The sequence below is a fragment of the Pholcus phalangioides genome, unplaced genomic scaffold (genome assembly GCF_987345545.1).
Source record: "Pholcus phalangioides strain wild (caught in Gottingen) unplaced genomic scaffold, Ppha-v1.0 ptg000004l_1, whole genome shotgun sequence".
Taxonomy (NCBI): domain Eukaryota; kingdom Metazoa; phylum Arthropoda; class Arachnida; order Araneae; family Pholcidae; genus Pholcus; species Pholcus phalangioides.
Window position 1 is genome coordinate 53,414,979 of NW_028301597.1, and position 72,089 is coordinate 53,487,067.

At 37.7% G+C, this 72,089-nt stretch overlaps 1 long non-coding RNA gene and 1 pseudogene across 3 annotated transcripts; one reads left to right on the forward strand and one right to left on the reverse strand.

The window, feature by feature from the left end:
• Nucleotides 1-6,881: 6,881 nt before the first annotated feature.
• LOC149087846 (uncharacterized) lies at nt 6,882-52,166 on the reverse strand. Of its 3 annotated transcripts, none has more exons than XR_016192552.1 (8): nt 51,846-52,166; nt 45,233-45,445; nt 39,668-39,869; nt 39,128-39,176; nt 36,847-37,148; nt 13,280-13,584; nt 7,905-8,052; nt 6,882-7,785 (listed from the first exon to the last, which is right to left on the reverse strand). It is a non-coding gene; the product is annotated as an uncharacterized LOC149087846 (long non-coding RNA). The 3 variants fall into 3 exon arrangements; XR_016192553.1 differs by lacking the exon at nt 51,846-52,166 and adding an exon at nt 47,015-48,794; XR_016192551.1 differs by lacking the exon at nt 51,846-52,166 and having other exon boundaries at nt 45,233-45,987.
• Nucleotides 26,180-30,521, forward strand: LOC149087847 (uncharacterized; annotated as a pseudogene).
• Nucleotides 52,167-72,089: the final 19,923 nt, after the last annotated feature.

The following is a 72,089-nucleotide window of genomic DNA, read 5'->3' on the forward strand; positions in this document are numbered from 1 at the left end:
GATGCTTTGAACTTGGGGTTGCTTGCCATGAAGTTGTTGTTGCTTGCTGATCGTTGGAAGGCTTGTGGGCATTGAAGGGCAGGTCATCACCGCAGATGTAAGCCGGTTTGGCTCTGTCTATGCTTACAGATACTGGTCGACCTTTTATTAGTATTTGGAAGACCTTTTCTGATCTTGACAGTACTTGGTAAGGTCCCTCGTACGGAGGTTCTAGGCCTTTCTTCACTCTGTCCGTGCGGAGGAAAACATATGAGCAAGACAGCAGGTCCTTGCTGACAAAAACAGAATGTTTTCCGTGGCGAACAGTCTGTCTTGGGCTTAAATTTTCCATGGAGGTCTTCAACTGATCAACGAAGCTTGATGGATCTGGGTGATGATGACTAGCTATGAAAAACTCTCCTGGCAGCCGTATAGGTGCACCATACACCATTTCCGCAGTTGTAGCTTGCAAGTCCTCCTTCCAGGCGGCTCGAAAACCCAACAGAATCGTAGGAAGTACTGTTACCCAGCGGTTAGTTGCGTGAGCCTTGATAGCAGACTTAAGGTCTCGATGGAAGCGTTCTACTTGACCATTTGCTTGTGGATGGTATGATGTGGTCCTCTGGCGATTGGTTCCCAAGAACTTGGTTAGAGCCTTGAACAAAAAGGACTCAAACTGGACACCTTGATCTGAGGTGATTCTGTTAGGTGAACCGAACCGAGCAACCCATCCAGAATAGAAAACCTTGGCCACGGTGTCAGCAGAGCTATCCGGCATAGGGAAGGCTTCAGGCCATTTAGAGAAGCGATCCACACAGGTGAGGCAATATGTGTAGCCTTCTGATGGAGGCAAAGGGCCTACAATATCAATGTGGACATGTTCAAACCTGGCATCAGGTGGTGAAAATTCCCCATGTGGGCTCTTCGTATGCGACTCACTTTAGACTTCTGACAGTTAATGCATGTACGTGACCAAGTAGTCACGTCAGCCTCCAGGGCCACACGAAACACTCTTGAACTAGTTTCACAGAGGCCTTCACTCCAGGATGTGACAGTCCATGCAAGGCAGTGAAGATGTCCCTACGCATCGAGGATGGAACCAGTGGTCGAATGCGTCCTGTAGAGACGTCACAGTACAGCTGAAGCTTTGATTCATCAACAGGAAGAGAGTGGATTTTCAAGGAAGTAGATAAAGGATTGGTGAGTAGTTGCTGAATACCCTCATCTTTGAGTTGTTCCTCTGCCATTCGTTTGAAGTCGGTGGGAGATGGTGTGTCTATGGAAGATATGGATACCCGAGACAATGCATCTGCCACAACATTTTCTGCACCCTTGATGTGTCGGATGTCTGTGGTAAACTGGCCAATGAAATCCAAGTGTCGAAGCTGACGAGGTGAGCATTTGTCAGTAGTCTGTCTGAAGGCATATGTGAGAGGCTTCTGATCCGTGTACAGGACGAATGAATGGCTTTCAACCATGTGCCTGAAATATTTGATAGCAGAGTAAGCTGCCAACAGCTCTCGATCATAGGCACTGTAATTCTTTTGTGCAGGAGATAACTTCTTGGAGTAGAACCCAAGTGGCTGCCAAGATCCTGACACACGTTGTTGCAAAGTTGCGCCCATGGCAATATCGGAAGCATCTACCACAATAGCCAAAGATGCTGCTGCCACTGGAAATGCCAAAGCTGTTGCATCTGCCAGATCCCGCTTAGACTTCAGGAATGCTTCATCGGCTTCTTTGGTCCAAACGATCTTCCTCTTATCGTTTCGCTTGGAACCCGCTAGAAATTTATACAGGAGCGCCTGCGTCTCTGCTGCTTTTGGAACGAAGCGACGATAAAAATTGAGGAGGGCCAAAAATCGTCGGAGCTCTTTGACTGTGTCTGGCTTTGGGTATTGAGCGATGACCGACACTTTCTCAGGAAGAGGTGCAACGCCGGTTGCAGAGATCAAATGACCCAAAAATCGAACTGATGGTTGCCCCAGAACACATTTAGCAGTGTTGAGGCGAACTCCGAATTCGGAAAAACGTTTGAATACTTGGCGAAAATGTTCCCTGTGCTCTTCAGCGTTTGTAGATGCCACGAGAACATCGTCGAAATACGGTACACAAAAGGTGAGACCCTGCAACACCATATGTATGAACCTCTGGAATGTTGCAGCTGCATTCGACAGTCCGAAAGGCATGAAGAGAAATTCGAACAGCCCGAATGGTGTTGTTACGGCTGTTTTCGGAATATCCTCTTGTCTCACAGGGATTTGATGAAAAGCTTTTGCGAGATCTAGGGTGGAGAATTTTTGTTTCCCCTCTAGCACCTGAAGACAGTCCTGGATATGCGGAACGGGATATCTGTCAGGGATAGTTGCAGCATTCAGTCTCCTGTAGTCGCCGCATGGTCTCCAATCGCCGTTGAACTTGGGTACCATGTGCAGTGGGCTTGCCCAGCAACTTTGAGATGGTCGGCAAACTCCTTGGGCAACTAGATGATCGAATTCCCACTTGGCTGCACGCAGCTTGTCCGGTGGTAGCCTGCGAGGTTTTGATGCAACTGGCGGGCCTTTGGTCTCAATGCAGTGTTGGACGTCATGTTTAACAGCATTAAACGTTGCTACAGTCTCTGTCAGTTCAGGGAACTCGGTGAGAATTCGATGAAATTCACTATTGTCCCGGATGCATTTCACTGCTGGGGATGGTACGTCCGCACCAGCAATCTTGCAATGTGAACGAAGCTGAGTGAGTGGATCGATTAATTGACCGCGCCGAACATCTATAAGCAGTCCGAAATGCCGCAAAAAGTCAGATCCGATGATTGGACGTGAAACGGCAGCAACGATGAATGACCAATGAAATGCACGACGAAGTCCTAGGTCTAGTTTTAACAGTCGTTATATATATAATATCCGGACGGCTTTAACCGATTCCCCACAAGGTACATTAAAATCAGTGAAGGCTCTCATTGAAACACCCAAGCAATCGGAACTCGTTCAAAAGCTCACATCTCTTGGAAACATTCCCATAACAGTCAAAATACATTCCACGTTGAATTATTCACGTGGTGTTGAATGAAGAACTATCAACAGATGAGGTGGCGTCTCAAGGCGTAACATCTACCAAGCATATCATGAGCTGCAAAGATGGCAATCCAGCTCCATCAGGTAATATAATCCTGACATTCTCATCACCAACATTGCTGGAAGATATAAGGATCGGTTATTACAGCCTCAAAATCCGGCCATACATACCTAACCCTGTAAGATGCTTCAACTGCCAGAAATTCGGTCACTCATGAACGGTGTGCCAACAGTGCCCACATTGTCAAAGTCCATTGACCATTGCTCATGCTTTTACTTGTTCACATCATCGTCATCATTTCACGACCGCTTTTGGTCAGAGTCATCTTTCACATCATGACATTTTAAATGACAATAGCGATGCATCTCGCATTTTTAAATTCATCAAAGCCATTGGTTTTTATAACAAATTATAGTTTTACAATTCATGTCATTGTTTTACGTTTGTTTTCCTTTTTATATGTTTTAATTTTTTGACACGACAAAAGGACATTTTTCTTATTTTTGTGTCATGTTTTGGCGCAGTTTGGCCAAATTGGTCCTTGCGCCAAAAAATTCAGAATCCAATCCAATCCAATCCAGAACGGTGTGCCAAAGTCAACCCACCTGCGCAAAATGCGGTGAGAAAGGCCACATTTTGGACAACTGCACTTCAACATCATTCAAGTGCATCAATTGTGATGGCAATTACCCTGCATATGACAGAAAATGTCCAAAAGAGATTCAGAAGATCAAGGTTCTTAATAACATCTCTTATATTGAAGCACGTTGTCGCATAACATCTAATCAAGCTTCAATAGTTGGTAAATCATATGCAAATATGACATCTCAATCACCAACTATGCCACCAAAAAGTTTCTATTACAACTCAGACCGAACCCATAGCTGACACAACTCAAACTTCATCCAATCAACCATGCAATAGTTGTGGCTGCTGTTGCTCTGCTGGATTCCGGAGGGAGTCCATTACCTCCGAAGAAGCGGGAAAAGCAATGGTGAACACATTGAAAATATATACTGGTACTAAACCCAAAATTAGTTCTGGAAATAAATCAGAAAAGAAACCTCTATTTTTTCTTGTCTGAGACTTCAATGCACATAATGATTTGGGGTTTTTAAATTTGGGGAAATGGTCAAACGGCTGTAAGACAATATGGACCTCGCCATCATGAATGATGGCAGTTTCACTCATTTCCATGCCCCAAACAATAGTTTCACTGCAATAGATCTATCCTTATAATCACATACACTCTTGTCCAACATGGTTGAACGGCTGTTAGACGCCATAGATCTCGCCATCATGAATGATTGCAGTTTAAGTCATTTCCATGCAAAAGATTTATCGTTATGTTCACCTTCACTCTTGCCCAACTGGTCCTGGTCGGTTGATCCGGACCTCCACGGGAGCAATCATTTCCCCTCTAGTGGTTAGGTGCCTTGATCGAGGCCATAGCATACTTGAGGGACCTCCTCGGTGGAAGCTTGTGGCTGCCTGATGTGCTGACTTCACGGTCAAGGCAGAAATCACGGAGGATATGGTTTCGCAACCTGATGTCGATCTTGTGACCAGTTGTATGATCTCAGCAGCCAATGAAACAATACCCAGTCTCCTCGAAACTTCCTAAACCTTGGTGGAACCACGAATGTAATCTTATGATTAAAGCACAGAAGAAAGCATGGAGTAGGTTCCAGCGGTATCCTACTCATGACAAGTTGGCATTTTTAAAAGCAAAGGTGATAGCAAGACGAACCAGGTGGCAGGCTCAACGCGAGTCCTGGCAAAAGTTTACCACGGGAATCAATTCATCAACTTCATCAGGTCTCAAAATCATTTGGGACCGGATCCGAAAAATCAATGGTCAATATCAATTTCATGCGATCACCATTTTAAATACCAATGGCACTATCATCAGCGATGTGTGGGATATTGCGGGCACCATCGCCGCTGTCTCCAGTGATGCAAATTAACCCCCATCGTTTCATCGTGTAATGTACCGGCTGTTGTTACATCCTGGGTTCTATTTTTTTATCTTTCCCCAACATAGTCAGCCTTTGCGAATGACAACAATGAAACAAACAATATTTTTTTCCACTTCTCAACTTTTAAACAGTTAAAGGATTAAACAATGTTTTAGAGTTTTAGCTTTAGTAAATATTGCACATAAAAATTAGTTTGGTCTCACCGATCTGTCAATCTATTAGACGGAGTTCGTTGCACCTATGCACACTCTCAGCTTCTGCATGGACGTCACCGGCCAGTATCCCAAGTAGTTGAGTCTCGAGATGATGTCTGCTCTGCATCTCATGTGATGGAGGTTCTATGACGGCATCAGCACTGCTCCGCTGTCCCTGTCGAGGTGTCCCTTCTCCAGGTGAGGCACACTAGACCAGGTTTCGGCGAAGAGTCTATCCCGAAGAGAAGGCTAATACATCAACTCTCTTCATCCCACGGCTGCCAGGAATAAGAGCCCCTAGGTCGTAGATTCACCAGAACATAATGACATACTCTGCAAGAGACGAGACGCCTTGCTAAGTGCTGAACTTTGTATGTTTGTTTGGATCTGCCCTTTTTTTTGCACAGTGGTGGCTTTTAAAGAAAAACTTCTATATTCCAAGAACCAATCGGACAGCAGAATCAATAGCCTGTAAAAACTTCAACATACTGAACAGTAAAACTCATTTACATATCATACGGAACAAAACTATTTTCAACTTTTGACATATGAAAGTTGGCAACACAGGAAAGGTAGGGTCTGTAACAATAGGCATATTACACATTGAAACACTCATGAAATTATTGACAGTGAAGTGGTCCATGGCCTGCAGACGGCATGAAGGTAAAAACATTGCACATTTTTCTTGTATAATATATTGTAAAACAGGGTGTAATGTGATAGGCCTCCTCATGGTGCACTCTGGGTGATTTATTTCAGGGTATTTACATTTCTTAAGTTTTCGATATTTACATTTCTTGTTAAGTTTTATATTTCACTGTTTACTTTTAATGATTTCTGTCATTAATTTTTAATTACAACCAAGAGTATGTTTTACATATTTTTTATGATATGTAATCAAGGTTTCTTTGGACATTTTTCAAATCAGATCCTAATAAAAAATTGCTTACATTGCAACTGATGTTTTTTCTTCTTCTTGTCTTGAATTCCTTCCTCCAATGCTTCCTAAGTGTTGCAGCACAAATTTATCCTAAACTGATTTTGATGGAAAGAAATTTTTATTTCAAAACTTAGCGCTCTTAAGGCTTCGGACACGTGCAACAGATAATGACGTGGTGCTTAGCATCCACCTGCAGTACACAGCTTAGAAAGGGAAAGCATTCATAAGACCATCGAAGAAAACTTGTTGCAGAGGATTTTTCCTCTTTCTCCAGTGAGACAAGTTTTCCAGCTGATGCAAATGGCAAGGAAAAGATGAGCCACATTAAATGGTGCCCTACCAATTTTGCTTCAAGTTTGCAGTTGACGGGGGGGGGGGGGGTGTTAAATAGCAAACTGAATGGAAACACTGCTTATTTCTATTACTCTGAAAGATTTTAACCTTTTGTCTAAGTCCGAAGAATGACAACAAATGCCACACAATCATCTTAATTAAATGCTGCTTTTCTCTCTTTGTGATTTAATGGGGTCCACTTTCCTGATAATTACGTTCTTGTGGAAAGATTTATATATAGAGAGCTGCTCACTTTTTTGGAAAATGAAAAAATGTGGCTGAACATTTCAAAACTGGAAAAAAATTATAGATTAATCTATCTGATAAACCCTCCAATTCAAATACGAACTGAAATGCTAATTATCTAATTTTATTCAGACATCGTTAAAAACATTTAAATTGCATTTACATGATATGAGCTTTAATGGAAACATCACAATTAATAGGCATATTTTAAGCATTCAACAAATGGTGCACAGTGAAATCCTTATGTACTTAGCAGTGGAATGGAAAAAGTAACATTTTAGAGGGAACACTTTGATATCTGAGCGCACGCTAATACAAGACATGTCCACGATGTCATGATAAAATGCACATAAATCAAGATTAACAGCGGTTACTGAACCCATGACCCCAGCCAGCACCAAATTCCCAAAATATCTGCACAATAATTGTGAAGAGTTGTAAAATGCTGATGGCATCATGGGAGTACAAAAACATACATAGCGCAAAAAAAAGTTTCTGAATCCTAATTTAAAAAAATATTAATGGAAGCTTCATCATGGTGTCACAGAGGTGAGCAAGAAAAAAAAAAAAACATTAAGTATTGCTGCAGCGAGATTTCACTAAGGCACTACATAAGATGAACTATATACATGAGTTGAGGGGGTGGGTGAATTTCTCATTGTCGTCCAGTGGCAAAGTAGTTCTCTATTCTGCCACGCAGTTCTTCCATCTCGCGAAGACAAATTCTCTGTTTCCTCAGATGGAGGGTGCCAGAGTTGATCATCTTCATCCAACAAGACAATGGGTGGCTGCAACCGGTCCTCGATGCACATGTTGTGCAGTACAGCACAGGCATTGATAATTTTTGATGCAATGAGAGGCCTCCATTTCAGGGTTCTCTGCTTACTCAGACACCTGAACTCAGATTTGAGAACACCATTGCGTCCCTCAATTGTTGACAGTGCTGACTTAAAAAGTCTATTGTACTTCTTTTCCGCAGCCGTTCTGGCTCCATTGACTGGTGTTAAGAGCCAATGCTCTAGCGGATAACCACTGTCACCTAAGGAAAATTGAATAATCAATTGATATATTTATGGATGGTGCCACAATATTTTCATGGTGGCGAATGAGTTTATTGTAAAATTTTGTGTAACTGAAGAATGAAAAACATATGCTTACCTATCAACCAACCAGGTGGATATGCTAGCCCCAAATCGTCGTCTTCCAGAAATAGTTTAGCCTGGCTGTTCCGCCAAATTAAAGCATCATGAGTGCTCCAGGGATAACGGCTGTTGATATTTATGATCCGTAGATCTACATCACAAATCTGTACAAACACACAAATGAAGAATTAAATGAACAAAGAATAATCAAGTTAAGAACACACTAGATTTAAATAAATCTACGAGAAAACTTCACATTTTGAATGACTATCAATACAAGTCATGTGGGGGAGGGGTGTGTTCCATGGTTTCAACAGGTGTAATGAGATAGATAGGCCTCCTCGTGGTGCACTCTGGGTAACGCCAAATCTATCACACGTCATTGTCATCGCATTTTTGTGCTCATATCATTCACTTTCAATAACCCAGATTACATGTTTATTTCTACACATTTACAGTACTTGTCTTGCGTCTAGTTTTGTCCTGCTCTTGTCTTTTATGTGCAACCCCTCATTGTGGGCCCCACTCAGACGGGGAGGGGTCCTCCCAGATGGGGCATTGCTTCTAGTGTATGCCCCACCCGAGACGCCTGTCTACCTGAGTGTTTGCCGTGCGTGGAGACCCGTAAGGCTGGAGATGGGGATCCTGGTTAGCCTGATGCGTTAGCTTTGGCCTCTGATTCAGCGGAAACGGAAGGCTTGGATTAGCTCCGTCCAGGTCAATCGGCTCTGGTCGCCTCGGTGGCTGAAGGGGTTACACTACTGGGCAGGTAGAGGGGCCGGACGGTGTTGAGAGGTTTGTTGGTGCTGCCTCACAACGATCTTGGATCTTGAATGCGCCTGCTCGCCTGCTTTGGTGTATAGCTCTCACCTAACCGGTCGTTGCTACTAACCTTCATTGGTTATGTGTGCGTGTCCCCTCATAGGGCTCCATGGTGGGTGAGAGTGGAACAATACTCATTTAAAATGGGAAAAAATCAAAATGCACCAAAACGTCAAAGAACTGCTTCCAAACACACGTCACTGTAACTGCTACAAATTCATCAACTGTCTCATTTTTCTTTCTGCAATCTTCAGATACTGAGAAACAGCTGGCCAAAGTATCACCATTTCTAATAGATAAAGCTCTCTATGGCACAGTAGGTACCTTAAAATCAGTGAAGGCCCTTGGTTCAGGAGACCTTCTCATCGAAACTAACACATCCAAACAAGCTGAACTCATTCAAAAGCTCACATCTCTCGGAGACATTCCAATAACAGTCAAAATCCATCCCACGTTGAATTATTCACGTGGTGTCATTTCAGATACTAACTTAATTAATATGGATGAAGAACTAACCCAGGAGCTGGCGTCTCAAGGCATAACATCAGCCAAACATATTATGAGCCGCAAAGATGGCAATCCAGCTCCAACACGTAATATAATTCTCACATTCTTATCATCAACATTACCGAAAGATATCAAAATTGGTTATTATAACCTCAAAATCCGGCCATACATTCTTAACCCCATTCGATGCTTCAACTGCCAAAAATACGGTCACTCACGAACGGCGTGCCTTAGTCAACCCACTTGCACAAAGTGCGGTGAGGAGGACCACATTTCGGACAACTGCACTAATTCACCATTCAAGTGCATCAATTGCGGTGGAGACCACCCTGCATTTGACAGGAAATGTCCGAAATGGAATGAAGAAAAAGAGATCCAGAAGATCAAGGTCCTTAATAACATCTCATATATCGAAGCACACCGTCGTATAACCTCTAACCAAACTCCAATAGGAACTAGATCATAGTCTAATATGATAACAAATCCATTGTCAGCTAATAAGACTAACACTGTCACCAAAGCATCTGTAACAACTCAGACTGAACCAATAGCTGACACATCAACTAACCAACACTAACCAACCATGCAATAGTTGTGGCTGCTGTTGCTCCGCTGGATTCTGGAGGGAGTCCACTACCTCCGAAGAAGAAGCGGGAAAAGCAACGGTGAACACATTCAAAATATCCACAGGTACTAAACCCAAGATCAATTCTGGAAACAAATCTAAAAAGGACCAATTAAAGACCAGATATTCAAAAAAAGCAATACAGAGAGCAATAAAATATCCCACCCTCAAAAATGTGTCACTAATTGATGACAAGTCAATTGGTGATATGGATCTCTATAATCCGTCAGAATCTGGTAGTACTCGCCGGAAACTAGACTGGAATAAATTTAAAGACCTTGAACCGTCTACTACTACTTAATTTATGTCCAACATAATTCAGAGATGTCTTAGATCCAATTACAAAGATCTCAAGGATTTGATCGTGGGGAAATGGAACAGTTTAGACAGCATGGAGCTCGCCATCACGAATGATGGCAGTTTCACTTGTTTCCATGCCCCAAATAATAGTTTCACTGCAATAGATCTGTCTTGTAACACTTTTTATTTTAAGACTCAAAGGTGTGTTGAACCAACTCCCCTTGTCTGTCACTGGCGCACTCTATGTGGATGATCTGTTGATATCTTACCAATCAGTGAATATGAGGTCAGCCAAGAGACAATTGCAAACTGCTCTCAACAAGATCAGCAAGTGGGCTCATGATAATGGCTTCTATTTCTCCGCCGACAAAACTGTTGCTGTGCACTTTTGTCGGCGTCGAGACCTTCATGATGACCCACAATTGTTTCTAAACAATAGTCAAATACCCATAGTGGAAAAAAGTAAATTCCTCAGCATCACATTCGACAAGAAACTCACTTTCAAACCTCATAGTGCGCAATTAAGAGCTTGTTGCATGAAGACGATGAACCTCTTGAAGGTCATCTCTTCTACATTGTGGGGAGCAGACCGCAAGTCGCTCCTCCACTTATATAAAGCTCTAGTAAGATCAAAGCTTGGAGAGCCTATGTTGAATGTAACGAGCCATCACTGACATCAAGACGCAAGCAACTTTCCTTGAAATATTATATCAAGATGAAGTCTTTTCCAGATCATCCACACTTCATAGTGTCATTTTTAATCCCTCATTTCATAGACTTTTTGCTGCTCGACCTTCATGTGTTCCATCTTACGGTCTTCGTATGGGGGCACTTGTGAAAGAACTAGAATTAGACATCAGTCGTGTGGCCCCAGTTGCTTGGCAACTGGCACCATGGGAGCAGTCTCTGCCAGAGGTCTCTCTTTCATTATCATTATACCCTAGAGCCACCATAGCAGATGTCATATATCGACAGATATTCTTTAGGCACAGGGGTAGGTACAATAGGTACTTCCCCATATATATACCAACGGCTCTAAGAGCCCTGGGTATGTCAGTTGTGCCTACATCTGCTGTGAGAAGACATTTTTCAAACTTCACGACACATTCTCTATTTATTTGGCAGAACTGTACGTAGTCCTTCAGGCTCTACGTCATATGCGACGCAAACGCCACCGACGATGCATCATTTATAGCGACTCTCTCAGCGCATTACAAGCATTGTGTTCCTTCACTTTTCATACCCATCCATTTATTCATGCCATTTTTCATGAATTGAATCACCTCACTCATCATGGTACCACAGTAAAATTTTACTGGGTACCAGGTCATGTAGGAATACCGGGCAACGAAAAAGCAGACAACGCAGCTCGAACAACAACTAACATTGATAATAGCCTTTTGATACCTGTCAGTGACCACTTCTCAATCCTCTGGGAAGTGATGCATCACCGCTGGCAGGAGCACTGGAACAATCAAATAAATAATAAACTTCGTGCCATCAAGCCTACACTTGGCCTTTGGCATTCGAGCTGCAGAAGTAACCGAAAGGAGGAAGTTCTGCTTGCCCGGTTACGCATAGGACACAGTTGCCTAACACAATCATATTTGTTATTACGAGAGAGTCAACCAGAGTGCCCTCATTGTCAAAGTCCATTGCTCATGCATTTACTTGTTCACATCATCGTCATCATTTTACGACCGATTTTGGTCATGACATTTTAAATGACAATAGCGATGCATCTCACATTTTTAAAGTCATCAAAGCCATTAGCATAGCTGCCAAGTCTCCAGATTTTTCCGGGAATCTCCCGAATTTTAGCTTCATCCCTCGACCTCCCGAAAAGTTCTTAAATCTCCCAAATTTGTACAAAAATCACAAAAAATCCCTAATTGTCCCTAAAAATTCCCCACTTCATTAAAAAAAATCCCCGCTTCTGAAAACAATTTTTAAGGAATTTCTTGTGGGGCATGAAGTCTTTTGCCCGTTTTTTCTCCTTTCGAAATGACATCACACGTCGTAAATGGGGAAATTCCCTTTTTAAGGAAGTTTTACAAACCCTCTGATGGTAACAAGAAAGTTGTTTGTCTTACCGTGCAGGGAAATAGCTTAGCAGCCAATAGTCCTGGATAATAATTGAAGATTATAGTGACGCACATGTAGTCAAAACTTCCTCTTTGTTGAAGTTACGTACGTGCGATATAACAAAACATGTGAATACTTATAAGCAAAAACATATTTAATCAATTTTAAAGATATTTATTCCCCGATGAATTTCCTTTCATCAAATGTTCCAAAAAAAGGCAGACTTTCTTTTTGTACAAATTGTGTTACGGACATAAACATCGGTCATGGTGGAAAGACTGCCATCATCACTCATGTGAAATGAAAAAAAAACATCAAGTGTCACAAAAAATCAGTGTTCTTCAAAAATTGACGCTTTTTCCCTTAATCTTCCGATGATTTTGGGGTCATTCGCGCAGAATGTTTGTTCACATCGTTTCTGATTGAATATTTTTTTTAGATCATTTTAAAGTTTTGGCCTTCAATTTCACTTGTTTTTCAATAGGGATTTTCTTCCATGTGTGTAAAATCCCTATTTTATTTGACTTCAATTGCTGAGTAGGGATTGTATTCCCTACGCTTTAACTTTTATGTGTGGGAAATCCCTTTTTTATTTATTAGGGAGTAGTTTTAGCATAAAATACAGGTCTGCATGAAAATCTCTGTAATTTTCATTTTCAAAAGTTGGCAGCTATGCATTGGTTTTTATGACAAATTATAGTTTTTACAATTCATGTCATTGCTTCACGTTTTATGCATACTTTTACCTTTTGACATGAAAAGAACAATTCTTGTATTGATTTACATAGACATTACATTTGTTCTGGCGCAGCTTGACCTAGATGGTCCTTGCGCCAAAAAAATAAAAATTCAATCCAAATGACAATAGCGATGCATCTCACATTTTTAAAGTCATCAAAGCCATTGGTTTGTATAACAAATTATAGTTTTACAATTCATGTCATTGTTTTACGTTTCATGTTGCTTTTTATCATGCGCTTTTTCAAATTGGTTTTTGCGATAAACTTAAAATCCAATCCAATAAGAATACATAATGAAATGCTGCTACTTACTGTGTGTTAATAGAATGGCACATTTTCCTATTGACATAGGCAGGATCCAGGTAAACAGGATCATTTTTGGAAGTGCTTCAATGGCAATGTGTGTGCAGTCAACTGCGCCTCTATTATCCTGGTAAACTCATATGACACCAGGAACTTCGATTGGAGATCATTGTATTCAGATACTTCAGGAAAATTTATGTACCTAAGCAACAATTTTTCATTGATCGCTTTGGTGACCGAAATGATGGAGTTTTTAACAGATTGTTGACTCATGGTACAGCATGGATCTCGGCCCAAAGTTTTTTGATATGCACCTGTCGCATAAAAGCACACAGAACATGTGAGGAAGAAAAACAATTTTCACTGTAGTTTTTAAAGAGGAACAACTAAGTGAATGGGGGGGGGGGGGAGAGTAAAAACGGTACATACATGTGCACACAAAAACTGTTTATTTGCAGACATGTTAAGGGGTTAGGCCCATGAGACACAGATTATTTATGTGAAAGTGAATAAGTTCATGAGTGGTTACAGACTTTTAAGGTGAGGTAGAGGGGGTTCGAGCAAGATTACGATGCAGGTACATATGAAATGAAAATCCTATATAACAATACCCTATATCACATCAATTATCTATATAACAACATTATTCTGTAGCACTGATGTGCTTTTCATGGTTTAACATATATCTTTAACGATTATTCCTATGCAATGATACATTTCTCAAGTTCTTTGCACAGTTATATAGGCGTTTAACTGTATATACATATATATGCAATAGGTAAAGCACATTGCCGCCCCCATATCTCTGCCAATGGCTCGCAAAAAAGAGACAAAATTACTTGACATAGTAATGGAGAGTGAAAAAATTGACAATTGGGGCTTAGCTATGGATGTGCAAATTAATGATTCAATAAATGTTTTTAGCCATAAGCACCCATGTTGGACACATTGGGAAAGCTCAAAAACATTGGGAGAGGGGACCTTGAACCTTATACACTGCTGGCCACTGTAAATGCAACACCCTGAAGGAAGCATGCAAATAATATGAAATTTACAACATGCATTAGCGGAGGTGAGATATGCAAATGATTAGAATTTCAGTGCAGACGCACATCACACGCGCCAGTGGCGCCACTTCAAAGCGCTATTTAAGGCTTGGAGATTTCGACGATTTGAAGTACGGCAATTGTGTTTTTCTTGTGGTTTTTTCAAAAAAACGATCAATTATGCCTCGTAGAAAACAGCGATCATCTTTTGATCAAGTATCCGAGTTCGACAGAGGAAGGATAGTGGCCTACCGAGATTGTGGATTATCTTTCAGGGAAATCGGTAGTCGTGTTGGACGAAACCAAACAACTGTAATGCGGATAATATGTGATCGTTGGATGCAGGAGGGTACGACGGACCGACGTGTTCGATCGCATCCACCTCAGTGCACCACTTCACATGATGACAGGCGTATGGCAGTGACGGATCGCTCAGCCACATCATGAACCATAGCACAGCGCATTCAGTCTGTACCGCATCATCCAGTGTCTGCGCGTACCATTCGACGCCGTTTACAGCAGAGTGGTCTGTCCGCAAGACGTCCATTGCTTCGTCTACCCTTGACGCAGAACCACAGACGTCTCCGCCGCCGCCAATGGTGCGATGAAAGAAGGATGTGGACGGCACAATGGAATGAAATTGTCTTTACTGACGACTCACGCTTCTGTCTGCAACACCACGATGGTCGGATTCCACATTGCCGGTACTTTAAAAAGCCAGCGCTACATCTCCGAGGTTTTGGAGCCAGTTGTCCTTCCTTACCTTCAGGGCTTGCCCACAGCCATATTTCAACAGGATAATGCGCGACCACACGTGGCACGCATTGTCCAAAGGTTCTTCGTCAATCGCCAGATTGAATTGCTTCCCTGGCCAGCTCGCTCTCCGGATCTTTCGCCGATAGAAAACATGTCCATGGTTGCTCAACGATTGACCCAGATTACATCCCCAGCTGCCACACCAGATCAACTTTGGCAACGCGTGGAAGCTGCTTGGTCTGCTGTACCCCAAGAACACATCCAAAGTCTCTTTGAATCAATGCCGAGGCGTGTGGCAGCGGTGATCTCCAACAATGGCGGCTACTGATTTTGGCAGGAACCACACTTTACAGAAGTCTAAATTTAATCATTTGATGCTTGGTCAACATGTTATCTACAAAATAAATATTGTTGCGATATCTCTTGTCTTTCTTGGTGTTGCAATTTGGGTGGCCAGCAGTGTATTTACGTAGATACACATGGAGATCATAACAAACATTGGTGGGGTGATACAAGTTTGCGCTTATTTCTTAGCTATATTATCAAAGCGTACAAAAAATATCTGGAAGTGCCATAATGTCACAGGGTGGAACTCAAACCTAATGTTCCCATAAGCTTCCATTACAATTTCGGCGAAGGATGCAAGTTTTCACCATTGCTGTGAATGTTTAAACGGTGTGGGTTTTTTTTTTGTTCCAACTTTATTTTATGCTGACCAATCGTCAAAATTCTCAAAGAAGTGGCTCCGGCCCACGGAATGGATACAAGTTCATGCCTATAATGTGAATGTTTACACAGTTTGCAATGTTTTTGTTTCAAACATAATTGTATAATTTCATCAATCTGTCACAATTGTCACACAAATGGCTCTGGCCCGTGAAGCGGATTGAAGTTGACGCCTATAATGTGAATGTTTTCACATGGTTAGCCATGTTTTCATTTCACACGTAATTGTATAATTTGAACGATCTCTGTCAAAATTCTAAAAACAAATGGCTTGGCTTGGGCTCAGCACATGGGCGGGATACAAAAGCTATTGTTTGGACTAGGTGACAAATATTGGTGGAGGGGGCATAGGCAGAGATAGACTTGAAAGTCTGGGGGGGGGGACATGGTCATTATTGCTGGGGGGCGGCACGATGATGATGTCAATTCATATATACATTAGATCAGTCGACTTCACCTTTGATGATGGGGGGGGGGGCCATAGGCCCAATTTTATGCCACGTAAACATTGCACACAAACATTGTATACAGACATTTTATATAAACTTTTTAAACGTTGCTTCAGCAGGGCTCGGACCCCTTGTTCTTTAGCAAAAAATAAAAAAAAAATTTAACTAAGAAAGCTCTATGTTAATTCATGTAATTGAATAACACATTAAAATGGGTAAAGCACTGTCAGCCTACCCTCCACGTAGTTGGCAGGAAGGGTCGCATTAATATATTGATAAGAACAACATAATTTCACAAACACTGATTACACCTATAGGATGATAAAAGACTAACAACCAAAAAAATTTTTTAAATTTCAATTATTACACTTATGTAGCTTTCTCTAGAAGCTTCATTGAATAAATACCAAACTGTAAAATCTCAATCAAACTAGAAAAGCATATTTACTACTAAGGCATTTCTAAATTTAAAAAAGAAAATAAATAATGATTAGGAGAAAGGTTTCAAAAAGCACTATTTTTTTTATTAATTTGGAGAAACTTGTTATAGAAAAATAAAGTACCTGGTATTCTTTATTTATTTTAAACTTGACCAATGATATTAAAGATAGCATGCCTGGCATACAGATTTCACCAATCAAGGCAATGCTGTCGGTATGGCTTTGAGAAGGGACTGATGATTGGTAATTTTTTATCTCATCCCTTTATTCATTTTTTCCCCCTTAAACACTGAAACTATGCATTGCTCTATTATCTGGCACAACCATTTGTTTTTTATGTTCAGCCATTTTGTCAATTTGTTAGCTTAAAATCTGAGGGGAAAAGCAGAGTTGCTGTGATTAAAAATCCACCTCAAATTTGAAATAAAAAATGAACAAAGGTGGCAGACCATCAGACAGTGTGTGGCAAAATTTTTTGAAAGTAGACAATGATGGGAAATCAGGAAGTAATGGAAAATATGCCAAATGCAAGAACTGTGGAAAAGCGGATAGATTGAGGAAACACATTTTTAACTGCGAAACTGAAAAGGTATGTGAGAATAAAAATTCAAGCAACATGGAAACTATGAATTGTGATGGATTAGCTGACCTTGAAGTGCAAAAAGAAGCGAGTGAAAATATAGTTGTGGCACCACCAAAGAAGATGAAAATTCAGCTATCTTTAGACTCGCATGTTTTAAAAACAAATCACAGAACTGCAGAAAATTTGGATTTACTGGTAGCAAAATTTTTTTTATGCTAATTACCCTTCATTCTCCATAGCTGAGCACCCAACTTTTAGGGAGTTGATCACATCTTTGCGTCCTGGATATAACTCCCCAAGTCGTAAGGCATTAGTAGGACAACTTTTAGACACCATTACAGCTGAGGTAAAAAATAAAACCAAAAGAATTGTGGATGACAAACAAGTTATTCTAATTGAAGATGGGTGGAGTAATATTCATAGACTCAGTAATAGCAACTTGTATTCAGAGTGAGGAAAAAGCTTATTTTCTGGATTCAGTGGAAGCAGGAACTCGTACTAAAAATGCACACTATCACAAAGATATCTTGCAATCATCTATTGAAAAAGCAAAGATAGAAAATAATTGTGATGGAAAGGCGGTAGTCACCGAAAATGTCAGAGTCATGGAGAAAGCAAAGGAACTCCTGTCTGAGGATAACAGCTTGTTGTTATATGGTTGCAATGCTCATTACTTGAACTCATTGGGGCAAGATATTATGCCAGTATCAGTTTTAAAGAACATTTGTTAGAGTTGAGAAGTTTTTTCGGAATCGCCAAGTGCATTGCTCGGAGAAATTCCAAACTCACTGAAACCTCAGTTGTCAGGAGATACTAGATGGAAAAGCCAGATGACTTGTATTGAGAGTTTTTGCGTAACCGAACAGCATATCAAAAAATTCTCGAAGAATATGAAGAAAAAATTGATGCAGATATAGCTGCTCTCATAAATGATTATAATTTATGTAAACAGGCAAAGGATACTTTCCACCAGCTTAAGCTAGTTACTGATTCATTAGACCGTTTACAAAAGGACAGTTCAACTATTTATGAAGCCTGCCATACATGGCTCATGTTGTTAAAAGAAGAATGCTTACAGTCTCGAATCAACGAAATAGTAAAACGAATGAATCAAGCACTGCAACCTTTTCATTTCCTTGCTTACTTGCTGAATCCAAAATGAAGGAGAAGGTCTGTCTAACACTCAAAAAGAAGCAGCTCGTTTATGACTAATAGAGAAGTATCCTGACAGCATTTCCCTGTTGATTGCATACGAAGCTGAAGCTGCACCGTTTCCTCCAACCTACTTCACGCCATCTGGGAGAAGTATCAATCTTATCACATGGTGGACAGCAGTCAGAAAAACACTGGAAGAAGAAGGCTTTTCAAAAGACTGTCTTCAACAAATTGTTTTTTTACTTTCATGTCCCGCAAGTTCTACATCAATTGAAAGAATATTTTCAAATTTTGGACTGATACACACTAAACTTAGAAATCGTCTTGGCACAAATAGGGCAGCTAAATTAGTTATGTGTAATCGAATGTTAATAGGTGCAGCTGAGCTTGATTATTAGGCCCTCCGCACACAGAGGGATTACTGGGCGAGCGAACTACAATTCTTTTTTCCCTCTCTCTCCCCCTCACTTCTCAACTAAGTAAGTTGGAGACCGCCAACGACGCGATTGCTTGGCGATTTTTACGCACAGCGATTGCAGAGTGAGTGATTGGTGTTTCGAGTGATCTGAAAAGAAGTATGATTCTAATCGAATCACCCAAATTGTCAGGTAAAAGAAATTAACACAGAATGAAGTTTTAAACGATTTTCTATAGCGGTGCATTGCTGCTTGAAATTTGAGCTGTGATCCTTTATAAGTACTTTATAATTTTTTAACACTGACAGATGAAATTGACAAAAAAAACCCCAACACGGGTGTTTTCAGACATCAAACAAATGTTTCTGTAGTGTTTATTTTGATTACAAACATTTCCAACAAGCTGCAGGCATGCTCAAATCTATTTTTACTGCTAGTTGATGCAAACATGAATTTAAGAAAGAGAATAGTCAACTGACCTTGTGGGGAATTGAACCGATGTCCTCATTTTCCAGGTGAACGCCATAGACCACTAGACTACAAAGGCAGCTATTCTCAATATTTCTTTACAGCTTGTGTGCTCTGAACAGGACCATTCATGGAAAGTCAAAGATTGAGAATTGTTGCCTTTGTTGTCTAGAGTGCTCGCCCGGAGAGAGAGAAGGTGGATTCAATACCCTGCAACTTTTTTGACTTTTCTTTCTCTCCTAAATTTGCTGAAATAACATGATCTCACCAGTTTATGAAATACCAGCTCAATTGTATTAACAATAATAAATTTATCGTATTCATAAATGTCTTGTGTCCCGCCCCTAAAGGCATACACATAGTATATAACCATTTTTTATTCAGTGCAAGCCAGATAACAAAAACCACTCCATCCATAATCGTAATGGAAGGCATTTTGTGTATTCTGTGGATGTGTGTAAATGATCTAGAGTGTTTTTTTTTTCTTATAACAGACACGAGAAAAACCTTTTTGTTACAAATTGATAAAAAAGTTCCACTTTCCCCAAGAATTCAGCTACGTAATGCAGTAAATTATATTTTTATAAGTAGTATGCATTGGTATTTCAAACATTCATTAGCAAGGTGAGGAAAATATAGACTATAAGGATATGCATCACAATATGTACAGTATTTACATTTCATATGTATTTAGGTTGTGACAACAATATAAAAGTTTATTGAAACCAATAATACAACTGTTTGAGTGAATTCAACCACACACACAATGATACGGTTATTGGTTGTATTTTCAAGTTTTGTTGAAGATCTTTTATCAGATGTTTATAGTTACCCTGCCTTATGCCATGAGTATCATAAAGAAACAAATTATATACAATAATTCCATTGCCAAGGCACTGACCCCCGAGGACTCAAAAAATAATATAAGTAATTTCGGACAACACTTGGCGGCGATGATGAGGTAAATATCGCATGTGCTTCAGTAGCTTCTTCAAATTGTGTGTGTGTGGGGGGGGGGGGGGTATATTTATACCCCTCTTTTAACTGAATGAAATTGTGTAGCATGCACACACTCTTCACTATATTCACAACTTTAGCATTGCTGCGGCACCGTATTGGTGTACTCAATACTTGGAACTTTTCAGCCATCATGCCAAAGGCGCATTCAATTGTTTTTCTCCCTCTGCTCAATCTATAATTAAATACTCTCTTCCCATTGTCAGAGATTCTTTTAGAGTATGGACGCATTAAATTTGTTGACAATGGGAATGCCTCATCAGCCACAAAGTACTGAGGAAAAATGCTACCATTTTCGTCACATGGCAGTCTGGAGGGAGGCAGGAATCTCCTGTTGCGAATTCACTAACCAATATCTCATGGCAGACGCTTGAAATATGCCGCCATCGCTATTTCTACCCGCATAGCCAGCCTCTACCATCGTGAATAAGCCATCTGCATCACAGCTGGCTAACAGTATGATGGAGTGATAGGATTTATAGTTGAAATTAGTTGAACCTGTGTTTGGAAGCTTCTCTATAGTGATGTGTTTTCCATCCACTGCACCTATACAATTTGGCAGGTTCCACAATGACAAAAAGCATTCTGAAATTTGTCTCCATCGCTGCATGTCAGGTTTTGCTAAATATTGTTTGTTTAGTTCGTCCCACAACGTCTTTGTAGTCTCAGCTACAATGCGCCCAACTGTGGTCCCCCCTCGAGCAAAGTACAGACCAAGGGAGACAAAGGAACATCCTGCAGCCAGATACCTGTGAAAATCGAGAACAAAATTATTTTCGTCAGTTTGTTGAATTTCTCAAAAACTGAAAAAATGATATTATTTCACCTCACTTTTAAAATGTAACACCACCATTTGTCTTGCGGGGTTGGTGCTATAACAGGGTTTGACTGTGAGTACTTTATAACTTGGAATGCATCCTAGGCCTTCTGTGTTAATGTTTTGTACTTTTATTTTGCAGTGCATGACTGCAAAGACAAGTGGAAGAACTTGAGGACAACTTTTGTGAGAAAGCTGAGACCTCCTGCTAGCGGTTCTGGGTCAAGAACCAAAAAACCATATTATCTGAATGAGGCAATGCAGTTCACCCTGCCTTTTGTGAAGACTGCAGGTGCACCAAGTGGAAATTTTCCATCAGTTCCGATGGACCAATCACAAAATTTTGACATACCAGAAAGCTCTCAAGTGCCAATTGATGACAAATTTTTGGGATCTACAGAGACAGAAGTCCCAGACTCTCCACCTAATCCCCCTCCATCAACTTCAGCTTTGCCTGATACACAATCCAGAGGCATTCTCCGGAAAAGGAAGGGCTGCAATACCAGCAATGCGGATGAAGCCTTCACAGAATATTTCAGCATGAAAAAGACGAAAATGACTGCTGTCTCTGCTTCACCTCCTGTAGACGCACTAAAAGAGTCTATGCATCAGTTCGTAGGCTGCATCTTACCAGATCTGGGGCTTATGACTAATGTACAGGTTCGAACATTCAAGAGACGGTCTCTTTTGTTGATAGACAAATATACTTGGAAACAGTCCCTTCGATGCCACACAGGCTCATGTCCAACCAGTGGAATTAATTTTATTATTACAATTTATTCAGTCAATGTATTTCTCAACAAATGCAAAGCGAGATAAAACTTGGGGACTATTTTAAAATTCTATGGGTTTTGTCATCATAGGATGAAATTAAATAAGAACATGTAGGACGGAAAAGACCCAATTTCGGTTCTTTTTTGGGTCTTTCTCATGTTAGACCTTTTATTCAATTTCAATCTTTTGATAATGAAATCCATAGAGATTTTAAACGATCAAGAGGTTTTATCTCATTTGATTTGAATTTGTCAAGAAATACATTGATTTCACTGGTTTTATTATTTCAATGTGTATATATTGTTTATAATTTTTGTTAACCCTTCGACAGTTACGCATATTCAGATAAATCCTTTGAAAATGAGCAGAGCCTGTTCAGAAAAGACGATGCTTTCCCCCATTCTCACCAGCAGGTAGCCGGATTTTCGGTGATTGGGGATCCTCCCATCGCAACAATACCTCAACAACATGAATAGACCTATTGTAGATTAGCCACAATGGCCTCACTGAGTGTTTAAATTTTTATGAAACCTAGGAAATCAGTTTTCCCTGATTTCTTGGAGAAAAATTAGAAATTTTCATTTTCACCAATTTTTTTATATTTTTGGATTCATGCAAAAAGATCATTATTTTAATTGAAAGATAATCATAAATAATTATTATTACATGAAAATCTCGAGTATTCCATTGGTAATAATGAAAACTTCTATAAATTTTCACTTCTGAAAAACGTTGTTTTTAGTAAATGTTTACTAATTAATTTTTTTAATGAAGTAATGGTAAAAAAAATTAATAAAGAAATCACAGAACGTAAGTGGAAACGTACGAACAATTATAATCATTTTTTTTAAATTCTTTGACGAAAATTATGTGCGTCTTACTTGAGGCTTCGACGATGGTATTTTTCCACAAAAACTTTTTTTTCTTTTCTAGATGTGGCTTATACATCCTTACCGGAATTTACGGTTATTGAATCGAAAGTTTCATGAATACTCAATATAAAATCAATTTCTATTGTATGACACACATTGTGGACATTCAATGTTTACTGGATAAATGTCAGTCTATTAATTTATCTGTTGGTATTCAGTATGCGATGATACGAATATTCATATATGTACGCTACATTTCAAAACATTTTAATGAAGTTTAAAAAAAATATTAATAATTAGCAGTTGATTAGTTACCATACAAATAAAATAATTTTTTCGTGGATAGTTTTGTCTTCAACAAAGTTTTGTGAAATGTTTGTCTTAAGCTGGCCCAATTATTTTCTATATGCAAGTTCAGGGGTCGCACATCCTTACAAACTCCTTAAAAAGTCCTTACTTTTTATTTCCCTGTGGAAGGGCCCTTATAACTCCTTACTTTTTATAGCCACTCCTAAAAAGGTTTTTTTTTTCTCTGAAGGAATGAATGATCCTTCTTAGAATAGGCATTCCCCATGGAGATCCCAATAGTGTTGCTAAAGGGCCCTACACACGTTCAGTTATGCCTGCACAGTTATACCTGTACAGGCATAACTGAACGGTTCGATGCATCCACACCATTCAGTTATACCTGTGCAGGCGAAGCTTCTGGAACCGGTTCTAGGCAATCTGTGGGGATATTTTCACTCTTCGATCTCTGTCTTCGCGGTCTTTTGATCAGTTCGGATTTTTTCATAGTCTATAAAGTTCGGAATTTTCTAGTATGATTTTCACAGATGATGATGCTTTGGGTGTAGTTGGATTGGTTATGGCACTGAAAGTCATTAACTCAAAAAAAGAGAAAAAAAAACGGGTAACGTGGTGCAAAGATTGGTTAAAAAAAGGCAACAATATTCGCACGTTAAATTATTACAGGAATTGAGATTTGCACCAAAAGATTGGCAAAATTTTCTCAGAATGGATCAAGATACCTACTCAAAGCTACTAACTTCGGTGACTCCATTAATATGTCATTATTCATAAATCACCCCCTCACCCCCCAAAAGGTGAGGCTGGGATCAGGATTCTGGTTTCAGAGCCCGAGACGATTCCCATAATTCTTTTTCCCACGTTAAAAAATTCACTACAGTGGCGGCCCGGCAAAGAAAATAGCCTCTATGCCCTGCGGCAGAATGTGGGTGGGGAGGGGCACGGGGGTGACGCCCAAGAGCCGCGACGCACACTTTGAGGAATACTGCTGTAATGGAAGATGTTGAATCTACATCATATAAAGTACAATAATGTATTTTTTTCCTTCAAAATTTTGATGCTACTAAAACCTCTCATATTGACCGATTGTTATGACTTAAGTAAGAGGCACTACTGCCTACTCATGCTTATCAAGGATGCTATCCATATCTACAGTGATTACGACAATATAAGCAATAAAAGAGAAATTTTGGTATTACAGTCGACGCCCGATATAACGACCCCTTCGTCCCGTCGAGAAGGGACGTTATATTTGGGGCAAGGTCGTAGTGAGAGGGGGAGACTTGAGGGTGTGGTCGGGCTTGATTGGGAGGGTCCTTATATAAGTAAAACATATCATCGTAGTTCTAGGAAAACATTTGACGCTTATCCTACCAGTCGCTGTAATAGAATGATTGCTATAACGGGAATGATTGCTATAACGGGAGGTTGTTGTAACGAGCGTCAACTGTATCTACGAAAACAAGCATCGTTTCTCCTCTGAATATACAGATAGGGGATACATGCTCCTTCAGCATCGTATGATAGCATTTTTTTCCCGCGATAGCGTCGATTTAAAAAAAAAAAATTTGACTTGGAAAATTTTTATGGTAACTCACGAAGTGTTTTTTTTTTTTGAAAGAAAACATTGCATTTTTCGCGCCACCTCTTAAGATTAATTCAAGTCAATTCGAAATTGACTTATGGTATGTATATGAATAGTATTACTCAATATATGATACAATTTTATTATCAATCGTATCGCTCTCAGAATTTTTCGATTGTTTTCTTACGTTTAAAACTAGAGTAATTTCATCTGAATTTTTTCTTTCAATGTTTGAGCTGAAAGTTGAAATTCCTTGCAATCTGACGAGATGTGTTCAAAAAACAAATTCAATGAGATTCATTAAGAACTACATGTAAAAGAAAATAATAAATTGCGGTGATTTTTGTCCTGTTGATGCTTTGCTGGTTTTCTGTCAAGAAAGAAGTGGGAATCCTGCGTTTGAAATTGCAAACAATTGCAAACATTAACTGACTCGTATAAACATCTGCTTGATTTCTAGGAATCTTGATTTCTAAAGGAACTACATGTGAAAGAATACTAAAATAATCTGACGTTATATACGGGGCCCCTAAAATCTCCAAGAACCCTGGTCAACCTCCTCTTCTCTAAATAATCAATAAACAATTAATAGTCATAGCACATAATCTGAATACAGAGTTTGTATGTTTCGGTGCATAATTTCGGGCAAATTTATTGAAAAGAGTGATTTCAGAAACAAAATTGCGAATTTTAGCAATGGTCGAAATATTTCTAAAATTTTATTTAGATTTTTTCATTCGAAATGAAATTGTAAGAAAATATCGTGCAAATTACGCCATTAGAAAATTTTCTTCTAATTAAATGCAATCTCTCTCCAAAACAAGTTATTCAGTTATTATTGTTCTATTACATTATTAGTAAAAAAGAAGAGGGAAGAAAGTAGGGCGGTAGTAAAAAAGCGGGAAAAAATAACTGCGCAGTTATACCTGATAGCCCATACACACGGTCAGTTATACCTGCGCAGGCATAACTGTACAGTTATACCGAATCGAAAAACCATTCCCTTCAGGTCGCCTGTGCAGGTCAACTGACGGCCCCTACACACACTCAGTTATGCCTGCACAGTTGGCCTGTACAGGCATAACTGCGCAGGTATAACTGAGCGTGTGTAGGGACCTTTAGAAAAATGAGATAAGGGTCCCCTCCCCAAATAAAAAGAAAGGGAGAAAAGAAAAAAAAAATCTTTTGTAATAAGAAACCTGGAAACAGGGAAGGGGAATTATAACATCCAATGTGGCTGTGTGTGTGGAGGGTCATTAACAATCCTACCCACTCAGGTCAAGGAGGTCAGCTTTCTGAGTGATGTCCTGCTTTGATTTATGTATGTAGTTTTTCTTTTTATACCGGATCTCAACTCAGGTTTTGTTTTCAAATATGCCTGGTGGAAAGTGTACATTTAATAAAACTTGGTTGCAAAAAATTGAGTATAAAGAATGGCTGCTGCAAGATAGCGACCGCTTTAAAGCGAAATTTGCAACAAAATATTTGTCGTATCCAACATGGGTGAATCCGCTGTTAGAAAGCATATGAAAGGTAAGTCTTAATTTCATTTTTTGTTTACTTTTTAAGATTAAGATTGTCAAAGAAAACATTTTTTATAGAAATCGCGTGCTTCAGTGATTTTAGTTGAATAGACTATTTTTAGAAATAGTCTCTGTGTGCAATTCATTGAGCAGCAATTAATGAAATATGTTATTTAGCCGGCTGTACATGTAGTAAGAACCTTCCGTTGAATAATGAAATAGTAGCCGTTCGAATTCGGTTCTAAACTATAGGTTTCGGTCTTTCTGCGCATAAAATGCCCATGGTGCGCCAAAAATGATCAAATTTAAAATTAATAATTTGGCAAGATAAATTTTGTAAAAGAAGCGAAGTCTAAAAAGAGGTGCGTAATTTGATTCGTGAGGATCGCTTTTCAATCCTTCTGCATCTTTTCCCTTGATAGCTATTTATTAAATCTCTGCAGTCTATTATAATCTACTGTTATTTGATTGATGGAATTAATTATTATTCTGCATTTGTGTAAAGCTAAATATTTGTAAAATGATGTGGAATAAACCACATGTACAGACGTGATTTCTGCGTATTTTTGCGGAATTCCGTATTTTCCGACATTAGTTTTTTGAGTTTCCGCAAACAATTATCGTTTTACGTGCATATTTTGCGCTCGCAAAAAAAGACATTAAGCATGCCATCTTCCGCTTGTGCTAACCAATCAAAACGTGCTCTCACGTGTATGAAGAATAAGGGGGCCATTAAAGTATTACGTCAGTGAATTTGTAGCCATTTTTGATCCCCTGTGAGCAAAACTCTGACCACCCCTTGTCAGCAAAATTTCGTCAGCACTGCCCCCCCCCCCCGTCCACCCAGACGAAATTTTTTTTTTAAACATTTTTAAAAAAAAAACTTTATATGTTTCGTGATGAATTTCGTAAAAAAATTATTTTCTTTCGAAATTTTAATTGAAAAAAATGTTTTTTTACATTAAAAAAATTGTTATCAAATTATATATGTTGTCATGATCAATTTCGGGCGCGGTAGCCCAGGTCGATAAGATACTTGCCTAAAGTACCAAAGGATGTTTAGAGGTGTCGCGAGTTCGATACCCGGTTCGTCCTTGTCAGAAAACTTTCCTGACACAGGGGTACAACAAAAAAAAAAAAACGGCGACTTGACCGCAGCAAAAAATTGGTACCGCAGGGAGTCTCCCATCGAGGGGTTAGCACACCAACCTCTCGATGAGTATAAAAAAAAAATAAGCCTGCCGTTCGGAATCGGCAATAAATTGTAGGTCCCGGTCTAATTAGCCCTCGTGTGCAGAAAAATGACCGCGGTGCGACAAAAATGATCAAATGATCGTCCCGTATTTTACGGGACAGAACAATTTTTTTTTTCCTTATTATTCGCGGCGCTTGGGAGGCGCCCCCTCCTAGATCCGTGTCGCCGCCCCTCTAGATCTGCGTCAGTTCCAGATGGCATAAAAATTACAAATTACATACAGTTGCCTCTTATCAAAAAGTTGATGGATTATGATGGTCTTTGTTTATATAATTTCATATCAGAAGTAGTTGATTTTCAAGAAGGGATGCAAATGACTTGCAATATTATATTCTGCTCAAGGGCTATGCAGGGCCTGCCTTGGAGGGGGGGGGGGCACTTTTCCTTTGACTGGGAATTTTTTTTTTTTACTTTTTTTCCCTCAAGAAAATTTTTTTCGTGGGGCCTATGATCGTGGCGGCTTCCCCCCGCTCCTCCCGACGGGGTACCACCCCAAAAATTTCTGGATTCCAAACTTGGCCACGTTTGATAGAGGTTCCTAATCTAGGAATAAATTTTTCATAGCTACGCCTCAAAGGGAAAGAATACATGACCCCCCCCCCCCCCAAGTTGCTTTTGCTGAATTGCATATCTAACAGGAAATTATAATTCGAATAAATTTTTTTTTAGTTATGAAGCTGTTTTTGTGATTTGCAAAATTGTGAGAAATAGATGAAATTAAAAGATACAATTCTACTGTCAAATTTAATTTTCAGATAATGCTTTTAGAAAAGAAATTCTTATTGTATCTTGTTTTTCTTTGAAATATCTTGAGGTTTATTTCTTATTAATGTGTTTTATTCTTTTTCAGGAGCTAAACATAAAAGTTTTGTCACCAATAAGTTGCAGTCTGCAGGGACAATGACAAATTACTTACAAAGCCCAGCATGTTCATCAAATGTACCATCTTGTTCTTCTGGGGAACTCCCAACATCTGAAAACACTGTGAATTCATTCGTAACAAAGAAAGAAGTACTGGATGCTGAAATTCTTTGGGTATTGAAATGTGTTAAACATCATTACTCGTACAAATCTTGTGAAGATACTTCAAAGCTCTTTCAAGAAATGTTTCCTGACAGCGAAATAGCAAAAAAATTTAGCTGTGGAGAGAGGAAAGCTGCCTACTTGTGTCACTTTGGATTAGCACCACACTACCAAGCAATGTTTTTAGAACAGCTTAATGCACTGGAGAAGTATACTCTTCTTTTTGATGAAAGTCTTAATAGTAAAAACCAAAAAAAAACAAATGGACATGTACGTCAGATATTGGAGCTCAGGTGATGATAAAGTCAGGACTCAGTATTTAACCTCTGCATTCTTGGGCCACTCAAAGGCTGATGATCTCCTCTCTTCTTTTTATGAAGCTACTAGAAAATTGGATTTGTCAAAACTGTTGCAAATCTCAATGGATGGGCCATCAGTGAACTGGAAATTCTTTGAAAATTTGCAGCATGACTTGCAAAAAGAATATGGAATACAATGTGTGATTATCGGAAGTTGTGGCCTCCATATATTAAACAACGCTTTTATGAAAGGAGCATGTGCAACTAACTGGAATATATCATCTATATTGAGCAGTTTATACTGGATTTTTAAGGATTCCCCTGCAAGGAGGGAGGATTTTCTCAGTATCAGCAAGACAAAAAAACTTCCCAGGAAGTTTTGCCATATCAGATGGCTTGAAAATTGTCCAACGATTGAGAGAGCAATTTAAATTTGGGAAGATATTGTGACTTACATAAAAAAAGTTGAAAACAGAACATTTCTTAAAGTGACATGCAAGTCCTTCTCAATCATCTCAGAAGCCTCAAAAGATTGTGCTATTTTGATCAAATTTAATGTGTTCTTATCTATTTCAAATATTTTGCAACCATTCTTGATTGCTTACCAGAGTGATAAACCCTTGCTGCCTTTTTTTGCTGAAGACACAATGAAAATGATAAAACAGTGCCTTAAGCTCTTTAGAATAATGAAGAATGACAGCATTGAAGCAATCAAAACAGTGGAAAATCTCTGTAAATTTGACTTCAATGATGAAAGCTTACATTCACCAAAACATAATGTTAGTTTTTGATTTATTGGGGACCAGGTACTTAAAGAGAAAATGTTCCAAAAAAAAGTGACAGATAAAGATCACCTTACATTAAAAAATGAATGCCAAACATTCATAATAAAATTCGTTCAGGCACTTATGGAGAAATGCCCCATAAATTATGTGTTGGTACGAAATTCATCATGTTTAGACCCAAGATACATTGTGACATACCAAGAAAATGCAAAAACAAAGTTCAGAAGAGTGCTATCTTATTTGTCGAAAAAAAAACAAATATCCAATGAAGATGGAGATGAAATTCTTAACCAGTATGAGGATTTCCTACAAGTTGTGAAAAAAATCGGTTTGCATTTGAAACGTTCGATCCAAGAACTATGTCATTGGACAGTTTTCTCTTCTCATACTTGAGTGAAAAAAAATATGATAGGCTTTGGAGTGTATTCAAAGTTGTTTTGATCTTGTCCCATGGACAAGCATCTGTGGAACGAGGTTTTTCAGTGAATAAAGCCATTGAAGTTGAGAATTTAAAAGAGGAATCATATATTGCACAAAGACTGGTGTATGATCACATAAGGTTGTGTGGTGGGGTTCTAAATGTTCCCATCACAAAGCAATTGAGGCTCTCTGCATCGTCTGCCAGACAAAAATACACCCAATACCTAGAAAGTCAAAAACAGCAAAAACAATCATCAGAAATGAGGGAAAAGAGAAAATGTGTTGAAGAAGATATTGCAAATTTAAAGAAAAAAAACAGTGTATTGAAGGAAACATTTTGAAGAATGAAAAAGAAGTGGACATGCTGGCAGAGAAAGGGGAATCAAAAAAAGACTTTTCCTTGTTTTTGAAGTCCAATATATTGAGAAAAACAGTAAAAGAAGAATTATTCATTGTCAAAGAAATTGACAATCAAATTGAAATAAAAAAGAAGGACCTAGATAAGTTCTAATTCCTGTCACAAAATTGTGCCACTACATGTGGAAATTCACCAAAACCTTTGAGTTTTGGATTTCATGTTATACCTAGTTTTATAAATAAAAGTTTAACAAAGTTTTTTTACTCTGAACAGATCATAATAGTACAACTTTTCTTTTGTGTATGTATTGATCCACTTTCACCAAGAGTGGTGAATACATAGTTGCGACAAATATAATTTTGTAAAGGAAATCCTTTTCAGCTTTGGTTTTTTATTTTGAATGATTGAGGGGAATGAATGAGTAACTGGAATTTTTATAATTCGTGTGACGCTGTAATGAGTTACACTTTTGACCAAAACTTGAAGGTTTTATAACACTTCGGTGACAATATAAAAGTATGGACTATCTGTATGTGGATTTTATTATTTTACTAGCTGATACCCGGCGACGTTGCCCGCCCCGTAAAAAATTTATATATGTATAGCTTATTAATTACTTCTTAATCAAAAAAATTTCTGCATCAAGTAAGAGAAAATTACTTTTATATTTAAATATTTTAATTAAAATCTTCAGGCAATCGCTTGTGGATACACAATATTTTTTCTTTTTCCACCTGGTGTGTAGATGCACAAATTTTCGGGATTACCAACACGCGAACAGGCGACGAAAAGGTATCCGTGTGAAAAACAGGACTCAAGTAAGTTGATACCTGCCATTGCTAACGACTGGCCTTGCGCTTTGTTGATTGTCATGGCAAAAGCTAAACGAATCGGGAACTGTAATCGCTTGAAAGTGAATGGCATTTCTTCGATGATGATTGGGATACGTGGAATGAAGACTTCTTTTTCTTTGTCACATCCAGTTAGGATCGTTGCTTCAATGATGCAATTGTGCAATTTCTTCACGCAGAGTCTGTTGCCATAGCAGAGTATCAGTGTCTCCAAATTTCTTAAAAGCATTACAGGTGCTCCGACTTTGAGGGTCAAATTGTGTGGTGGCACACCCGGAATATCCAAAGAGTTCAGAAATTCTGCAGGATACAGAACTGTCTGTGCTGTGTCTGTGTCAACCGATTTTTAAGATGTGAAGTCTCCCGGAATAATTTTTAGGATTTTTCCGTTGATCTTGTTCACACTGTCATTTTTCGATGCCAGAATCGCTTTCTCACAAAGCCACTCATGGTTTTGGGGATTTTGTTGAATGTTTGGGAAGACTTTGTCTGCAATTTCTTGAACTGAGTTTATATATATAATAACTGGCAAAATCCATTTGGGAACGTTATCAGTCCAGTGCTTGGGTCTACGGGAATTCTTCCATTGCCAAGTTTGATCAACTGATGTGAAAATGATAGCAGTGCTGAGTCATTTTGCAGTTGAACTCGCATGTTGGTGGATAATGATAATTTTTTAGCTTCGTGCCAGAGTGCTGATGTCCTAACAAACTCGAGGCGACCACCGATAGACAGCACCTTCACTTCCAACCCATCTCACTAATGGCAGTAAATTGCAATGTAGCGATATGGCCAGAGTTAGTGTTTGGTGAAGTAGAGTGCTGATGATTTGAGGCAAGCATTGAGTTCATCAGCTGGCGTTGAACATTTTTATTCCCTGTTTTATCGTCATAGTTGTTGTTCTCTGTTGTTAGTGACGTCATATGTCCAGCTTCTGCAGCAAATATTATTCAAACTCCTTTTAAGTACTTTTTAAATTGAAACTATACCTCAACGATGGGTGGTTGATGAGATAAAGGCCACATTAGCACTTACAGGACACCCTGTATACATGCAAGCAAAAATATCTGGCGCTTCCAGGGTTTTCTTCAATTACTGGGAGTATTGGAAAAGAGCCAAACCATTATAAAGAAATAAACTGTAATGATGGCAGCGTTAAAGATGTGACAAACCATTGTAAAGACATATACACGTCTGAAGCGCATTGTTGGGAACCACGGTAACCAAAGTAAACGATCCGAAAGTGATTGTTGAGGCCCCAAAACCATTGTTGCCCGACAGTTTTCGCCCATTTCGGGCATTTGCCCAGCTGTGACGAACTTTTAAAGTAGCCTACGGTTCAATCCCGGACCTGTTTGGTATATATGCAAAATCTGGCGACGATCGGTCTAAAACTGTAGATTTGTATAAAGAGCATACATACATACTTTCACATTTATATATAAGATGAACTCTTACAATGCTGGGTAGCAAAAAGAAAAAGTTGTAATGTGTAAACCACTCTGCTCCTATATTTTTGAGATGAAGGAAAGTTTGTGTGGCAGATTCAAAACAAGTTTGCATTTGTGCTTCCTCTATTTTTTTCACTGTAAAACTCGTAAATTATTAAGTTTGCCATGACTCCTTAAAAACTCCTTACTTTTTGTTTAGGAAATGTTGTATGAACCATGAAGTTAGTTTTCATCAACTCTTTATACTAGGTGTCCTGTAAGCAGGGTAGGAACTAGAGGGGTGCGGGGGTGAACTGCCTGGGCGGAAAAATTTAGGGGGAGACAGTTTTAGGTGGTAACAAAGAGCTCCTGTAAAAAAAAGTATATGGAATTTTAAAGTTGTGGCGGTGGCAAAATAATGTTGCTCCAGGTGGCAAAAATTCTAGTTACGGTCCTGTCTGTAAGTACTAGCTCTGCCCTTATCTGATCAACCGTCCATCTTAGAGGTATGATTTCAGTTTAAAAATTTTCCCTGTACTAGTTTTGAGACTGAAAATACAGTGTGTAGCAAAATAAAAAAACTTAAATTTTTATACCGTCCTCCATGCTTTCAATTAGAAAGTTGTTGCCCTGTCTCTCCTGATGCCAACAAAAAAAATTCCATGGTTTTAAATGCTATATTCACAGAGGTATTCAAATTCGAAAAACGGAGGAAATTTGGGAAAAGAACAGCGTTAAATGCGGGAAAACAGTTTTACACGCTTTTAACTCTATTCTTCCCCAAATTGCCTCCATTTTTCGAATATCTCTGTAAATATAGCACTTGGAATTTTTTTGTGGATTGTTCGTGTGTCGGACTAACACGCTTTGATTTTGGTGCCACATTATTTTGTTGAATATATTCTGTAGCAAAGTCATTGATCTACATTAAAATGTTTTCAATAACTGGTTCATAAAAAAAAAAAGATTTAACTAGTTGAATGAATTTGAAACGTTGTATAGTGGGACCTGTATGCCTGGGTTCCCACAAAATGGCGTACTCGAGGTGGTGGAATTTTCATTACAACACGACTGCACTAGTCTCTTACACTCTGGAGTTTATCCTAAGATTCGGATGAAACTGATGAAAACGAGCAATCGTTCTCCGAACTTGATATTAACTTCTCTCATCGAATTCATCTTCACTCAATAGAGCCAGTATAATTGTACTTATGGGGGTTTGCTTTTACTCACTAACTGTAACCTGTCAAATAGCATGAATGTTATACTGAATCATCAAAAACCATTGTGAAAAACACATGGCTCAAACAGTTGAAAAGAAGAGCGAGGAGAAAGGAAATAGGTGGGAAAGTAGGAATGTGTGAGATCACGGGACAAGCATTGTTTGAAACAACCAAATGCTTATTTGTGTTTACCTCTGGTGTTGGCTATAACAAGCCACGATGATAAGAGGCTTATACTAATGGGCGGATACAGATAACTTCATGGGCACCAAATGAGAAATTCTTGCCTTTTTCTTGAAATTCTTCCTAGAATTTAATTCTGCCTCGTTCAGTTATGATCAGCTCTGGTCAATACAACCTACAACCAATTTACGCTAGGGTTATTATATCCAAATACAAATACAACGCCACAACAGGCAAACTGCCCAACGAGGTGGCTGACTTAAGAACTAATTTTGAATGAACTGCTTGCTTTCTTCCATGGGCGTCCGCAAAACCTACCTTTGGGGAGGGGGTAAAAAGAGACACTGGTGGGATTGAAAAGAGGGAGTGTTCAGAGAGTCTCTTCCAAAAAAAAATTGTATCCAGACTTATCTGTAATCCAGACTGATCCGTAGCCCGTAACATTTGTCAAGCTGTTTTTCCTTTCAAACTTAGGCCGTAAGAGTTGAAGAAAAAAAAACAAGTTTTTATTCGTTTTATTTGAATGCATTAACATGTCAGTATAAATGCCTTCCCAGCTCAATCGAATTTCCTATTCAGGTGTGACATTATCAGGTTAAAAAAAATTGTAAATAAGATGACAAAGACTAATGCTATACAATTTATCCTAGCTGATAAGACAGTTAAAACATTTTTGCCCATGGCACAGGATAAATACAACAGATCAACAATGATCTTTACTGAATAGAAACAGGACGTGAAAGTTTTTGCTTTGTGGGAGCTTTCTTTACTTTTTAGCACGCAGACATAGGGAATAAAATAATGCGAGGAAAGAACGAATACAAGTCTTTTACTTTTCATTGAGTGTAGCACTCACTACGAGGAAAGAACAGATCTCTGATAATACAGATCCAAGAATTGATAGGATAATCTGGTATTCAATGCTCTGCCCAAAGGTATATGCACCTGTTTCTTGAGCATTGTAAAATATATTGAGCATGAGATTTTTTCTTTTGTGACAATGAAATCCAAAATTTTTGCACACCATACGCTTTCCACCTTATTCTTCTTTCTACAATCGCCCAACTTCTATTCAGTGATCAACTTCACAAACTGTCTTTTTTTCGGAATACCGAACGGCTGTTTCATAAGTTTCATCGTACTTTCTTTCATTATTTTGAGAGCGACAGAATTTTCCAATGAACTGCATCGTATATGCAACCCATGTAAGTGGGCATTCTGTGATCCACACAGTTTCGCTACAAGACCACTTTTCTGAACACAGCATTGACATTTATCAATCACAGAAAGAACAGACAAGACTACGTCAAAGAGGTGAATGTGATCATAGGCATAGGCAGGATTTTCTCTGAGGGGGAGAGGGGCGTTTCAAAATTTAATATTTCCTTGGGGGGGGGGGAGAGGTTACGTTTTTTACTGCAAAATAACACTATTATATTGGCTCATAGGGGTGGTTAGACCTTCCCTTTTGCGTTAACTCACGAAGGTGAAAAATTAGGATTGGAAGATTGTGCAATCTTGGGAAAGTGTCACTTTAAAAACTTCACAGAACTGGCTGCAATGTAGGACCAGAAGTTTAAAATAACTATGTTAATATTCAAGTTCGATGTTCACAAAGAACGTGAAAGATGTGTAATGAATACTAAAATTTCTATGTTTTTGGAATACATCAGCAGTGTAATAAACTCGATTTATAGACTGTGAGGTTATTGAGGAAATGATATGCATAGATAATAATGAGAGATTGTAGTTGAAAAAATAAAGAAATGGTGAAATTCTTTACATTTACTCATACAATATTGTTTGTCGAGACCGATACAAAGAATGTGTTTGATTGTGATCAATGATAGTTGAGGGGAGAGAGTTTCTCCATTCGACTATAGGTGTGAGGAAAAACAAACTATATTTAAAACAGTCAGAAGATGCAGAAATAGGATTTAATTTTTGACCTATTTAACATGAATTATATATGCCAATGTAATTGTATAACTTCTGCACTGTATCTGGGGATAAGGTTCCAGTCTGACATATTTACCAATTCTTCTAAATTTCTTTTATCTAGAAATTTTTCAATTTTTCTTATACGGCAACTACATCACTAGGTTATTGGCATTTAAATGTGTGATGTTTAAATGAAAATAAATAGGTGATTTGAATTTACTATTGGTTATTTATCCATGACTAAAATGAAGCTAATTTAAGTTGGCTTACCTTGCTAGAAATTAGTATGATCTGAATATTATTGGTTTTTCCATCTGCTGTGTGTGTACATTCTCTAAACAAATCTAAAATTTTACATAAATCGCCGCTAAATATGGCCAGACTTAAATGATAGGCTACTGTAAGAAGTTTGGCAAAGCTGAGCAAAAGAAATGTTGGAATGGTTGGAGGTTGAGTACAATGTGGTTCATGGACCTCAACAGCTTTTAGAATGCTTAATTTTGGGCTACTCACCTATACATCTGTAATATTAGATTGTGCATTTTTTTCACAATTTTCCAATGCAGGTATCTAGCTGCTCCTTGGAGAAAGTTTTATATCAATTCGAGAATTTTATTGACTTATATCAATATCATGTATCAATATTTTTCCCACTTTGTGTAATGTATAATTTATTTTAATTTCCTGTCACCAGCCTTTTAATTTATCACAGTCATATTTATTTGCCCCTTGTTGAAATATTGTATTACTGACTTTTTATGTGTTTTTTTATACCATTTTTTAAATTAATAAATTCATGTTTAAATAAATTTGTGGTTTCATTACATTGTTCAAATTTTGATACGTGAAGAAATATGAGAAAAACATAAACTTACCTCAATGTGATTAGAAGTCTTTCCTCTGCACTAACACATTATCTCATGTTGGTATTTTGTTTTGGCGAAATTATTGTTACCAGCTCATTATATGTCTCCTTGGACATTCTATAAAATGACATAAATTTTGCATCGTTTTCCTACAGCTCTCTCGCCGCCACAAACAGCCTGTTGTGAAGGTTTCTTTCAATGTAGGGATGAATCCAATGCTTTCTTTTTTTTTCTTTTTTTTTGCAGTTTTTTTGTGGAAATACAACATGACGATGGCCTCCTCGTCACTGGAACTTTCCATATTTTAACACCTATAATAAAAGTATATGAAAACAAAAAACAATACTGCAAGGCAGGGAACGGGTGGAAGAAGTAGCGGGGAAGTAGGAAGAGCACAGGTACGAAGGCGAAAAATAATCAAGTTCGCTGGCGCAAAAAATCGGGCCATTGGCAGATGCCAATCGTATGAATCGTATAATTACCCGTATCGTTGGAAATTTGCCACGATCTCTTGTGACTCGCCGCTTGACTCACTCGGCCAGTAATTGCTCCATGTGCGGAGGGCCTTAGTGTTCATTTATTACATAAATTTAATTTTATTCTGTAGTCTCAGTAGATTAAGAGAGAATGCACTCTTGCATTTTTCTAATTATCATGCAATATTTTTAAGCCATTCTTGTGTACATATATATATATATATATATCTTCCATGTTTCAATAAATCTCATATTTAACCTCAAGCAGTTCAGCTTTCAAGTACAATACATAGCTTGATAACCTGTTATCAGTGATACCTCTACACATATACTGTTTTGAATCACAAAATTTTACTATATTTAATGTAATTAATAATATAATTTATATAGTATAAAGTTTATTATTTGATTATAGAAGTTACTTTATCAAATTGTAAAGTTTAGACAATTTTGGACAGAAGGGTTGTGGACAGTACGGTAAAAACAACGGTATTTACAGTACTGTCCAAAACCTTGCCATATTTTCGTGTCCCCCAAGTTATGTATAAATTGAAAGAATATTTTCAAATTTTGTTATCTTAGAAATCATCTTGGCACAGATACAGCAGCTAAATTAGTTATGTGTTATCAAATGTTAAAAGACGCAGCTGCGCTTGATTATTAGTGTTCGATTATTACGTAAGTTCAATTTCATTCTGTAGTCATATCTATTGCTTTTTTCTAATTTTCATGTGACAAATTTCTATCCCATTCTTGTATCTTTCATTTTTCCATAAATCTAATATTTAACCTCAAGACAGTTCAGTTTTCAATAGTTTGATAACCTGATATCAGTCATATAACCCTTTGCACATACTGCTTTGAATTTCAAAATTTTATTATAGTTTATGTAATTTTAATAATATAATATAATTTATATAATATAAAGTTTGTTATTTGATTATAGAAGTTGACTCTTCATCAAATTGCAAAGTTTTTCACTTATAGTTATAAATAGGAGGTTTTGGACTGTACGGTAAAAACCACGGTAAATACCATGGTTTTTACCGTACTGTACAAAACCTTGCCAACTCTGTCTAGAATAAATTATGAAATGCATTTGATAAATATTAATGATTAATATTCCAAACACATTCTTGAATAGATATGAAATTCTCAAATATTATTTTGGAGATTATTCTCGTCAAGAAAAATATTCTACATTTTTTAAGCACTTCATGAAAATTGTTCAAAAGTTTCCAAAAAGCTTCATAACAAAAAGCAAATGTGACCTCCCACAATTACAGAGAATATTCTCGAACAAAAAGTTGTATTCTTTTTATGTTTTAGGCACCCAAATTGAATAATATTTCATAATGTAAATGAAAGTACTTTTTTAGAACAAACAGTCTAAATTATTCAATTTTAACATCCAGGAGAATATTCTCGCCTTGCATCTCTATGCATATTTATGAATAGCTTTTCTTGTTAGTGAAACTTTTCCCACTCAGTGGATTCGACAATAATATTTTGAATGTGTGTAATTGCATGAACTTCTTTTCATTGCATAATTTCATCTTACAATGCAAACACAAAAATATTTTCTCTACTATCAACTTATAAATATATATCAGTAAACTGAAAATATTTTTGTGTGCATTACAAGAAGAACTTATTTATAATTAATTTTTTTAACGCTATTACACAATCTAAATTTTATTGTGACATGCAATTGCAGAAAGCTGCATTAATAAAAAAGAACTTGATATATGTACATAGAAATGTGAGGCAAGGACATTTTTCCTGAATAATAGTAAACATTCGCATCATCTTACCTCATCTTCAGGGTAGCCTTGTGCCCCCTCAGATTCTGCGAAAGACACACTGTAAAGATAAAAAAATTCAGTTTCTGAACAAAAATTAATTAATATTATAAATTATTATATTAATCAATTATAAAATTTGGGATTAGTGTCGTGAAAACATAGTGCAATTGACGTTGTGTGGCATATAAAGGAAATATTTTAAGTTTAAAAAGTATAGAGTAAGCGAGGCTGAAAAACGTCGTAAAAACGGAAGGAGTCATATAAATGGGGTTCCAGTGTAAGTAAGTGATTTCAACAATTCTCAAGAAATTTTATTTCCCGTTCCCGAGGGCTTCAAAATGTCACAAATTTGGAAACCCTACTTATTGGTAGGAAGTTATTATATAAATCATGGCATATCACACTCTTGCTCTAGAATCAGCAGAATAATAGAGAATAGTGTGTGATGAGTTATCACAACTCATTGGAACTCCAGCTCCACTAGTCATGGTTTTCAGATATTTTTATCAGGGATAAAAATTTAAGTAAAAAATAATACTAATTACAAACCTGTTTTATCAGTGAATACACACTGTTCTACACAAGTTAAAATTCTTTTGGAATATTTTCTGGCTCATAATTGTAGGGTATCATCTTGCTAACTTGTTCTTTCAGAACATTCTTTCTCCTATAATTTTTACATTTACAATAGACTCATTAATCAAGGTCACCAGAATCCAGCTCACCTCTGATTACTAACCACTCAGATTATCTGAAAAGCAAAAAAAAATGCATAGGATGTTAGTTTTACTTGCGAGAAAGATCATATGGGGAAAAAATACTTATTTGTAATTTATCTAAGCTAGGATTTTTACAAATACAAGGCCACAACAGACAAAATACCCAACAAGGTGGTTGGGAAAAAGATGCCCATAATAAATATGGTTGTCATATATTTCTAAAATACAGCAACCCAATTAAAAAATGCAATAATAAAAACTAAAAACTATGTATACATGATAAAATATTATACAATGCCCTTAAAAATATTTATGGTTGTCTTATCTAAGTATGGATAGCTTCCTAGAGATTTACCCCAACATGTTTTTAGTATGGGTCATTCCCAAAAAAAAGTGTACAAACTGTTTCTCTCTCCAGACTTTTTTTTAGAGCACTCTGGTAGTGATTTTAATTTTTTTTCTAGTTCTTCATTTAATTCTCTCATGGGGTACTTCTTAATTTGTTTTAGATGGTGTCTGATTTTATTAAAAAATCATTGTTTGTAGCAAAACCTCAAAATTTTGGCTATCTCAGCTTCAAAAAAGTGTTAAACAAAGAGACTTGGCGCAAATCTCTCTGGAATTTTTTTCAAAAAACTTGGAATCACATTTTATATATGTGCCATAGATGAATAAAACTGACAATAAAATTTAGAAAAAAAAATTTTTTTCTTATGAAAAACGTTTTTTGTTCGTGTCCCAAAAATTTTCCCATTTTAAAATGTCCACTCTGTTACGGTCATTTGGGAAATATATTTTTTTCCAGATTGAATCTGATAACACTTTTGAGCTTATTGCAAAGTTTACTTTTAATGCTTAATCAACAATTTTGGATTTGACTTTTGCAAAACGACTTAATATTCACATTATGTCTTTAGTACCCGATTTTTCTCTGTTATATGTACACTGTGTTAAGGGGCCATTCAAGTATTACGTAAGCAGATTTTAAACCATTTTTGACCCCCTCCCCCCCCCCCTTGTCAGCAGCTTAAAATATTTCATATATTCAAAAAGGGTGGTTGATGACGTAAGCAACCTTCAACCCCCCCCCCTCTTGTCATAAAAAATCAACAAATCCGAAACCTCCACCCCCCCCCCCTCGATGCTGACGTAATACTTGAATGACCCCTAAGTCATCATCATAAATAATTTTGTTTTTTTTCCCATCTATATCAACAACAAGTTATAGGAGATGGAGATATGATTCAAAATATAAAAAAAGTTTTCATCAATCATTTAAATTAATAATGAAAAAATAATTTAAGCTAATTTGTCCACTTTTACGTCTTCCAAAAACTCAAGCAATGAAACAGAATTGAAACTATGATTTAAAGTAAATTTTTCTGAGTTAAAAGGTTTAAATTGAATTTCTAAGTTATCTATTCAATTTCACCTGGTTGCGTATAGGGCACAGTCGCCTCACGCAATCTTATCTTTTATCAAGAGAGAGTCAACCAGAGTGCTCACATTGTCAAAGTTCATTCGCCATAGCTCAGGCTTTTTTTAGTTCACACCATTGTCATCATTTTACGACCGGTTTTGGTCATAGTCATCTTTCACTTCTCTATATTTTAAATGACCATTGCGATGCATCTCACGTTTTTAAATTAATCAAAGCCATTGATTTATATGACAAATTATAGTTTTTACAATCGATGTCATTGCATGAAACGTAAATCATACTTTTACCTTTTAACATGACAAGAACAAGTTTTGTATTAATTTTATATGGACATTTGTTTTGGTGCAATTTGACCTAGATGGTCCTGGTGTCAAAAAAATCAATATCCAATCAAATCTATTCAATTTAAACCCTTTACTACATTCTCCATCATGTCATATTTTCATTAAATACAAAATTAAAGTAGTACAGATCATTAAAATCACTGCAAGGCACAGATCTAGGGAGATGTATCATAAAAGGGGCACTTTAGTATAATTAAAGGTTGTTATAAGACAATAGGCCTATATTCTGTATTTTATAGGACAGAACCATTATCTTCCTATATTGTTTTTGTTTCCAGCCTCTACTTACCCTCCCCCCCCCCCCATTCCACTCTGGATCACTAATGTGAGAGGCATAAATGTGATCATTTTTGTCGCATCACGGTCATTTTCTGCACACGAGGGCTAATTAGACCGGGACCTACAATTTATTGCCGATTCCGAACGGCAGGCTTGTTTTTCATACTCATCAAGAGGTTGGTGCGCTAACCCCTCGATGGGGGACTCCGTGCGGTAGCAATTTTTGCTGCGGTCAAGTCGCCGTTTTTTTGTTGTACCCCTGTGTCAGGAAAGTTTTCTGACAAGGACGAACTGGGTATCGAACTCGCGACACCTCTAAACATCCTTTGGTACTTTAGGCGAGCATCTTATCGACCGGGCTACCGCGCCCCGCATAAATGTGAGATTTATATATACCAACATCAAATTACTATTCAATTTCAGCAAAAAACTTGGAAATAAAAGAAAAACCATTATGATGATATAATATACAGCTGAGCAAGTCCAGTGTGTTGTCAGACCAGATTTTAATAATTTTATCTGACCAAATTTTAAACTACAACAGGGGGCATGTTTTTAAAGTTTGGTCATGGGGTGGACGTTTTTCAAAGGTTAGAGTTTCTGGGTCACCTATCACATTTTGTATTTAATTTTTGAGAAAATAAAAGTGTGTTTGCATGGCCTATTTAAAGAATATTTGAAACAACCTTCTCTCAGTTAAACATCTCTGTGCACTCTGTTGCGGGAAGTATTTTTGCAGTTCACTAGAGCAGAAAAATTTAAGAACACTTCAAACTAAGATGTTAAATTATTAATAACCAATCCATTGTCGGTCAGAAATAGAAAGTTTTGATTTTTAGTAGCTAAATATATGTAAAAAATTAACTTTTCCATGTGCTATTTCGAAAAAATCATGAAAAACCATAAAAAACAATTAAACTGCTGTTTTTAGCACATGTGAAAGAAATAAGCTGATTTCATTATTTTAAGAGATAAAAACAGCAGAAATAATAATTTTTTTAAAGCAATATTTGTTTTAGTAACAAAGTAGATAAAATCCATGACTTTCAGTCATAAAACCCAAAAAAAATGAAGTATTGCCACAAAATAGAAGTGAAAATTATTTGTGAAATATTAAATTTCAAGTCAATGACTATAATTTGAGATCAATTTCATTTTGAAAATTCAGCTTTTAATTTTTCATTTCAAAAATGTGGAATGTACACTCTTTTTTTGGGGAAAAAAATGACTCGTATATTTATTTTTATCTGTCTAATAGGCAGTTGTACAGCTGTAAAATTAATAGTCTAAAAGTGGAAAAGCATGGAAGCATCTTTAAATATGTGACGATAAATTACTCTATGAACATAATGATCAGAATTTTTGTGACTGATTTAAAGTAAATTTTCTTAGTTAAAAGGTTTTGAAGGTTTAAATTGAATTTAATTAAGTTTTTTATCTTTATTTTTAATTCAATTTAAACCCTTTACCACATCATGTTATTCTTTCCTTAAATACAAAGTAAAGTAGTACAGATCGTTAAAATCACTGCCATGCACAGATCAATGTTTCACTTCAAGGAGCTGCTCCACACCAAAAAATAAAATAACATAGCAAAACTAGAGAACTGTAGAAAGTTTCAATGAGGCTGATGAACATTAAATTTAGATTTTTCAGTTATAAAAAAAAGGTCCAATTATTATATAAAATTTAATCACCCTCCTATGAAATCAATTGTGTGTGTGTTTGTTTTGCTTTGAGGTAAGGTTATGTTTGTTTATGCTCATCAAAAGATTGTGTCAGATTGTTTGATATACAAAATTATTTTATTAAAAAATTATCTCATTTTATGATCTTAGGCTTAGAATCAATACGGAATGATAAACTAACAAAATAATGAGGATACTTTGTACTTTTTTGACTGGTCCATCCCGGTCGAAAGATTTTGTAAGTTTTTGAATGCTGTGCAAAGTAGCCCCCATTCAACTTCGCACAATTTTTTAAAAACTATGTTTTTAAATAATTGCCAAAGAGAAAGATGTTTCTCACAATATTAAGCAATGATTGGCATACTTAACATAAATAAAAGAATGATGCAAAGCTGATTTCATACTGAAAACTAAAAGAAAATAAAAATTGCGTGCTTAGTAGGCTAACCTCCAGTTTTCTGTATTCTAGGGGTCTCTAATGAATGGCATCCGGGCTGCTTCGCTGACTATTTTTAGGAAAAAGTAAAAAAAAACATCCAAAGGCTATTAAATAAAAAATGAGAATTTGTTGAAGCCTGCTTTCTATACTTAATTCTGTACATGTAATAAATTATCAGAGCTGTCTTAACTGTTTGGGAGAGAAACACATAACACTTTTGAGGACTTTAATTTCATTACCTCTGGAGGATACTGTCTTCATACATAATCACACAATTTACAGAAATGTTTGAAAACCCCTTGCTTAATTTTTTTTTCTTTCAAAATTACTAAAAAAACACTCAAAAACTGATGAAAATTTGTGATTAAACACAAAATTTCTAAGTTACTGACAATTTAAGAATCAATAAGAGAGAAAAACAATTACATAGTTGATGATAAAATTAATTTCAGAATAACCAGAAAAAGTAATTTCCAGAGAAAATAAATGATTTCACAATCAATGGGAGAAATAATTAAAAAATAATATCTATCAGAATTGATGAAAGAAATTATTTCAGAATTAAAAATTTTCAATTATTTGGGGCTCCTCGTTTTTACTCTGGGAGGTGCTATCCATTAATACAAATACAAACACCACAACAGGGAAATTGCTGAGAGAGATGCCCATAAAAAATGTATGGATGTAAATATATAACCGAAATACGACAATCTAATACAAAAACATGTATTGCAAAAGAAAAAATTAGTAATTAATACTATATTATACACTTCCCATAAAAAAAGATTATGGTTGTCTTATCTAAGTATGGATGCCATTGGACATTATATCAACTCCATATGAATTTCATCCATAGGTCTAAATGTGTAGGCCTATACGGCTCATGGGCTCGACCTTTTTCCCCTCCAATATTTGCCAACATTTCTATATCTACAGAAACATTGAGTTAGAAACCCTCCCCAATACTTTCAGTAACTTATCTATGATTCCATCTTACAATTCTAACTATCGTAGTATGGCTTGGTTGCCCCTCCCCAGCTTCATGCCAAGTTTAGATTTAGCCTTCAAAAGTAAAAGTCTAAAACGTTAAAGACATTGCTGTGTTCAAAAATGAATACTGAAGAATAACTTCCAGTGATTTAATATAATTTTGTTACGCAAAAATATCCAATTTTATATCAAATCAAATGCCAAAAATAATCACCTATGTTCCACTGGCTGCAGCTGAGGCCCATCAAGGAAAATAGAACAAAGAATTAGTCTAGCCTGGTGGTGATATGTCTATCTTAGATCTTCTTTGGTCAATGTCAGGTAATGAAGTAACCTATGCTGATCTTTATCGGCTCTTCAGAGAGCAGCTGGCGTCTTTATTGGATTATAAAACCCCCTGTGTGTGCTCATGAAGATGATATCATTGCTGCTTGTGAAAAAGAGATAATAAATTAAGACATGTAGATGTACAATGCATGAATGAACCTGATAAATAGAGCCAGGAAGTTTAGGGTCAGGTGGGGTAAAATGGTCATAAAAAGAGGTGTTTTCATCTTTGAAGAGGTATAACCATATGACTTTTTCAAAAATAGGATATATTTTGGCTGATATTTTACATTACATCCTTAGAGAGTATATTAGCACATTTTTCAAAAATATTTTTTGAGTGTAACAGTTTTTTTTCTGCAACTTTTTAGACTTCACTTTTATGACCACTTTACCCCATGGGGTGAGTAGTGCATGGGGTAAAATGGTCATACCAAATAATAATGAAATTTTAAGAAAATAATCAGTGGGCATTGAAATTTTATTTAACACATTTATCAAACAATCATTTTCTACTTTTAAATTTATAACTTTTAATGTACTCTATGGTTATAAATTTTGGCTTCATTAGGATCTTCAAATACAACTGATCTCTTATTTCATCTATGGCCTTATTTTCTGGAAAGGTATAAAAATTCATTATTTAGGCTCTTTCAAGATATTCAACAGATATCTAAAAAATAATAAAATAAATAAATAATAAATAAATAAATAAATATATAAAATCCTTATTAATCACTTGTCTGATAATTTGCATTATTGGTTTTTGTTCACTTCATAATAAACCAGCACCCCCCGCACACAGCCTTCTGACACCTTTCATAAAGTTTGAATAGTTATAGATTTGCCTCAGATCTTCAAGAAATTTTTTCTTTGGCTATGAGAGTTTAATGTAATTTTTGCATATTTATTTTGTGGCAGTCAAAGTTCAACTATTTCCTTAATTAAGGTTTCTCCTATTCTATCCTGAACATGTTTTCATTTTGCCCTTGAGTTCTGTATTGCCCTTTCGTTTGCAGCTGAGATTAACGAGGGCAAGGTAGTCAGTATATGACTCGTTTCAAGTCTCTCATCAGACACAACACTGATATTAGCTAATTTTGACACTTTCTAAGTTCAAGTCAGCCACTCATGAAGTTGATTCTGTATCTTTACTTCCCTTGGTTGTGAATTGTGAAAGTTCAACATCTACAAAAGGGGTGGGGGGTTGTTCACATTGAGCAAGAGATTTCAAGCCTTCAATACTAGTCTCCTTTGCATGGTAACCGTGATTTTCTTCTAGAATCCTTTTGTCTTGACTTGTTAATGATCCATCTTCCTTAAGTCGTGTGGAATCTTTAACTCATGTTCTTGCAGCTCACATGATACTCTAATGCTCTTTCCAACAGCTAACAATACTAATGGAAGAATGTCAGAGTACTGTTGTATATTCTTTTCACATATAGGTTCAAACACTTACTTTCCAAGTGCATGTTTGCTCTGGAAAATAAAAAAATTGAACTACATTAAGTAAAAAGTAAATTAAGTAAAAAAACTCTTACAAGTTCAATTATATGTTAGGCAAAATAGCTCCTAGCAACTAAGTGTTAGTTAAGCCTAATGCTATGACCACTTTACCCCACATTGTTTAAATTACTATAAAATATGAAATATAATGATTACAACTTACCAGTGCATGGAATAGTGTTCTTGAGATACTTCTGGAGTGCCCTGTACAGCCAATCTATATAAAGTTTTAGCAACTAAAATGGTAGAGAGAAGTTATTCAGGCACTCAAAAAATGGAATCCGAGCTTCAATAACAAAAAAAATGTTAATTTCCATTAAAATGTTGCTTGGCATTATATTATAGGTGAAAAACTTTGCTACTAGCAAGTGAAAGTTAAAACAGAAATTTGGTAGTAATATCAGTTGAAATTCTTAAGCTATGCCATTTTATGTTCAGTATGAACATTTTACCCCACCTGACCACTTTACCCCACTTGTACGCACTAAAAATGGTCGAAATAGGCAAGAAGGCACTAAAAAAAGGCATTTATAGTTTTTGAAGGAAGAAAAAATAACAAAAAACAAAGGTATTAGGGTCCAAAAAACTAGCTAAAAAATTGGCTGCACTTAATCCGTCCATTTTAATTATAGTTTATAATAACTGCATCAATACCCAAGTTAAATTGATTTCAAGCCCAAAATAAAATGTTAGATCTTCAGAAGAGCCGGTAGAGAAAATGATCTGTGGGGCTCCTTCAAATTCTCATTTATTTGCTGTATTATTTGGAATGATCATTATCATTTCTATAATTGAACCATGGTTATCTTGTTCTATTTTTGAGAAAAAAAAAGTAACTTTTTTAAAATATTACCACATATGAGGGACTCCTTCAAGTGCGGGTCCCTGTGTAGTCACATCTGGCAAATACCCCTGAGGGCCACTCTGGTCAGTTTAATCAAATAGTAAATATGTATGTTTAATAAATAGCCATGGTTGTTTGCAGTGGATTTATGGTAAGAAAAAAAACAATATATTGTCCCAGAGCCGTCTGCGTCTACTCCACCTTGTGTGAGCCATGACGTCAATTCATGACCTCTTGGAACAGTCATCAGTCAGTTATGCACATAGTGCAATGCCTGAGTGAGACATTATGTAACGCGTGTGGAGAGAAACAAAAATGTAGTTTTTCTCTGCTTTTCTAACACAGGCTGCATTCCCCAAAGCAGAATGTTTAGCACTGTTCTGTGACGAGCCCTCCTGACTGGAAATGTTCTGCGGTAAAAATTTCCATACATGTAATGGTGTTTTTTTGCACTTTCTCTTAAATTCTTCCAAATTGTTCTGCAGTAGCGCTAATTGTTCTGTGACGTACGTCGCAGATTTTGGCACATTCTGCTTTGGGGGCTGCATAATCTGAAACTAAATCATTCAAACCTAATGCCATTCAGTCAAAGCAAAGTTAATGCATGGCAACACCAATCTCTCAGATCACTTATTTGCATCTAAATGGGGCTGTAAAGGAGGAGGGCACATTCCGATGATAATTAATACTGAGAGTTTGAAAATTTTACAAAAAGACCATTTCTTTTGAAGTTTTGAATGATCAAAATATCCAAGTTTCACAGATTATGGCCTCTGAAATTCACTAATAGATATAAAACTATGTTAAAATAAGCATTTATAGCATGGAAATTTCAAAACAAGCTATTTTTACCAAAAAATTTTGAAAATAGGCAAAAAAAAGCATTTATGGCATTTTGCCTGAACTTCCTGGCTCTGCTGATAAAGATAGAGCAAGGATATTTAACATGTGGCCCTCTAAGCTTTTTTGCAATGACAGCTTTTATCCCCAGAGAAAAATACCATTTTCCTACAGAATCCATAGAAATGATGGTGAGGGGGATGAAGAAATACATTTTAGGACTAGTAAATTAAAAGAAGCAATTTCAAAATTGTTTTTGAAAAACATTTCAGAACCAATGAGAGATAATTTCAGAATTAATGAGGGAATGACCATAATTTTGCATGAAATATTTTTAGAATTCATGAAGTTGATATTGAATTAAAAATAATTTCAGAATTGATGGAAATTTTTTAATATTAAATGAGAAGAAAATTTTTCAGAATGAATGGAAATTCATATTCAAATGATAAAATTTTAGAAAAAAAATCAACATTGATATTTGATAAAAAATAATTTCAGAATTGATAGAAATTTATATTTAATGGGAAAAAATTTCTCATAAATTAGTAAAAATGCATTATTTGATAGAAAAATAATTTCTCAGAATTTATGGAAACAAATTCTCAGAAATTAAGGAAAATTCATATTTCTTGAAAAAATATCAGAATTTATGAAAATTCATGTTTAATGAAAGAACTATTTCAGAATTGATATTTTTTTCATAGAAAAATAATTTTAGAATTGTTGGAAATCCCATGTTAGATGAAAAACTTTCTCAGACATTAATGAAAATTCATATTTAATGGGCAAAAATAATAATCTGAATTGATGGGAAATTCATATTTACTGATATAATTTCAGAAAAAGTCAAAATTTATATTTGATAAGAAATAATTTTTTAATGGGGAAAAAATTTCTAGGATTTATGGAAATCCATATTTGCTGAAAATATAATTTTAGAATTGATGGAAAATTTTTTTCATATTTGATGAAACAATTCTAAAAAAAAGAAAATTATTATTATTGTAAACAAATACATACACATTACACAAATACTGACATACACAACATATAACCAATATACACTTTGTGGGCCCCCCCCCCCCCCCCAAGTCCTTTCAGGAAGCCAAAAAGAAATTGTATTACATTGTTTTGCCGCCATTGTGAGCCACCAAGTACGCTGTATAATTATAGAAAAAACATTAAAAAAATTTAAGACATGATGTATAACAGTTGAATGTAAAATGACAATCCATATTTAGTGAAATTTAAACAAGATGATGCGAGTATATTCTGGGTACAACACTAATACACATAAAGATATATCATTTTAAGCAGTGATATGTAAAAAAATATTGTTAATTTTATATTTATGTAGCTTTTTTATGAACAGTGTCAGAAAATGTCATAATTTTGAATGTTTTTTGCATAGGCTATATGTAAATTTCATATTTGTGGTCAGTATTATTAGCAGTTGGTTTTTTTTGACTGAAATGAATTCATAAAGTTAGAAGCAGTGGATGAGAAACACTTTTGAAAGAGATGTTTTCTGTTTTCGGCACTTCAAAATCACGTTTGAATCTCGCTGCTGTTCTATTTGTTTTTCTGTGAAGCCAATTTTTATTTTTCATCATGGTTTATCATTAGGTAAATATATAATTGTCTGATGTCTAGTGTGTCAGTTAATTTTTCTATCATTTTCAGTATAGGCTTGTGTTAGCATATTTCTTACCTTGTTATATGTGTTACTTAGTTACATGATATTACAATGGTATGCTCCAACCCCCCACACACATAAACCGTAAGTTACAACTGAAAAAACCCACGCGTAAAAAATCTTTCAAAAAATCCTCCCCTATCAAATACTTGAGCTTGTATAAAAGAGCTGTACAAATTGGCATTTTTTTGTTATTTTATTGCAATGAATATTCCATTTCAAGTCATCCAGTATTGTTACCCTAAGTATTCGTATTCATGCACTCTTTGGATTCTTTGGCAGGTGCAGTTTTGTTGTGTTTGAGGATGACAGATATGAATTTTAATGGAGATTTCTGTGTAGGAATTTAAGCTTCTCGTTTTACTAATCTGATATTTGGTCTTTTGCACGTTCAATTCAAGTTTGTTTGCAACCATCCACTGATTAATAAGTCACAGATCATCCTCTGTCTTTGTTAGTTATTAAAGTTATGTCGTCATCCTCTATGTACAGAGCTGTGTCATCAGCAAATGAAATTGACTGTTTAGTTTCAGTTTACAGTAGTAGTTTATGTAAATGAGAAATGATGTGGGACCCAAAACAGATCTCTGGGGGACCCCCTTTTGAACCTGGAGATAACTACTCATTTTCTGATTTATAACTACTGCTTGTTGTCTGTCAAAGTAGTTTTGAATCATTCAAATATTAGTATTAACTCGTATAAAATTATGTCACAATCGATGGAAATTCATAGTTAATGAAAACCCTCAAAGATGTAATAAAAAATTCAGAAATGATAAAAATTCACATTTAATGGGAAAAATATTTTCAAAATTAAGATTCCCATATCAAAAATAATTTATATTGAGGAAAAAATAAACTTTGGAAACAAATAAAATATTTATTTAAAAAAAAAACAAAAAAAAAACTGCTCAAAATTAATGAAAATTATTAATTTAATGAAAAATTAAAATTGATACTTGATAAAATAATTCCAGAGTTTATGAAACAATCAAATTGATAAATATAATTCTAGTTCAAGTTCTCCAATATTGTCCCCGTTTGATTCGAAGCCCATGGGAGCACCGTTCCACCCACCCTTAAGACCATGGTTCTCACATCCTGCAGCAGGGCCCCAGTTTAGATTTTTCAGGGCCCTTGTATATTGTTTATGGTGCGAAAATAAAACAAAAAAAATTGAATTGTCTCGGATCCCAGCCCCGATGCCCTGTCACCTTAGCAATAGTCAGGGCCGTCTTAACAGCATCATGGCCCCCGGGCCAATAGGTTATTCTGAGGCCCTACCTGGAAAATTCTCGAAAATTTCAATTAGTTCTCATTTTTGTGAGGCCCCCGGGCGGGCCCATGCGTTAAGACGGCACTGGCAATAGTTAAGACGCCACTATCATGGCCCCCACACGGGTGGGGCTGACAGGGCTCTAGCCCTGGGGCCCGGGACGATTCTCACAATTTTTTGTTTAATCACGCTATAAATTCACTATAGAGGGGCATATATCTTGTGGCCTGCTCCAAGATGTGGGGGCCATGGCCACTACTTCGATAGAGATCATGCAGTATGACTAAAACAAAGAGTAGTACTAGGAATGAGGAAGATATCAATAATATAATTACCTTGAGGCAGCACCATCGATGAAAAATGGATTGATCCGTTATTAACACGTATTTGAGGATCTAAATAAAAACCCATTGGTCTCACTGAATTCTAAAAATTCGCGAAATGAGCTGACACCGAGAAGTTGCTTGCCACCTTCGGCCATCTTGGAAACAATGGCTGTCTTGTGACTTCAAAGACCCGCCAAAAAAAATCATTGAATTTATATTTTGAGGTTCATAGATAGCGCTGTTAACATATATACAATGATTTACTGGCTTTAGAAATTTAGATGGCGCTAAAACATTTTAATTCATTTTGAATTTATTATAAACATTAGATGGCGCTCAAATTTTAGATATAATATGATTTCTCCCCTTCATGGTAGAAATAAATAGATGGCGCTAAGAAAGATTGTTTTTTATTCAATGTAGATTAACGTATTTGGAACATCAGATGGCGCGCCTACATTTGATAGAAGTAATTTCACATTTCTCCAAAAAGGAACAAATGACGCCATTCATTCCCTATTTAACTACAGCCGCGAGATGGCGCGCATGTTTGGTTTGTCATCAAATCGAGTTCAGCTGGTAGCCTCCCTTGTAATTTTTTTTGCGATGTTGCCCGAACTTTGTGCCGTGGTGCCTTGGGTACAGGGCGTTATAATGCGTGTATTTGATACAGTAGCGAATTGCCGTTGTAACGGCTTCTTCTACGTTACAGCATTATTATTTGAGCTCTGACTGTTTCGGCCAATATCAGGCCTCATCAGTCACACTAGGCCTTCCAGCCAGTGTGAGACAGTCATAAATTAACCCCTTCCCCACCAGTCCCGCTTGAGAGCCGAGGTGGACAACTGGTGTGGCTGAGATGTTTAGCAGGTGCTCCTGGTCTGAGTTTTCCAGAGCCAAATAAAAAATGGTCAAAATAATCCGACACCCCACCCCTCGGGCTCGAGCCCTGTCAGCCCTACACCCATGATCATTTTAGAGCATCATGGGGTCCCTACCAATTTGTGTATCGGAAGTTTTGATCAGATCTCATTTTTATGAGGCCCTGGCTAGGCCCATTCGTTAAAAAACAGCAATTTCAATTTATTTCCGTACATGAATATTACAGTGCATTATAAAGCACCTACACTCGCTGTAAAAATAATAATTGCATGAAAAATGTTTATGAAACAATCTACATGCGGAATATCAGATTAAATTATTCGTCCCTCGAGGGCCCTTCACCATGGGCGGCGATACGCCTCCCCCCCCTCCCCAGTGTCGAAGGTGGAGTCGACTGATCTAATGTAGTATATATGAACTGACATCATCATCGTGCTCCCCAGACTTCCAAGTCTATCTCCGCCTATGCCCTTCACTATTGTTTTTAGATCAGGCCCTGCCTGTAAAAATGGGGCTCTGGGTGGACTTGATTGTGCCAGTGAAGCTTGTGACAAGCGAACATTAAAATCCCTGCCTGGGTAGCAACGTATAAAGGAAAGTGGGCAGATTTATGGTTTTGGCGTCGTAACACTTGGCCCTACCTGAGCACTGCTCTAAGTTACAGCCTGCTTCGTAGGGTGGATCGAAAAATCGAAATGTGGATAAAAGAATCGGTTTCGGGTGCAAAAGTTGTCTTTTAAGCATACTAGCATATAAATGCAATTTTTTTTTTCTACTTCAATTAATTTCTTCCGGTACCCTAAGACATATTTGCCAAAAATCGATTTTTATGCAGATTTTGAATTCAAAAAAATGAGTTAAATAATCGATTTCAACGGGAAAATAGTATACGCAGAGAAGGAAAAATCATATTGTTTATTATTAAATGTACACTGAAGAGCCAAAAAAACTTGTCACCTGCCTAATATCGTGTAGGGCCCCCGCGAGAACGCAGAAGTGCCACAACACGACGTGGAATGGACTCGACTAATGTCTGAAGTAGTGCTGGAGGTAACTGACACCATGAATCCTGCAGGGCTGTCCATAAATCCGTAGGAGTAAGAGGGGGTGGAGATCTCTTCTGAACAACACGTTGTTCAACACGCAAGGCATGCCAGATATGTTCAATAATGTTCATGTCTGGGGATTTTGGTGGCCAGCGGAAGTGTCTCAAGTCAAAAGAGTGTTCCTGGAGCCAGTTTGTAGCAATTCTGGACGTGTGGGGTGTCCGTGTTAGGGTCCATGTCGCATTTTCCTGCTGAAATTTTCCAAGTCCGTCGGAATGCACAATGGACATGAATGGGTGCAGGTGATCAGACAGTATGCTTACGTACCTGTCAGAGTCGTATCTAGACGTATCAGGGGTCCCATATCACGCCAACTGCACACGCCCCATACCATCACAGAGTCTCCACCAGCTTGAACAGTCCCCTGTTGACATGTAGGGTCCATGGATTCATGAGGTTGTCTCCATACCCGTACACGTCCATCAGCTCGAAGCAATTGGAACCGAGACTCGTCAGACCAGGCAACGTGTTTCCAATCCTCAACAGTCCAATGTCGGTGTTGTCGGGCCCAGGCGAGGCGTAAAGCTTTGTGTCGTGCAGTCATCAAAGGTACACGAGTGGGCCTTCGGTTCCGAAAGCCCAGATCGATGATGTTTCGTTGAATGGTTCGCACGCTGACACTTGTTGATGGCCCAGCATTGAAATCTGCAGCAATTTGCGGAAGGGAAGTCTGTCACGTTTAATGATTCTCGTCAGTCGTCGTTGGTCCAGTTCTTGCATGATCTTTTTCCGGCCGCAGCGATGTCGTAGATTTAATTTTTTACCGGATTCCCGATATTCACGGTACACTCGTGAAATGGTCGTACGTGAAAATCCAAATTTCATCGCTACCTCGGAGATGTTATGTCCCATCTCTCGTGCGCCGACTATAACACCACGTTCAAACTCACTAAAATCTCGATAACCTGCCATTGTAGCAGCAGTAACCGATCTAACAACTATGCCAGACACTTGTTGTGTTATATAGGCGTTGCGGACCGCAGCGCCGTACTCTGATTGGTTCCATATCTCTTTATTTGCATACGCATGCCTGTACCAGTTTTTTTGGCTCTTCAGTTTATAAAACTATTTAGTATAGTAAAAGTTGGAATGAATGGTGAAAATATTCATGCCATACCCAAGCAGTTGAAAGATGCATTCGCCTAGTGTCTGAGGCGTCGGAAAGTGTGTGAAGAAGAGACACGACTTCTCTCATATTGAATAGGATAAGATCAAGAAGCCATATCACAAGCATTTTAATATAATATGTAAATCTTCAAATTAATACAATTAAAAAAACCATTATATAAGTTCAATTTTTACGGTCGCTCACTGACATCGTCCCTCTCTCTCTTAGTCACACCTTCGGTCGCTCGATGCCGTGAGTTTTTGGGACGCTCTTAAGTTTTGCTCTGCCTAAGGTCACTCACGTGTGCTAGCACACTCTAGGTCACTATTTCTGTCGCTCACTGACTTGTCCCCCCCGCTCTGTCGGTTACTCTCTTGGTAGCTCACTCTGACATTGTCCCCTCACTCTCTAGGTCAATCCTTCGATCATTCAGTGACCTGTTCCCTAACGCTCTAGAATATTCTTTTGGTCACTCACATGCCTGCACACTCTCTAGGTTGCTCTTTCGGTCACTCACTGACCCAAACCCACTCTTATGATTGCTAATTGACCTGGTCCCTCGTTCTCTAGGTCACTCTTTCGGTAGTCCACATACCTGCGCAATCCCTTGGTTGCTCTTTCGGCCGCTCACGGACATTATCCCTCATTTTCTAGGTCACTCTTTTGACCACTCATTAACCTAATCCCTCCCGCTATATCTCTTTTTGATCCCTCCTACTGCCTACACACTCCCTACTTTAGGTTACTCTTTCGGTCTATCCCTCAGTGTCTAGTCTTAAGGTCACTATTTCGGTTGCTTGCTGACATGATCCTTAACTCTCTTGGCCATTCTTTTTATAGCTCACAGACTTGGCCCCTCGCTAGGTCACTCTTTTGGTAGCTCACTGACCTAATTCCTCATTCTCTGAAACATTCTTTTCGTCGCTCACTGACCTGGTCCCTCACTCTAACCTAGAGAGCGAGAGATCAGGTTCAGTGAGCTACGAAAAGAGTGACTCACTCTTTCGGTAGCTCAATGATCTGATCCCATCATTCTATTTTCGTCGCTCACTGACCTGTTCTCCCACTGTCTAGGTCACTCTTTCGGTAGCTTACTAATCCGATCCCTTAAGTCACTCTTCTAGTTACTCACTGACCTGGTCCCTCTTTCTGTAAGCCACTCTTACGGTAGCTCACATGCCCGCACAATCTCTTGGTTACCTCTCGGCCGCTCACTGACATTATCCCTTACTCTCTTGGTTAATCTTCCGACGCTCACTGTCTTTAGCCCGCCTAATGGCTCCAATGTGGTGAGATTCATTAGTTAAGTAACGAAAATAATAATGATAAGTTTTCATTCACAAATAGTTTATCAAAAGGGGGTCATTAACGTATTACGTCAGCATCGATGGGGGGGGGGGAGGGGAAAGGGGTTTCCGATTAGGTGACTTCTGATGACAAGGGGGGGGGGGTTTGGATGATGCTTACGTCATCAACCACCCTTTATGGAGATATGAAATATTCTTAATGGCATCTTATTCGGTGCACCAAAAACGGAAAAAAAACTTTTGATAGTTATTGGACACCTGAACTAACATTCTCCCTATTGATAAGCGTCCTTTACAGAGCCACTTTAGTGATCTCTAAATGTTTCACGGATCCTTCAAGTGCTCCGGAAATGTGTCCGGGCCACTTAAGTGCTCTGGAACTGTGCCACGTATCACTCAAATGATCCGTAATTATACCACGGATTACTTAAGTAATCTGGGAATGTTCTGCGGGTAACTTGAGTGATGTAAAACCGCACTGGGGACCGCTTACGTGCTCTAAAACTGCGCCACTTGTCATTCAAGGGATCTCTAAATGTGCCACGGATCGTTTAAGTGTTCTGGAACTGTGTCGCGGGTTACTTAAGTGATCTTTGAATGTGAAAGTGATCTTTGAGGCCTACTTCAGTGATCTGAAATTATGCCACGGGTAATTTAAGCGATTTGTAAAGATGCCGCTTCGTTAATTTTTACAAAATTAGGTTTGGGGGGGGGGGGGCAGGCCACATCAGATAATCTTCAGGGCCACATTTTGTCCGCGGGTCAAGGGTTTACCATATATGGCTTAAAGGGTGGGTCGCAATGAATTTCTTAAAGAGAAATTTTGAGTTCTTACCCTTCAAATAGTATTGAAATTAACAGAAATTGATTCACATAACATATAACGCCATATAACGGTATTTTTAATTTTTGCATTAAATTTTTTTTTCGTTTGGGGAGGGGGCGCACGAGCCCCCTATGCCCTCCTCCCGGAGGTAGGGGGCAGTGATGCGAAATTTTGCTGACAATGGGGGGGGGGGATCAAAAATGGCTAAAGATTTGCAGACGTAATACTTGAACGGCCCCAAACGAAGAAACTAGATGCACGTTTTACAGTAGTCGTGGCACCCTCAGCAGCGGGTCGCAGTGTCAAGGGTGCCGTAGAAAATAGTTTGGGAACTGCGAAGAGAACATTTTTCTTTTGTTTATAATAGAGTGAATTACATATATTCCATTGTGTACCAGGGACCTCGTGTTTTTTAAAGAATGTGATAATTAGGGACTCGGTTTTTATGACATAAAGATGAAACGTCGTTGCTTATAGATTAAAAAAACCTGAATTTCATTTCAAGTTTTTTTACCGAAATTGGCTGGGGCACCAGGTGCCAAACCACGTGTGGGAGAAGAGTGACGTCCAGTGTCTAATTCACTCTTTAACCCACGGGTCTTTAACGCATGGTCCGCGGATCACAATTCGCCCATTTTGTCGTGGCCCACCGCCCATTTTCAGAATACAATTGAAAACATTCGTTGAAACAAACGTTCAATTCTATAATTAATTAAATAAAAAAAACATATAAATGAAGGAAATAATTTTTTTCGGAATTTATAAAAGAAATAATTTCGAAATTAATGAAGAAAATAATTCTAGAGTAAATGAAGGAAATAATTTGGAATTGATGAAAGAAATAATTCTAGAATAAATGAAAGAAATAATTCTAGAATAAATGAAAGAAATAATTCTAGAATAAATGAAAGAAATAATTCTAGAATAAACAAAAGAAATAATCTACCAGGACAAATTGGTGAAAACTCAATTAATGACAGAAATAATTCCAGAATTGATGAAAATTCATAATTACCGAAAGAAATAGTTTGTGAAATTTTGAATCAAATCATTCCAGAATTGATGAAAATTCATAATTACCGAAAGAAATAGTTTGTGAAATTTTGAATCAAATCATTTCAGAATTAGTGAAAAAAATAGCTTATAAATCAATAAGAGAAATAGTTTCGTAATTTCTGTGTGATATAAATTATTTCACAATCCATAAAAGAGTAACTGCAAAATTATTGCAAAAAATTATTTCAAGATACGCTGAGAAGGAAAATAATTTTAGAATTAATAATTAATAAAAGAAATCATTTCAGAATTATAACTCGGGGCCCAGTTAACCCCGTCTGTTATGATGTCACTAAATTGCATGGGTTAGTGGCCCGCGGGTTTCGTGAGAAGTTTTAATTTAACCGAAAAGTTGGAAAGTCTGTAAGGTTGAAGACCCCACCTTTAACCTCTCCTTGAATATTACATGGGAGTGCTTCCTCCGGTCATGGTTCCCCACAACGGTGAAGCTGGCACGGTGCTCTAGTCCAGGGGCCCGGGACGATTTTTGCCTTTTTTTTTCTGCACTATAAATTCACAACAGTGAGGCCCGTGAAAACCTGGAGGCCCACCAAAGATCGCTGCTGAAGGGGATCCGCTGCCATAGAGGGGATTGATCGCTCTCCGCCCCCCCCCCCCCCAAAAAGTTTGTTGATGCTGAATGTGCGGGGGGTCATGGATCCACTTAGCTAAGTATCTGGTACCTACATAACTAGAGCTTACAGAAGCGGAGTAAATTCAATTTTTTTTCTCGTTATTTTGCGTTTATGCACTGTCTATTTTAGCCAATATCAGGCATAATCAGCCAAAACACAAGGCTTCCATCGAGTGTGAGACAGTCATGGAAAAATGGAAATTCATTCCAGTCTCGCCCTAAAGCCTATGATAAATTACAGATTGTGTGCAGAGCCTTCCTAAGGGGTGTGCGACAGGTGCGGCAGCACCAAACTTCCTGGTTGAATTGGTAGAGCAGGTTGAAAAAAACCTGCTCTCTCGATATTAAAATTGAAAAAATATAATACTGTATGTCCATTCCATATTGATTATAATAACAAAACAAGATATGGCTCTGCTTCAACAATGAAAATATTTACGTAGAAATGTGAGGAGAATATTCTCCTGGATGTAAAAATTGGAGAATAATCGAGAATATTCATTTTTCATTTAAATAATTTAAATTTTTTTTACAAATTTTGTTTATATTGTGAAATATAAATCAGTTTTCATTGCCTGAAACATTTACAACAAAACAATTTTTGGTGTAATCACCCCCCAATGACAATTTTAGTTCGAGAATATTCCCAGGTCATGATGAGAGGTTTTGAAAGTTTGGTTATAAAGATTTTAGAAACCTTTAGATTAAAACCTTAAAAAATTATTTTAAAATTAGATAAATTTTCAGAAATAAGTTCACAACAAAAGAAATTAAACCAAAGTGGATTGCTAAAGGAAGCTATTCTTATACAATCACCTTCATTCTAAGAATATACAGAACTGTTGTTTTCTTCAATGCACATACACTTAAATTCTGTATCACTCACATTTCTTTAAAAGTTGTGCAATTCAGCCCCATGTTGGTTTAATTTTCTTGCTTTCAAACTTTAATATTGTGGTCTACAAACGTCAATATACCATAGGCGGAGATAGACTTGGAAGTCTGAGGGGGCAGGATGATGATGACATCAATTTATATATACATGGTGATTATAAAAAAAACTATCCCGACATATGGGCCCCTAACTATCATACCATTCACAGAAACTGAATGAAATTTTGGCATAAGGTATTTTGATGTATGCTCTCAAGAATGATATGGAAAACAACAGTGTCACTCTAACAGTTACGGTTACAGTGAGAAAATTTCGAAAATATCAAATGGCAACACCAAGTTTTTTGTATTGGAATGTGATCTCCATTGTGAAAAACCCTAAATAGCGTTCGAACGGCAACTGTAGCATGAAAATCACCGGCGGTAGATAGGCTAAAAGTGAGGACAACCAATAAGGACAGAGAAGCAGCATAAAATAAAGCATTTCATTGTGTTTCACAAATTTTCCACATGACCTTGTGAAGGACTAATCAGGCTGGCATCTCAGCCGAAGAAACGGTGTGACGAATGAAACGAACATTAATGCTCTGGTGCACTGCAAAGTCCTTTTTACTTTTCCTTGCCTAGCTCCGGGGATTTTCGTGCTACAGGTGCCATTCCAACGCTATTTAGTGTTTTTCAGTATGGAGATCGCATTCCAATACAAAAAACTTGGTGTTGCCATTTGATATTTTCGAAATTTTCTCACTGTAACCGTAACTGTTAGAGTGACACTGTTGTTTTCCATATCATTCTTGAGCGCATACCTCAAAATACCTTAAGCCAAAATTTCATTCAGTTTCTGTGAATGGTATGATAGTTAGGGGTCCATATGTCGGGATAGTTTTTTTATAATCACCCCGTACATATATACATTAGGTCAGTCGACTCCACCTTTGACGCTGGGGAGGGGCAATGCCCCCCACCGTATCTGCGCCCATGCAATATACCCAACCCATCTTCTTGACGGGAAGAGAGACGGGGACAAGAATATTCTTGAGAATATTCTCTCAAAGGACTAGTATTATAAATTACTAGAGAATATTCTTATCAAAAATTTATCGATTTTTGTCGATAACTTTAAAAATTATCAAAAAAATTTTTATTCTCAAGTTATTTATCGAGATTATTTATTATAATACATGTTATTACATATATTCTTGATAATACTCTCTGGAAAGATTTCGCAGCAACTGAAAAATATTCTCATCGAGGAGGATATTCTCTGGAAGGACTATTATTAATAACTTCAGAATAATTGTTATTATTTTCTATAAGAATATTCCCCAGTAATTTATGAAAGTAGTCCTTCCACAGAGAATAATCTCAAAGATATTATATTACTGCCGCTGGAGTGCATTGCACACCAACACCCCCCTCCTCTAAAGCTTTCCCTGAGTTCAGCAACCATCAAATATATGAGCTCATCCTCTTCTGTCACTGGTGTCCTCTTTCTGAAACACAGATGCATCCACTCCCCACAACAGATATGTTCGTAGCCATGTTTGTAACAATAAAAAATTCCCCTTGGAGGGCAAATAACACCCTTTCGGGGGTTGCCATGTTCGGCTGGCAATCGCCCTTCAACACTCTGCACTCAGATACACACACACTCAGCAGAGGCCCCATATCGCATCACATAGCAGAGACTCCAGGCGAAATTTTCATGGGACCTTTTTTAGAAAATTTATTAAATAAATAAATAAATGGGGGGAAAAAAAAAAAATAAAATAAATAAAAATATGTATATATATATATATATACACCGCCGAATCCTGCTATAACGAAAAAGCCATTATTTTTATATTTTTCATACATTGAAATAAAAAGCTAGATTTATTTGCAAGAGACCGGAGAAATCATCTCGTTACAACGAAATTTCGTTATAAAGGAATTTCAGGTTTTTGATTGGTTCTATATAAACTTATCTGGGAGATTAACACGTTCACTGCGGGGCCGAAATTGCTTGTCGAGTCCGCGGGGCGCATTTGATTTTAAAGCGTAAACTGGTTTTGTACATGACATGGCGTCATTAGCAGTGATATAAAAATGTTCATTAAAACGAGATTTTCGCTATAACGGTATTCGACTGTAACAGGGGTAGAGTTGTCAACTTAAATTACGTGGAGCCCAACGACACAAATATTTTTTTCAACATTGCATGGAAAGATAGATGGCTTTTTCTCAGCCCTAGATCAAGGAAACCTTTTATTTTCTGGATATTATGCTGAGGGAACTCGGAAAGAAAAGTCATCTTGTATCCGCCGGGACTCGAACCCAAACCCTCTTGCATACCGGGCAAGCATGCTACCATCTACAAGAGGGCTTGGGTTCGAGTCCCGGCGGAGACAAGATGACTTTTCTTTCCAAGTTCACCTTTGCATAATATCCAGAAAATAAAATGTTTCCTTGATTGCATGAAAAATCGAAATAGGGGATCCGCTCAGGGTCCTAAAATAATTTAATCAACATACGTTTGATGAAAAGCCTTCAATATTCATCATAGGGTGCGAACATAGTGCACGCTGGTTTCCGCACCGTTACGGATTGGCGCGGGCTTGCTGAATCGGAAACCAGCGTACACTATGTTCGCACCCATACGATGCTCTCCTCCTCAAATTTAGCTGTCGTGTACTGAGGGCTAGCTCTCAGTTTGGTTGAGATTAATGCTGGGAACTGCACACATTCGCCACACTGGAATGTCCCGGCAGCGTGGATGCACGTGGCGGTCACCGAGTAGCATTATCGAAGCCGGAGAGCCACAGAAAACCCACTTCAGCTGACCACCATTGTACCGCCAACGGGGTTCGAAACTGGATCCTCACGATGCGAGTACAGTGCGATGCTCACGCGACCTCATAGTGGCAGCCGGTGTCGCATGTGGGTATGGAACTGGAGACCTCACGATGGTCATTCATTAGGCATCGCTGCGACTAAAAAGACAAATACAAAATTAGAAACCACAACAGGGGCAAATTACCCGAGGGGCCTGGAAAAAGGAGAAAATAAAAATAAATACTATTAGGAAAACGCCTATAAAAATTATAGTTGTTATAGGCCTAAATACAGCAGCTACCTAAAAATAATAAGCCAGAAAAAAGTAACTAAACAACCTGCCCATAGAAATATGGTGGTCATTCTTTATATATGCTTAGCTTCTTGATTACTCCCACTCATTTTAATTTTTCCTCTTGAAGGAGTCTATCGTGGGGGAAATTCACGACATCAGAAGATAAGCTATTCCATGCTTTTACTGTTGGAAGGGGAAAAACTCGGAAAAAACTCTCCAAACCACTTGGTATTATCCCTAACTAATTGAAACGAGACATTTGAAAGATGGTATGACAATATTTCATGGCCCATCATATCGATCCCCTTGAAAGTATAAAATACTTCAATCGTATCTCCAAGACGCCTACGTTGATCCAAACAAAACATATTGACAAATCAAGTCTTTCTTTATACATTTCTCACAAGCATGCGTTTTGGTAAACCTCTATTCCGTAATGTTAAACAAGCAGTCAAAGGATAATTTCAATAATATGCAAAATTTTTATTACAGTTGTTCTCAAAGCAGGGTCGTAACTAGTGGGGGCAACTGCCCCGGGAGGTAATTTTAAGTGGGAACAAAGAACACCGTTATAAAATTACCGAATGCTGAAGTTGCTTTCCAACTTCAAGGGGCGAATGCGAGCCGATCTCCCCTTTAAAAAGTCTCACCACAGAAAGCAACAGTCCTACAGACTGTACAAATGTAATTCAATCATACCGCATCACTCTCTTCACTTCTGAAATATAGATGGCAGCACTGAAAAAAAACAAACACAACACTACAAACGCACTCAGACTGTTAGGTGCACACAGTTACACTTCCGGCACAACTCGCTAGGTAGTAAATCGCCCATAGATGGTGATAGACCTGAGTTGTGCTCGGTTTGAAAGAAAGAAAGAAAGTTACGGCCATGGCGAAAATACGATGGTATCTTTGTATCTCCCCGTATCTTTTGATGCTGGGCATTGGATGCCCCCCCCCCCAACATCAAAGGTTGAGTCGACTGATCTAGTGTATATATATATAATTGACATCATCATCATCGTATTCCCCCAGACTTCCAAGTCTATCTCAGCCTGTAGCGAGGGGGAACTTGGTGGTCTTGTTCCCCCCCCCCCCGAAATGTGAGAAAATGACAGGAAAAAAGGTAAAAGATGGCCAAATCTATTGTTCTATCACTTTGGTCCTCCCGAAATGAAAGTGGTCCCCCGAACGAAATTTTTGACTACGCCCCTGCCGCCTATGGTTACGGCCTTGCTCAAAGTATTCGTCACAGCTCCCATGGTAAATACTTTCTGTGGGCAAAGAAGTCACAGGTAAATGATTTCTGACGCGAAGGAATCACGGGTAAATGATCTTAATCATCATTTGATCATTTTTGTCGCATCACGGTCATTTTCTGCACACGAGGGCTAATTAGACCGGGATCTACAAGTTGTTGCCGATTCCGAACGGCAGGCTTGTTTTTTATACTCATCGCTAGGTTGGTGCGCTAACCCCTCGATGGGGGACTCCCTGCGGTAGCAATTTTTTGTTGCGGTCAAGTCACCGTTTTTGTTGTACCCCTGTGTCAGGAAAATTTTCGGACAAGGACGAACCGGGTATCAAACTCGCGACACCTCTAAACATCCTTTGGTACTTTAAGTGAGTCTCTTGTCGACTGGGCCAGCACCTCCTAGAGATAGAAGGACTTTGCGCTGTTTGCCATAAACGTCATTCAGACTACATAGCAAGTTTGCCACATTTTGAAACACAACATCCTACTTCGTTTCTTCTTATTTTGGCGTCCCTAATTGGCTCACGAATACCGCAAAGTGATTGGATGTGGGGCATAGAAATCGCCAATTCTGAGCCCGATCATTTCTTTTCCTCACAACGATGATACTGGCGCGAGCAGGGAATTTTTCCCCCTGAATATTCTCAGGGAAAATGGACTACTAACTGATGTCACAAGCGGAGTGCGGAGGCCTTCTATCTCTAGAAGGTGCTGGGCCAGCTCACAAGCGGAGTGCGGAGGCCTTCTATCTCTAGGAGGTGCTGGGCCTCCGCACTCCGCTTGTCACGTCAGTTAGTAGTCCATTTTCCCTCAGAATATTCAGGGGAAAAAATTCCCTGCTCGCGCCAGTATAATCGTTGTCTATCTTTAGGAGGTGCTGCCTGGGCTACCGCGCCCTAAATGATCTTTGGGGGGGGGGGGAGGAATTTACCTATGAATCTTTCGCTACGGAAATCATTTATCCTCGACTCCTTCGTCCCTCAAAATATTTATCCGCAACTACTTTGCCCAAGAGATCATTTACCCGTGACTCCTCCACCCCAGAAACGATTTACCTGTGCCTCCCTTGTCCCTGAAATCATTCATCTTTTTTTTTTCCTAAATGATCTTACGAAAAAAAAAAACAGTCACTGAGGAATGATTCCCCCCAGAGATCATTTACCCGTGACTCCTTCAAACCAGAAATAGGAGTCACGGGTATATGATCTCTGGGGGCAAGCTAGTTGCGGGTAAATAAATATTTTGAGGGAGGAAGGAGTCGAGGATAAATGATTTCTGTGGCGAAAGATTCATAGGTAAATTTTTTTTCTTGGATAAAGTAGTCACAGATGAGCGATTTCTGTGGCGGAGAAGTCTTGGGTGAACGATTCTTGGGGAGAAGGAGTCAAGGGTAAATATTTTCTGTAGCTAAGGAATCACGGGTAAATGATTTCTTTCGCGAGAGGAGGCACAAGTGTATGATTTCAGGAGCAAAGGAGTCACCGATAAATAGTTTTGGGGGTGAAGGAATCATGATTAAATGATCACTGAGGCGATGGAGTCACGAGTGAATGATTTCTAGGGAGGAGTCACGGGTAAATATATTTTAAGGTGAAGGTAAATGGGTAAATAATTTCTGGAACGAGGATGTCACGGGTAAATGATCTCTAGAGTAGGGGAAGGCCCACAATTAAATTATTTCTAGGTGGGCATAGGACCAGAGAGAGGTGATAGGAAACGTTCCTTCGAATATTTTTGTTTTTAATGCACAGCTCTGTTGGTAGACAACGCGTAGGATTTTCACTCATGCTTGAAATGATAAAATAAATTAATGCCATACGGAATTTCTTGTAAGCAGATTTCTGGTCGTGCTCTCGAGCAGCCGAAAGTGAACCTCGTTGATTGGGGCGACCCTCTCGGAGACTCGAGACCGAAAATAATACGGAGAAAATAATGGGTCAGTCACATGTTGTGTAAAATACAAGAGCATGACCACCGAACGACCTTGAATTCCACATAATCTCCCATCTTACGGGTTCAAACATAGTGGCGGCTGGTTTCCGATTCAGAAAATTGGTGCCGTTATGGATTGTTCAGGTTTTCTTGCAGAATCGGAAACCTGCAGCCACTATTTTTGTACCTTAAAAACCTTTATTTGTGTTTGAACCTGTTTTTAGCACAAGATGGCCACGGATAAATAGTTTCTAATGCCAGGACACCAAAAAAAAACTTCCAGTTTATTGTATCGGGCCGATAATGCACGTGTGGACTGACACACGTTTCAAATTCGAAATCAGACTTGGCCCGCTGACCACACGAGAGGGTCGTTTTCAATGTTGAAAGGGTGCTCAAAACTGTTTTGAAAAATATGTATTCAAATACAAGGCCACAACAGGAGAAATGTCCAACGAGGTGACTCAGAAAAAGATGCCCATAACCCATAGTTTCCCAACCTTTTTTGTCCCATCGCCCCCTTCTTCAGAATTTTTTTTCTCCCATCGCCCCCCAACGCAATCTGACCCATGGGATCCTATGTTATACCCGTAGCTTCTACTGCCCCCTTGAAACTTTCCATCGTACCCAAGGGGAATCACTGCCATAGCCATAGGCGTATAAGCAGAATTTTCTCAAGGGGGGGGGGGGGTTTACGTTTTTTCCTGCAAATTAACACTATAATCTCGGCTTGAGGGGAGTTAACGCCCCCCCCCCCCCTTTTGCGTACGCCAATGCCCATAACAAATATGGATATGTCATATATTGCTAAAATACAGCACCCAACTACCAATTAAAAAATGCAATTATCAAAACTAAAAACTATATGTACAATGAGGAGTGCCGTCTTAACGCATGGGCACACCCGGGGGCCTCAAGAGAAGAGGGGCCTCACAAAAATGAGAATGAGATCCTGTTGAAATTTTCTAGAATTTACCACGTAGGGCCTCGGAAAAAACATTTGGCCCGGGGGACCATGATGATCTTAAGGCGGCCCTGACAATGAGCTGTTTTTTCAGCATTCAGTGCCATTTTTTTAAAAAACGCCAGATTTCAAAACCACGCCAGATGTGAATTTTTTTTTGTTTGTGTCATAGGAATTAGCGCTCAAAGTGCATCGCCAACAACTTGCGCAGCATATTCTTGTAACCCTATGGAATGTCCTCAACGAAGATAAGAACGGCCACGTGTGAACAAATGACTCACCCCTTCTCTATCAATACACCGTTAGACGACCGTTAAAAACATCCAGCAAGATGTTGGGGTGGGGGGGGGGGAATGGCCAACGTCGACATTTTTTTCCTCCCTTTTTTTTGTGTGGAATACTACTACACAGTTTAACGAATCTTCCACAGACAATACCGAAGAGAGAGAGTTACCGGCAACCGTATTTTTTTTCTTTTCGGGAGCCATGGGGTCATGAATCTCACTCTATTGCCAGATTTGCCTCGGGCCAAATGATTTTTCTGAGGCCCAACCAGGCAAATTATCCAAAATCTCAACCAGATCTCATTTTAGTCAGGTCCCCGGGCCGTGGCCTCTGGTGAGCCCATGGCAAAACGGCACTGCCTATTGTCATACTTTCAGTTTAATTTTTTTTATCCAGCAAAACCTGTTTACAACGCTATTTTGTGCCACGATAAATCCCTACGATATTTTGTGAAAAGACTGAAATGTCTACAACAGGGATTCTTCATCCTTTCTTACATTGCGAACCAAACACAAAACATTTCCACGAAGCTGGAATGCCATGCCATGCTGCGTTATCTAGATTCACACAGTGGGGTATTAACGGAGGGGCCCGGAACTTCCAGTCAAACAGGAACCTCCATATTATTTGAGAATCTTTCATTTTGAGATTTTTTTTTCTTCATACGAATTTTAATTAATTCTGAAATTTTTTTTCATTTAATATTAATCCTGATACATTAATTAACCTGATACATTAATTAACCTGATGTATTACTAACCCTGATATTTTTATTAAATACGAATATAGAAAATATTTCAAATGAGGTAAAAATAATTCTGGATTCTCATTAATCCTGAAATTTTAGTTCTGCGGTCGAATCCCGTTATAGCGAAAATCTCGTTTTAACGAACATTTTTCTAATCACTCAAATAAGTTTACATAGGAACAATGCAAACAACCTGAAATTCCTTTATAACGAAATTTCGTTATAACGAAGTGATTTCTCCGGTCTCTTGGAGTTCGTTATAACGGGATTCGACTGTATTTCTAAATTATTAGCAAAAAAAAAAAAGTAATTTTGAAATTATTTCTATCACAAATTCTGGAATACATTTTATCATTGAGGATTCTTTTTCTATTTTGCAACCCCATGTAAACCTCTTCGTGGACGGCCACTGCAAAAAGTTTCGAGGGCCAAATGTGGCTTGCAGAACATGCGTTAAAGACCTCTGCTGGTCTGCAATGATATTATGTTATATCTCCTCACGTAAACGTGACCAAGCGTGGATCCAGAGCGATGTGTCACGAACGGGAGTAACTAATTCTTACGAGCCAGCGATCTATTTTCCCCATATTTTCAATGCAGGAGGGGGGGGGGGGAGTCTTCGTCCTCCCACCAACCATCTGCATCCGCGGCTGAATGTGACAGTACATGAAGTTTCGACTCGGAAACTGCCATAAAATATCATTATGAACGAAATCCACTGCCCAACTTTTGAAACGACACCACGTGAGTCAGATCTTTACTAATCATCCCTTGTCTATCATTATCTATAGTCTGTGGGTTAGACAGTTTTCGATGTGATGTTTCCTTTGCAATGCGTTCCTAATGTAAATTAAGAATTCCGGAATTAATAAAAATTCGATCTACTGGAAGATAAACTCCAGAACTAGTAAAACATGAAATAGTGGAAGAAAAAAAAAATCCAGAGCTAATAATAAATATATCAGAACTAATGGAAAAAAAATTCCAAAAAAGTCCGGTTTTATAACAGAAATTCAGGACTAATGGAACAAAAAATTCCAGACATAGCAGAACAAATTTCATAAACAATAAAAATTCACAACTACTGGGAGAAAAAATCCAGAAATAACGGGACAGAAAATTCCAGAACTAATAAAAACTGATTACTGAAAAAAACAAATTTCGCAACAAATAAAAATTACAAATCTAATGAAAGAAGAAATTCCAGAACCAATAAAAATCCGAATCTAATAGACAAAAAATTCCAAAACCAATATAAATCTGAGAACAAATGGAAGAAAAATTCCAGAACTAAATATAAATTCAAAACTGATAGAAGAAAAATTTCCAGAACTAATGGATCAAAAATTTCCAGAACTAATGGATCAAAAATTTCCAGAACTAATGGATCAAAAATTTCCAGAACTAATAGAAATTGAGAAATTGACGAAATGGCGACAATTTACACAACGCTTATGAAGCAGCAGTTTTTTTTTTTTTTTTCTTCGGGTAAATTCTTGGGGGAATAATTTTTTCCCTAAATGTAGGGATTTTTTACAATTACGGGCGAAATATATTCGGGAGATAAAATAATTTTTCCGGGAGATAGAGTAGAAATTCATTCGGGAGCCTCCTGGAAAATCCGGGAGACTTGGCAGCTATATTTTTCTGTTCCTCTTCTTGCCCTTCCTTTTTTCCTCTACCATAAATGGCCTGAAGTTATGAGGGGGGCTGTATCTACATGAAATTGTGCCACTGAAATGGTCTTTCATGCATATTAGTGATTGAAATTATGGTAAAGTGATAAAATTTATGAAATTTTATTGTTATGATGTCGGTTCTTTTTGATTTGTTTGTGACTCCCTGTATCTAGACTCCCTGAAAAGAAAGTCGCGTGCTTTGAAACTTAAAAATCAACCCGCAATGTGTTGTCTCAACTTTATTTTTTGGTGAGATTTGCAATATTTCACTAACACCCGTGGTGAATCCAAAAATAATGTTTAGATACCTCTGTAATAAGTTCACAGGACTCTCGATTGTATTTTGTGGGTTTGGATTTGATCTCGATTGTATTTTGTGGGTTTGGATTTGATCTCGATTGTATTTTGTGGGTTTGGATTCTCAAACTGTGCGCCACGGCGCCTCTGACAAAGGTTGAAGGCGCATCAGGGCAACACCTCCTAGAGATAGAGGCAACACCTCTATCTCTAGGAGGTGCTGATCAGGGATCCTGACAAAGGTTTTTCGAAAATATTCTTTGTTAAACAGCTTTGGGGAGCCGGCGAAGCTTGCAGATAAGCACTGAATAGGGTAAAGGGGCGCCACGGGCGGAAAAAGTTTGCGAACTCCTGCCCTAGTAGAAAAACTCCAGATCGCAACCCTTCTATCTGAGGCTTGCACATTAGGTGCAATAAAATTTGTTACGTGGACTTATCGCAAACTAATAAACTGATCAAATGAAGATAAACAGAGGTGTTAATTTTCTTGTATGATTATCAAATTTACCTACTTCAATTAGGAATTATGGATAATCGCCGGTGAAAGTGATAAACACGTTAAAATTCATCAAATTTACCGAGGCGATCACCACTTTTCCCGTAATATTTACCGGTAAAAAATAATTTGGAGTGAAATATTCCAAAAGCATTCGACATTCTAGTGATAAAAAGTGAATCTCTAACAATGTAATGTGGATACATCCTATAAACAACTCCTATCTACTTAACCGTTTAAAGGTAGTTTTATTTACAAAAATACCAAAACATAGTTTTTATTTACAAAAATATCAGATAAAAATTGATTCAAACATTCCCAGTTTTTTTATCGCATATAAAGGATAGTTCAAAGTATTTTTTAAAATAAATTCGGAAACTTCAGGTTGATATAAAAAGTTTTGACAGAATTTTGAAATTTGGCACTTTTTCCCCATTTCGATAAAAATTTGCCAAAATTTCAATTTTGAAGTAAATTGAAAATTATTTTGCGCATTACCACTTACTATATCAAAGTAAATCAATTACTTTTTTTGTGCTGTTGCACATTAACAAGCTACGTGCGTTCAAATATGCATGTTCCATTTATGGATGGCCTTTCAAGCGAGCGGGATTCTAGGGATATCTAACGTGCAGTGCACTGCTTCGATTTCCCCGTTCGAACCCCAGGGTGTATTGTCATCATTCGACATGTGCAAAGGTGGTAATATGACTAATATGACACAGGAATGTGCTTTCTGCTGTGGATTGTAAATATTGGGTGAGTACTTTTTTGTTCTTGCATTTTTAGAAATGCATATTTTTGCAAACTGCAGACTAATCAAACCGAGTTCGACAAGATAGTCTTGTTATTTTCAGCTGTGTGTAAACCATATCAAAAAGATATCTCACATTAGAAGAAGGTGTAGGATATTTAGAAACTCTTTCAGATTCAAAATTAGAGGACATAGATACAGTCGAATCCCGTTATAACGAACGCCAAGAGACCGGAGGAAATACTTCGTTAAAACTAAATTTCGTTATAAAGGAATTCCATGTTACCTAACATTGTTCCTATGAAAACTTATTTGGGGGGATTAGAAAAGTGTTCGTTAAAACGAGATTTTCACTATAACGGTATCCGACTGTATATGCCAATTAACTGCTAATGAAAATGGGAACAACACGAATGAAGATGATAGTGTTGGAAATGATCTAGTAACAATAGTTCCAACTGATGTATGTGAAATGCTAGATAATTTTGCAACAATGAAGATGAGGTGTCAGAAAACTCCCGAAACGTGTTCGGGTCATTCCATGTCAAATCACCCAGCCATGACACCCATAGTCTCAGATTTCAATAATTTTTTTTCTATTTGTTGCATCTACCATCCTTATTAACTGTGTGAAATATTATTTGCATATCTCTAAAACTTTTTGAGAAAAAAAATGTTGAAATTTATCAAAAACTGATGCAGATGACTTTTCCGAGGCTCAATTTTTAAGCGGCATTGTTTGAGAAAATAAATCATAACTTTTTCAATTTTCAATATATTCAAGTGAAATTTTCACTAAAGTGTTCACAAAAACATACAGAATATGAATAAAAATAATTCATATACTTACATTTGAAATTTACATGCAAAAAAATTATGTAAACTTTGTTTTTGTAGAATTTTTCGTTAGAAAAAATA